Source organism: Ailuropoda melanoleuca, chromosome 16 (assembly GCF_002007445.2).
Source record: "Ailuropoda melanoleuca isolate Jingjing chromosome 16, ASM200744v2, whole genome shotgun sequence".
In the NCBI taxonomy this organism is placed as follows: domain Eukaryota; kingdom Metazoa; phylum Chordata; class Mammalia; order Carnivora; family Ursidae; genus Ailuropoda; species Ailuropoda melanoleuca.
In genome coordinates, this window is record NC_048233.1 from 52,884,254 (window position 1) to 52,953,356 (window position 69,103).

The 69,103-nt window shown below is 41.2% G+C and overlaps 1 protein-coding gene and 1 long non-coding RNA gene across 7 annotated transcripts in view; both read left to right on the forward strand.

Moving 5' to 3' along the window:
* PRMT3 (protein arginine methyltransferase 3) overlaps window positions 1–16,088 on the forward strand; it is a 132,970-nt gene extending 116,882 nt beyond the window's left edge. For 4 of the 6 annotated variants that reach the window (XM_034644656.1, XM_034644654.1, XM_002920092.4 and 1 more), the window contains 3 exons: window positions 983–1,033; window positions 1,230–1,317; window positions 15,584–16,088. In XM_034644656.1, the coding sequence (XP_034500547.1) occupies window positions 983–1,033; window positions 1,230–1,317; window positions 15,584–15,693 (249 nt within the window). In that variant the 3' untranslated portion in view covers window positions 15,694–16,088. Of the gene's footprint in view, window positions 1–982; window positions 1,034–1,229; window positions 1,318–5,104; window positions 5,270–15,583 lie in introns of all 6 variants that reach the window. The other 2 variants (XR_004621147.1, XR_002142885.2) reach the window with 2 other exon arrangements.
* Window positions 16,089–33,148: 17,060 nt separating this feature from the next.
* LOC117796712 lies at window positions 33,149–37,976 on the forward strand. Its single transcript, XR_004621360.1, has 3 exons — window positions 33,149–33,765; window positions 34,640–34,742; window positions 37,293–37,976. It is a non-coding gene; the product is annotated as an uncharacterized LOC117796712 (long non-coding RNA).
* Window positions 37,977–69,103: the final 31,127 nt, after the last annotated feature.

Genomic DNA, 69,103 nt, shown 5'->3' on the forward strand with positions numbered 1-69,103 from the left:
TTTTCAATAATCGGTGTCCTATTTTTAACACTTCATATGCTTTTTTTAATGCCAGTTTTAAAAATAGATTAAGCTAATTCCATTAGTGAAAGAAAAAAGGATGGCATCACTTAAATTTAAAAAAAAAAAAGAAATGAAAGTTACATATCCTCATCTGAGTATTCATCTTTTAGAGACCTTTTTGTCCTATCACAGTATCCCTTAGAGTTACCTCAGAGGTTCTCCTTTGGGTATTGGCTTAAACATAAATTTATTTGAGTACTATTATATATTTTTAGTTTATCTTCAGGAAAAAAATGTGACATTTAAAAATTCCTTTGATCTCACCACAAAAATATTCATAGTAGTTTGCTTTAAAATTGGATGCACAAGGTCAGAAGAAATTAAATGAGATCTTTGTATAAAAGAGTATGCTTAAGTTAAAGTTACTGCTGTGTCACAAACCACCCTAAAACTGGGTACCTTGAAGTCACAGTCATTTAGATTTATTTGTGTATGATTCTGCAGGCTGGACTGGACTTAGCCCTCTAGTTCTTCTGCTGGTTTCTCCTCGGGTTTCTTACGCTGCTGCAGTTGTCTGGTTTGACTGGAGCAAAGAGGTCCAAGATGGCTCAGCTTGCACAGCGGCCTCTCTTTGGGAGAGCATGGGTCAGCTAGGGGCTGGCTGAGGCCTCTTTCTTAATGTGGTCTCTCACTTTTCAGTAGTCTACCACAGTCATTTCTCTAATAAAACACATATTGATTGTTTGATTAGCCTTGTTGCCCTTACTTTTGTATTGTTTCTGTGGGGGAAAGCCACATTATATTACTTTATTTTTAATGTAGCATCTTTTCTAGGAAAAAATAATGACCTGTCATAAGTTTAAGAGGTATCTAGTCTTTGAAATGGTTTCTTTTTGCCATGTCTTGAAAGACCGAATAATTAATTATTATGTCATATAATTAGTTTAATAATTATTCATATTCCTTTTTTTAAAAACAGGCAATTGCTGGCTACTTTGATATATATTTTGAGAAGAATTGTCACAGCAGGGTAAGTGTCATGAGTTTTCTCATAAGAATTAATTATGTGAGATACATTATATTTTATTTTTGTGCCCCAAGGTGTTTGATCATAAGCATTTTGCTGTTGTAAGCAATTGGAGCTCGTGTTTGATGTAGTAGATTAATGTAGCATGATATTAAAGATCTTGTACTTCATCAGATACTTTTGAACTCTACCAACGCAGGTCATGTTCTCCACGGGCCCCCAGAGTACCAGAACACACTGGAAACAAACAATATTTCTATTGGAAAAGCCATTTTCAGTTAAAGCAGGTGAGAAAGAAAAGTAAAGGGGGAGAAATGTCTTATTCATTTTGAAGTAAACAATATTCCTTCGTTCTACAATGACTTCTTAGGTGCCCACTGTATTTGAAGCAGTATAACAGATGCTAAGTAAGATAGGATGTTCTTTGAGCTGCATAAATTTAGATGGCGTATCATTTCATTAAAGTAGCGATTTAAAGAAAACTCTTATTTAGATTAGATTTATAATTCCTGCCCGTTAAAATGTGCTTTAGTATGTAGCTTTTATTTTGAGGACCACAAAATAATTCTAAAAACTTTTCTTTAAGCAGTAACTAGTATGTACTAAGTTGCAAATATAACTAAAAATACTTTCACTTCCAAAGTGACTAACGAGAAATATCCCCAATTGAGGTAAGGTGTAAATTAGAGAGAATGCCATTCAGCAGTTATGGTGTTCAGTATTATGTCTAGAGGGCTCTCCACTGTCTCTGCCAGCTCAGATCTTACACAGTGCTCAAGGCCCCATTCTGCACTCCTCTGTCTTACGCTTCATTGATTGCTCACTCCAATGAGCACCTGCAGTTCTTATGTACCTACACCCTTAGCTCCAAAAGTTAGAATTTGACTATGGAATCTTTTTTATTTAAATTGCTTATTACATGTGAGTCATCCTCCCCCGTCTTCACTGAAAGCTTTCTGACTATATAAAACCTGAATGTACAGCAAACTTCAATGAAAAGATACACAACATCACTAGTAACTCAGGGAGAGGTGCTAATTAAAACTATGCAAAAGACTGTTTCTTATCTATCACTACAGGAAAAAACATAAAATTTAACAAGCCTAAGTGCCTGCAATCGTGTAGCCAAATAGAACTTTTATACTCTTCTGCTGATAGTCTTTATTGGTACAACTTTAGAGAACAGTTTGCTACCATCAAATTAAGTATAGATGTATAAGTATCCATCACTAAAACCAAAGTTTTTTTCTAGGCGTGTATTCTGAACAATCTCCCCTGCAGCCTGTCTACAACAATTTTGACAACAGTATCGTTTGTAGAAGTGAAAAGTTAGAGGCAACCTGAATGTCCATTAACAGAAGATAGATAAATATGGTAGTTGCATACAGTAAAATCTCTGTAACAGATAAATCATATATTTGTGAATATCAGAAGTGACATTAAGCAAAAAAAGTTGCAGAATGATTCCTAAAATACATTGTTTATATGGAGTTTAAAGACATGTGAAATGGTTACACACACACACACACACACACATAGTAAAAATGAGAAGCGAAACTTAAAGATGGTATCTGCGGAATTTAGTATAGTGGCTATGCCTGCGGAAGGATAGAAATAGGATCAGGGAAGGCTTTAAAGGGGGTTCAGTGCCATAGATCTGAAGTATTCCTTTTAGAAATTTAGGGAGCTATGGGAGAATGTTAAGATTTGACAAAACTGAGTGGTGGGTCCTTGTGGTCATTATATTGTTCTATGTTTAAAATATTCCATAGGGACGCCTGGGTGGCGCAGTCGTTAAACGTCTGCCTTCGGCTCAGGGCGTGATCCCGGTGTTCTGGGATCGAGTCCCACATCAGGCTTCTCCTGGGAGCCTGCTTCTTCCTCTCCCACTCCCCCTGCTGTGTTCCCTCTCTCACTGGCTGTCTCTCTCTGTCACATAAATAAATAAAATCTTAATTAAAAAAAAANTCCTTGTGGTCATTATATTGTTCTATGTTTAAAATATTCCATAAAGTTCAATTATAGTTTGATTTCACTGTTGATGCATAAATTGAATTTAGTAGACGCAGATAAACACTGTTAGAGTAAAGCAGCACCTTGTTGTTAATATTTTCACTATAAGATTGCAGTGCTATGGAAATAAAACCTTGATGGTGTCATTTTCTCTTTCTCCAAAAAGCTTGAGCACGGCAAAACTGAAGTGTGGCGAGCACAAATGAAATTCATTTGCTTTTGTTTGGTTGGTTGGTTGGTTTTTGTATGGGTTTGGTATTTGGATTGATATTTGGAAACTGGAAAATGTTGCTTTCTTCACAGTAACCATTTTATTATCTTAATGCTAGAATTTTAAAGGTAGTGCTAATTCATTCATGTTTTAATCTTGAGGGAGATTTAAGATAGCATTTGAATTTTCTCCTACCTAATTACAACAAAATACTATTTTATGTCTAGTAAAATTTTGAAATCTTAACTGTTCGTTACTCAGTAATCCTTAGAGTAAGGAGGTGTGTGATTTTAATATAGCCTTCTTGTACCATCTACTTTCCGTATTTCTTTCACTGCCATTGTATATCTGCTTGCATTTAAATAGTAAGACCAGTACACCACAAAATTTTGGAATCCCCTAAAATAGAACAGGAAAGACTTGAAAGGGAAATTTCAAAGTAAGAGTAAAAGGTGGTCATTCTCAGCTATGATAGTATAAAGAAGGGATTATATAAGGAAATACAACGCTTTTTTTTTTTTTTTTAACCCTGCCAAACCTGAGATGGTAGTACGAATGAATAGAAGTCAGAAGTAGTAGGGCAGGGACGCCTGGGTGGCTCAGTTGTTAAGCATCTGCCTTCGGCTCAGGGTGCAATCCCAGCATTCTGGAATTGAGCCCCACATCAGGCTCCTCCGCTGGGAGCCTGCTTCTTCCTCTCCCACTCCCCTCTCTCTGTCAAATAAATAAATAAAATCTTAAAAAAAAAAAATAAGTTGTAGAGCAGAGTGCTAAAGAAGACATGCTAATCCAGAAATCTACACACAGTGTCCCCTTGAGTTTTAGATGAGGACTAAGAAGTAGGATGAAATGCCTGAGGTCAGCCAAAGCATTTAAGGCAGCTATGAACAAATAGTTCTCAGAGTATACATGGGCCTGTGGGGTATTTGAGTTTCCAGCCAGCTAGAGTGGGGAGTCCTTGTGTACTGTCTTCAGTCCAGAAGGACCAGAACTTCATACTGGGAATAAACTATCCCTAAAGTAAAGGCTAACCTTCATGCTCCTTACGAAAGCTTAAAAACAAGCCTTGAAAGAAAAAAACAAAAAACGACCGAAGTAACTTTATTGGCAGCACAGGAAAACAAAAAACACTGAACAATATATCATCATGGCCAAAACTTTCAATCAGACATTGAATGCAGGAAAATGTCAGTTGATAGAAACAGACCCAGAAATGAAATTAGCCCACAAGCATGTTGAAACATATTATAACTACTTTTACATGAGAAGATATTTAAAATCCAAAAAGAACTTCTAGAGATGGAAATTATAATATCTGAAGTGAAAATGTCATTCAGTGCAGTTAACAGAAAAAAATGTCTGTGTTCTTGACGATGCAGCATTAAATGTATCCAGAATGAAGCACAGAGAGAGAAGAAAGTTTTTTAAAAAAATGAATATATCCACAGTATCCTGTAGGAAAATATAAAGCACTCTGATTTAAATGTGATAAAAGAAGTCCCTGAAAGAAGCAGGAGCAGAAAATACATTTGAAGATACAATAATGGCCAAATTTTTCTCTCATTTGATAAAAGCTATAAACCACAGATTAAAGAAATTCAGTGAACCCTAGGTAAGATCGATACAAAGAAAAGAACACCATGACATATCGCAAACAAATTGCCAATAAATAGTGATAATAATGTAAAAAGTCTTAACATGAATCAAAGAAAAATGAAATGGAGGAAAAAAGAAAGAATAACTTCAGAATATTCTTCAGAAACTAGGTAAGCCAGATGATAAATGACATTTTCAAAGTGCTAAAAGAAATTGTGAACCTAGATTCTATATTTACAATAAATATATTTCAGAAATGAAGGCTAAATAAAACTTTTCCAGAAGAAAAACACTGCAAGAATTCATCTCCAGCAGACCATCAATACAAGATAAAGTAAGTTCCTCAAGTGAAAGGAAGATATCACCAAGTGGAAGCTTGAATCTAAACAAATGAATGGGAAATGTCAGAAATAGTAAATGTGTGAGTTCCTAAAAAAGACTTTGTTTTCTCATTTTTTAATTTTGTAAAAGATAATTGACTTTTTAAAGCAAAAATAATGTATTACAGGTTTCAAAACATATAGAGACATAAAATGTATGGCAGTGATCAAAAAAATAAGAAAATGGAAATACATTAGGTTCTTACACTGTACATGAAGCAATTTAATGGTAAATTATGATAAATATGTATGTTGTAAATGTTGGAGGAACAGATAAGAAAAAGTTTCATTTAAGCCACAAAATATAGCTGATAAGCTAGTAGTGAAGATAAAACAGAATCTCAAGAAAAAGGTTTAGTTCAAAAAATACAAACATAGGGGCGCCTGGGTGGCACAGCGGTTAAGCGNTAAGCGTCTGCCTTCGGCTCAGGGCGTGATCCTGGCATTGTGGGATCGAGCCCCACATCAGGCTCTTCTGCTATGAGCCTGCTTCTTCCTCTTCCACTCCTCCTGCTTGTGCTCCCTCTCTCGCTGGCTGTCTCTATCTCTGTCGAATAAATAAATAAAATCTTAAAAAAAAAAAAAAGATACAAACATAAAGAAATAGAAAACAAATGTTATGGGGCACCTGGGTGGCTTGGTTGAGTATCTGCCTTCCGCTCAGGTCATAATCCCAAGATCCTGGGATTGAGGCCCCCCGCCCCCACCCCGGGCTCCCTGCCGCTTCTCCCTATCCCTCTGCTGCTCCCCCTGCTTGTGCACGCACACGCACACTCTCTCTCTCTCTGTCAAATAATAAAATTAAGAAAAAAGAAAACAAATGGTATGATGGTAGACTTAAATTCAAACACTGATAATTACATTAAAAATGAATGGTCTGTACATCCACATAATGGAATATTGAGTGCTAAAAAGAAACTATGATGCTATGAAATGACATGGAGGAATCTTAAATGTATATTACTAAGTGAAAGGAGCTAATCTGAAAAGGCTACACAATGTGTGTGTGATTCCAGCTATATGACTTCTGGGAAAAGCAAAACTGTAGAGACACTAAAAAAAACAGTGGTTGCCGAGGGCAGGGGATACAGATAAGCAGAGCACAGAGAATTTTTAGGGCAGTGAAAATAAGCTCTCTCGCCAAATGCAGCTTGAATAAACCAGAATGTATGGAACAGCTATTTGAGATCTCTGAAAAGTAAATTATAGCAGATAAATTGGAGAAGACCAGAACTCGAATACCCTGAACTAGTTATACATTTATGATTTGTTTGCCTCCAATATCCCCCAGTCTGGTCTCGAGACAGCGTGAAACCAGAAGGAAGGCATCAGCGCAGACTAACTAGCTTGTCTCATTCTAACTTGAGGAATGGGGAAAGGATCTCCTGATGCTTAGAGAAATCCCCATTTTTCTTTTGTATTTTTCTCTTTGTTCTCTTATACCCTAGCCCCCAGATAACCCCATAGTGTCAGCAGTGGGGACCCACAAACACCTTAAACTCTGAGGGAGGGTAGGTAAATGAATGGGTGTGGCTGTGTTCCAGTTAAACTTTATTTACAAAAACAGGCAGTCAGCCTCAAACCTTCCATAAAACAAATCTCCAGGCACAGATTGCTTCAGTGCAAATTCTTCCAACCACTTCAAAAAGAAATAACACCAATTCTATACAGTCTCTTCCAGAAAAGGGAAGAGAACTAATTTTATAAGGGCCTTGATACCAAAAACCAGACAAAAATTGTACAAGAAAATTAAACTACAGAACATCTTTCATAAATATAGATGCACAAATTGTCAACAAAACACTAGCAAGTTGAATCCAGCAATATTTTTTTTTAAAGATTTTATTTATTTGACAGAGATAGAGACAGCCAGCGAGAGAGGGAACACAAACAGGGGGAGTGGGAGAGGAAGAAGCAGGCTCATAGCAGAGGAGTCTGATGTGGGGCTCGATCTCATAACGCCAGGATCACGCCCTGAGCCGAAGGCAGACGCTTAACTGCTGTGCCACCCAGGCGCCCCTGAATCCAGCAATATTTTTAAAAAAGAACAATACACTAAGACCAAGTGGGGTTTAGCGCAGGAACCCAAGACTGATTCAATAATATAAAATTCAAAAATATTTTAGAATCATTTAATAGTCATCCTTGCTAACAGTCTAAAGAAAAACCACATGGTCACATCAGTGGAAGCAAAAAAAGCATTTGACAACGTTCAGTATCTATTCATGATAAATACTCCTAGCATACTAGAAATAAAAGAGAACTTCCTGAACCTGATAAAAGGCATCCACACCAAGTCCACATCTAGCATCATACTGAATGGAGCAAAACTGAATCCTTTCCCACTGTTTGGGACAAGGCAAGAATGTTCACATTCACCACTCCTATTCTCTCATATTGGAGGTCTTAGCCGGTGTGAAAAGGAATGAAAAAAGGAGTAAAAGTCATTGGAAAGAAAGAAATAAAACTGTCATTATTTATAAATAACATGATTGTGTCCACAGTAAATTCTAAGGAATCTACAAAAGAACTACAGAACTAGTAAGAGAATTTAGCAAGATAGAAATTGACAGGCTGGGGAAAAGGAAAAGTTGACAGGCTGATTCTAAAATTTGTATGCAAATGCAAAAGACCTGGAGTCACCAAGCAATTTTCCAAAGAATCATATTGGAATCTTTATACTATGTGATTTCTAAACTTATTAAAAAGTTATATTAAACCAGACAGCAAGGTATTGTACTATAGATAGACATAGAGTTTAATATAACAGAGAATCCAGAAATAGACCTACTTTTGTAGAATTGATTATATTTTTCCAAAGGGTTCAGTGTAATTCAATGGGAAAATGATAGTCTTTTCAAGAAATGGTGCTTAGGACAACTAAATATTTGTACAGGAAAATAATCTCAATGCTTACCTTATACTATATACAAGAACCAACTCTAAATGGGTCATGTACCTAAATATAAATGTATAAAACTACTAAACTTCTAGGAGATAACATAAGAGATAATCTTTGAGACCTGGGGTAGGCAAAAGTTTATGAAGGTGAGAGAATGGCAAAACTCATTGAACTGCACGTGTAAAATGTGTACATTTTACTGTATGTAAATTATGCCTTAGTAAAGTTAATTTAAAAAAAAAAACTCTCACTGGACTGTCAATATTTCCAGTATAAAATCCAAATTCCTTACCATGACCCTTTACAATCTGGCCATTTTTCATCATTTCCAATGCCACTCCACTGTGTTACATTCCACATCAGAAGCCCATCATATGCTCCGGCTCATATGGACTTATAGAGACTGCTCATTTTTTAGCTAACTTTTCCATCTTTTCTTACTCCTTGCCTTTGTCTAAGATATTCTGCCAAGAAAGCTGTTTTGACCTCTTTCATCTTAGAAAATTAATTGCTGTCGTCTTTTTCTCCTAGATCAATTCATGCATACAGCTGTTACCACATCTCAGTATGTTGTGATAAAGGGTTCTGATAGATGATGAGTTATTTGTCTTTCATGCCTTTTGATCTGATGTAGTATTTGTCATATTGTAAATATTTTGCTGATTATACAAATAACTATAGTAATATGCATTGTCATTGAAATCTCATTTCCTCTAATCACCTTGGATGACATCATGCCAGAGGCATTTACTGGCTCTTTTATTTGCTTGTCCCATTTTGTCAACTCTCATGTTCTCAAAAATTTTATCATACTATTGAACTTGAATAGATATTTAAATTTATTTTGGCATTGTTAAAGAGTTCTCTGTAGTTGGGTTTAATTAAAACTAAAAGTAGTTTTGGACTCATTCTGCTCTAAAATTATTAGATAAAATTAAGTAAAGCCAAGAGTGTCTAATCAAAATAATTTACTGTGTGTATAAACCTTGTCTTAGTATCCAGAAAGTAATATGATAAGGTTTTTTAAATAAAATATTATAAATATGCCTTTCATCATGTGGCCTAGATTGTGGGGCATGGGGGCGGGTGTGTGAATGTCTTCAATAATGGTAATCTCTTTTCCACCCTTCAGGGTGGACTTGATATTTAGAAAGTAAGAAAAGATGTTGTGTGAATAAGGAATTTCTCAGACTAAGAACTGTACATTTGGCCAAAAGCAAAATGGAACTATAAAATAATGAGCCTAGTTTGTTTTGTTTTGGTGTTCGGGTTTTTTTGTTTGTTTTTTTATTTTATTCACAACCTAGATCTAAAAATATTTCAGAAGAAATGCTGTCAACATTTGAGCACTTCCAGCGTTCTGGGAGTAACAAACCCCCCTCCCAGAATGAATACTTTTAAAGTAGTTAAAGAACACTTACTTTAAATTTTAAATTCAATGTGTTTGCCCCCTTTCCTTTAATGTACAATTTTTTACTGTACAAACTTATATGGCAGTGTTTACTTTAAAACTCCAGATCTTTTTCATGTAATTTGGCTTTGAAAATATGACTAAAATCAGGCTATTTATTTTTCTTTCTCTATATGTATCTAGTAAGCTTTTATATGATGGAAAAATCCATTTCTCCTTTTTCTTTCATTCTTTAAGCTGTAATGCTGATAATAATGCTTTTTAAATTTTCCCCCTTCTGGGGAAATGAAATTTCATTGCTCTGGAAGAAATTAATTTTAAAAAGCCACTAGAACAGAATTGAAATGAAATCAATTTTGTTCTTGATTGAACTGCAACACTTTGTGGTACTAATGGCCGTCTGCTGGTGATAAAAACAAGGTGATACAGCTCAGCTCCACTGAGAGTGTCCTTTGCATCTCTCACCACAGTATACACGCTTAACAGCATCAGTCATTTTATATCTATTTGACACTGATTAATTACTACACTCCATTCTGGTATTACAGCCACTGCCTTGGCACTTTTGTCAGGCCTAAACAATTGACAGGAGTTCAGCAGTGTGAATTATGTATTTATTACTGTGACCCTTCATGCTATTTAATTAACTTAAATAATTGCTGTTTGTGCCCTCATTTTGAATTTAAGATTATTATAGAAATAGTTACTTTGCTTGTTTTTCATTTTAAGACATGAAAATTATCATACTAACTTCTAAGGTAATTACTGTTACAACTTTTTAATTATTCAAATGTTTTATTTAATATTGGTGCTTAAAATTTTTTCTTTCATGGAAATTTAACAAAAGTATCCATTACTAGTTCATCTTGACTTGTGCTATATTTCTAAGTTGAGGACTACATAGAACTCTTAAATGTATCCTTTAAACTTAAAGAATTTGATGACCAGCTTGATAAGCTCCATAGAACATTTCCATTTTGACCCTTATCCTAAGGATTAAATAGAGCGTTTACAAACAAGCCAGCTTACATTTTTTTAACACCTCCAAGGCACTTAAACAGCTGTAGCCATTAGAGGATGTGCACTAAAAAGAAACATTTGTAACAATATCTCAAATACATCAAAAAAGTCATTAACTTGAAGGCACAAAGGATTTTTTTTTTTTAGATGGTGGTTAAACATTTGAAATAATACCCATCACTACTGATAATCCCTGAAATGCAATCAAAGCAGTCAGATTCTGGTGGTTGCTTAAATAACAAAAATATTTTTATTGTTTTCTTTTGCTTGTTTTTTTGTTTGGCTTCTAGTAATACCCAGTGTTGATGAAGATGGCAGGAGTGTGAAACTGGAATATACTTTATGCCTTTTTTGAAAGTATTCCACTTCTGATCATTCATCCTAAGGAATCAAATCAAAATTCACTTTTTAAAAAATATTTGCTATTCTAAGAAGTGAAAGTAATAGTGCTTTAAGTTGCCTTTTTTTTTGTTAAGATTTATTTATTTATTTTGGTGGGGGCAATGCAGAGGGAGAGAATCCAACTCCTTGCTGAGCGTGGAGCCCAACAGGGGGCTCAGTCCCACGACCCATAAGATTACAATAGGAGCTGAAACCAAGAGTCAGGCACCCAACCAACTGAGCTATCCAGGAGCCCCAAATTACTTTTCTTTCTTTAGAGTATCTTGCTTTGCAAGATTCACAATTCTGTTTTCATTTTTGTATAATCAAGTCTTTAACCTTTTTCTTTTGGTTTCTGACTTCAGTTTGATACTGAAAAAGATTATATTACTATATTTACACATTTGTGTTGCATTCTTTCCTCAGTGACTTAAAATGCCCTACTTAACCATGAACTAAATCGCCATGATGGATCTCTTGGTTTCTCTACTACAGTCCATTTATCTATGAATCAGTTTATTCCTAAGCCACCACATTTGTTAAACAGTTTTATTCCATAATTTACATACAATAAAAATTCACGTATCATCATTGTATAAACTTTGATGAGTTTTGACAAATGTATGCACCATCCTAGTCAAGATAAAAAATATTTACATCACTCTAAAAAGTTTCCTCCTTGATCCCCTATGTGGTTAGTCATTCCCAGCTCCAATCCCCAGACCAAGACCACCAGTGATCTGCTTTCTGTCACTATGTCTTAGTATTACTAACACTAAAGTATTGGTATTTTTTTAAAGTTTTATACTTCTTTGCTTAATGTATTTTGAGGTTCATCTGTGTATCAGTAGTTTGTACCTTTTTATTCTTAAATAACATTCCTTTATATGACCATACCACAGTTTACTTACCACATTCACCTGCTGCTAGACTTTGGGTTGTTTCCAGTTAGGGGCCATTATGAATGAAGTTGCTACAAACATTCATGTAAAAACATGTCTTTGTGTGGACATACATTTTCATTTCTCTTGGGTAGATACCTAGGAGAGGAATTATTAGGTCTTAGGGTAAGTGTATGTTTAACTTTATAGGAAACTAGCGAATTTTTTCAAAATCACTGTACTATTCAACGTTCCTACCACCATGGTGGGTTCAGCTGCTCCATATCATTGTCAGCACTTATAAAAAAGGTCGGCCATTTTAATTTGTCGTTCTTTTGTCTGTGGAGCAATAGCTGTCCTTTTAGTTAGCATTTGCCTGATGACTAATGATGTTGAGCACCTTTTCATATGTTTATTGGTCATTTGTATATTTTGTATGTATGAGGTGTCTGTTAAAAGTATTTTGCTAAATTCTTAATTGGGGTGTTCGTCAACTTGCTGAATGAATTAAAAGAATCTTTATATAGGTACAAGTTCTTTGTCAGATATATGTGTTGCTAATATTTTTATCCCAATTCCCAGCATGTCTTTTTATTTTCTTAATATCTTTCGAAGTTTGTATTTTTGTGTCCTAATTAAGAAATCTTTGCTACCCTTGGGGCGCCTGGGCGGCTCAGTCGTTAAGTATCTGCCTTCAGCTCAGGTCATGATCCCACAATCCTGGGATGGAGGCCCACATTGGGCTCCCTGCTCAGCGGGAAGCCTGCTTCTCCCTCTCCCACTCCCCTTGCTGTTGTTCCCTCTCTCGCTGGGTCTCTCTGTCCAGTAAATAAATAAAAATCTTTAAAAAAAGAAAAGAAATCTTTGCTACTGTAATATCATAGAGTTTTTCATATATGTTTCTTATAAAAATGTTATAGTTTTGCCTTGTACATTTAGGTCTATAATGTATTTCATGTTAATTTTAAGGGTAATAGTTCATTTTTTCCAAAATGTATATTAGGTTGTTTCTTCATCATTTCTTGAAAAGTCTGTCCTTTTCCAATTTAATTACTTGGCTTCTTAGTCAAAAATTAATTGACCATATATGGATATGTCTATTTCCAAGCTGTTTTGTTCCATTGATCTATGTGTCTGTCCTTATGCCAGTTTGACACTGTCTTCAAAAGATGATGTTAAGTCCTCAGACTTCGTTCTTTTTCAAAATTGTTTTCATTATTCTAGAGCCTTTAAACTGCCATATAAATTTTAAAATCAAGTTGTTAATTTCTACCCAAAAAAGCCTGCTAGGATTTTGATTGGAACTGTTTTGATTCTATAGATTACCTTGCAGAGAACTGACATCTTAACAGTATTGTTTGTGTCTTTCATCCACAAGCAGAATGTATGTCCCCATTTACAGTTGACCCTTGAACACTGTGGCCAACCTCCTCTACAGTCAAGAATCTGCATGAAACTTCTGACGCCCCAAAGTGTTAACTACTGATAGCCTCCTGTTGACCAAAAACCTTTCCAATGACATAAACAGTCGATTAATACTTATTTTGTATAGATATTATATACTGTATTCTTACAGTAAAGTAAGCTAGAAAAAATGTTAAGAAAATCACAAGGAGGGGTACATGCGTGGCTCAGTCGGTTAAGTGTCTACCTTCAGCTCAGGTCACGATCCCAGGGTCCTGGGATCGAGCCCCACATCGGGCTCCTTGCTCTTTCTCCCTTTTATTTTGCCATTCCCCCTGCTTGTGCACGCTCTCTCTCTCTCTCAAATAAATAAATAAAATCTTTAAAAAGAAAGAAAGAAAATCATAAGAGAAAATGCATTTACAGTACTTTATTCATCCAAAAAAATACACAATTAAGTGGACCTGTGCAATTCAAATCTGTGTCATTCAGGGGTCAACTGTACTTTGATTATGTTTAGCACTATTTTGTAGTTTTAAGTGCCTAAACATTGTACATATATTGTTACATTTATCTCAAGTACTATATGCTCTTTTTCTGATGCTGTTGTAAATGTTCATGGGCTTTTATTTCAATTTTAAATTCTAATTCTACATTGCTAGCACATAGAAATGCAATTTTCTGTCTTAAGATTGTTAAACCATCTTACAGTTCTAGTAGGTTTTTTTGCATATTAGGATTTTCTATGTATAAGACCATGTGATCTGCAAATAAAGACTGTTTTGCTTCTTTCCCGCCCCAATCTATATCCTTATTTATTCCCTCCCCCACACCTTCATTCCCTGACTAGAACATCCAATAGAATACTAATTAGAGGTGGTCAGAATAATCATCCTTATCTCAGTTCCAGTCTTAGGAAGAACACATTCAGTCTTTCACCATTAAGAATGTTATCTGGAGTGGGGTGCCTGCGTGGCTCAGTGGGTTAAGTGGCCGACTCTTGATTTCTGTTCAGGTTGTGATTTCAGGGTCCTGGGATCGAGCTCCTTGCTCAGTGTGGAGTCCGCTGGAGATTCTCCCTCTCCCTCTCCCTCCATCCTTCCCCCTGCGCGTGTATGCACTGTCTCTCTCTCTAAAATAAATAAATCTTTTTTTTTTTTTAAAGAATATTATCTGGAGTTTCTCATAGGTCCTTTTATCAGCTTGAAGATTCCTTCTATTGCTAGGTTGCTGAAAGTTGTTATAAATTAGTTTTGTCAGGTGTTTTTTCTGTATTTTATGAGACAGTAGTACTTTTCTCTTTAGTCAAAAGATTTTTGAATCTTTGTTTATGAGGGATATTTAATAGTGTGCTAAGTCTTCCATATTCTTTCTGGTTTTCTGTCTAGTTGTTACTGCAATTATTGGCAGAGGAGAGGTGAAATTTCCAATGATAATTGTGGGTTATCTGTGTCCTCCTGTGGTTCTGTCAGATTTGCATCATGCATTTTGAAGCTCTGTAGTCATACAGCCATACATAAAAGTCAGTGTGTCTCTCTATGAATTGAATGATCATTTTGAAACCTCTTTATCTCTGGTTATATAGTTTTTCCTGAAGTCGTCTTTGTCTGAAATTAATACTGCCATTTCAGACTCTCTATGATTAATATAGAATTACATTATATAGAATATTATACAGAATATTTCTCCTTCCCTTTACTTTGACCCTGTCTTTATATTCAAAGTATATTGAACACATTACAGTTAATGTTATTATCTGTGATACTAGATGTAATTCTGTCATTTGCTGTTTGTTTTTTCTGTATCCCCTGTCATTTATTCCTTTTTTCCTTCTTACATTTTTTTTTGATTGAATACTCTTTATTATTTCGTTTTATCTCCACCCCTGGCTAATGAACTGCGTGTGTTGGGTTTGTTTTTTGTAATTATTGCTCTGGAGTTCCATCATGCCTCTTTAGCTTTCCAGACTACCATCAGACATTAGTACACCATTTCATTTTTAGTTTAAGACTCTCAGTAATTTACTTCTGTTTACTCCCTCCAATCCTTTGAGCTATTGTTATAAAAATTTCACTTCCCCAAATGGTGTTATACATGGATTATCTCCTAATACATTGTTGTAGTTTGTGCTTTAAATATTCAGTTATGTTTTAAGTTAATTTTAAAATTTTTCATTTTTTTAGGTCTACTTTGTTCAAAAATTAAATATAAAATTGCCCTAAAAATTAAATCTGCTAATTTTTTTCAAAATGAATGAAACATCTCACAATAAAAGGACTAGGTATACGTTATTACTTTTCTGCTAGACCGCATTCCTTGAATTCTTAAACACATCTTTTGCCTTTCTTCTCTAGGTGAAGCCTTGAAAGGAAAGATCACAGTCCACAAGAATAAGAAAGATCCACGTTCTCTCATTGTGACCCTCACATTGAATAATTCAACTCAAACTTACGCTCTGCAGTGAAAAGGCTACAAAAGCACAACTTGCGGGTTTTAGTATGGGGGTGGGTTGTGGGTAAGGGGTGGAGAGGGGGTTTTATATGAGCATGTGGTTGATGGACCCTTTCCTAATGAGTCTCCTCAGTACGAGAGACACATGGGGGGAATCTGACACAATTCAGCTAAGGAAGGGACAACAGATCCAGGGGACCACCTGCATCCTCACAGTCTCGGAAGTCTGTCAGCAAAATTTTACTAAATGTAACAGTTACATAGAGTTTAGCTATACTGAAAATCATTTAAATAGGCCTAAATTTGGAACAGAGATGTTGTTTTTATGTTTCTTACTATAAATTTTAAACACTAGTAACTGGTTAGTTATTTGGATAATGTTTTATTAAACTAGTAACTATGCACACGCTCTTANGGAGAGGGGGTTTTATATGAGCATGTGGTTGATGGACCCTTTCCTAATGAGTCTCCTCAGTACGAGAGACACATGGGGGGAATCTGACACAATTCAGCTAAGGAAGGGACAACAGATCCAGGGGACCACCTGCATCCTCACAGTCTCGGAAGTCTGTCAGCAAAATTTTACTAAATGTAACAGTTACATAGAGTTTAGCTATACTGAAAATCATTTAAATAGGCCTAAATTTGGAACAGAGATGTTGTTTTTAATGTTTCTTACTATAAATTTTAAACACCAGTAACTGGTTAGTTATTTGGATAATGTTTTATTAAACTAGTAACTATGCACATGCTCTTGNCTATGCACACGCTCTTATACATTTTATTGCAGATTTCTACTCTGAGGAGTAGTTTTTAATTGTAGTATTTGCTAGAATATCAGAACATAATTAAAGAGCAACTGGGAGGGACTAAAAAATGGAAAAGAATGTCTCACAAGTCATATTTTAGAGACGGCTTAGGTGATTATCTTCTAGTTCTGAACTTCTCATTTGGTAGCTTCTTTTCTCTTTGCAAATATTCTTTCGCCATACAGTTTTCTAGTACTGCCCAGGAAATCTAACTTCAATACGTTTATCCTAGGTTTCATACAAGTTTTTAAAGGTTGGGAAAAATAAGTACTTATTTACTAATATATCTTTTTCCAACTAGATTTATGTGCAAAGTTAAACATGTAACTGTTAATATACTTACAGTTGTGTTATTTACAGTTATTGATACAATTTGAAATGCAGGTTAGAAAACATTCAATAAAATGTGTACAACAACCATTAGCATTATAAAACGGTATTTTAACATACTAAAGCCTTTTATAAAATCAGAAGCATTTAAAACAAGTCTTAACAAAGGAATCATCTTTAAGAAAACAGGGATTTTGGTCATCTACTTTTTTTCAGTTCAACAACTAGTTCTTTTTCAAGAGAAGACACACACAAGGCAGCAGAGCGTAGCGTGGAGCAGTCTGAGCTCTGCCGCCGTGCCTCGGTGCAGGCTCTCCTGACAGCTCTGACTCGCCGCGGGGTCTTACTCATGTCCCTTAACCTCTCTCTCCCTTCATGAATGTGCCAGTTCATGAGTTAGTACATTTCAGCTACTTCAGTCAGTGCCTGGCCCGTAGAAGACACTCAGTAAATGCTAGGTGATAGTATCATTAGGCAGTCCAGGGTGCCTTTCACGGAATATGTGCTATCTACATTAGATTCGTTTGGGAATTGTTCCTTCATCAAATACTACCCTTAAGTACATGAATGGGTGGGGATATTTTAACAAATTGATATTTAATATAGCAAAACTTTAAAAAATTGTCTTTTGGTCTTAGAGAACTGGACTTCTAGCAATAGGAAAAATAACCCCTTCAAATGTCGTATTTCAGACCATAGTCTTTTAAGTCTTGCTTCTTCTATAAGCATGATTTCTGTTTTCACTGGGTTAAACCAACCAGCTTGTTTTTGTATTTAAAACATTACTAGAAATGTGTGGTGCTGGGGCGCCTGGGTGGCACAGCGGTTAAGCGTCTGCCTTCGGCTCAGGGCGTGATGCTGGCGTTATGGGATCGAGCCCCACATCAGGCTCCTCCACTATGAGCCTGCTTCTTCCTCTCCCACTCCCCCTGCTTGTGTTCCCTCTTTCGTTGGCTGTCTCTATCTCTGTCAAATAAATAAAATCTTAAAAAAAAAAAATATGTGGTGCTGATAATACAGCTCAAAGTACTTTAAATTTTTTCTGGAATGACTTCATGTACAAATTTGAGTATGGTAGAGTGATAAAAAATAAGGAAGCCCCATAAAAAGATTCAGTGGATTTTTAAAGTACCCAAAAATTGTCTGATTTTTTTGCTTTATTTTTCTTTCATAGTAAGTGCATAACAGATATTTTTTACTATTTAACAAAGTATTTCTCAAAAATCATTTTTTTGAAAACTCTTGTTTGGTTTTCCTAGGATTTTCACCCAATGGCTCTTTTGATTTTCTCCTGGTTATAAATAGGCCAACCATAGTTGGTAGATCTCTGTTTGCCTTCCCAGGCTGAAACATTCTAATGTGTGTACCTAAGCATTTTATGAGAACATGAATGTCCAAATGTTAGCTCTTCGATTGGAATTTCCACCATTAAACTGCTACAAAAAATTAAAACTTCATAGCTCTTGACGATGGTAAATACGCTGTCCTTTCATGCTGTAACAGATGCACATTTGTGGATAACAAACTACTCTGTCCCAAGGATTTCATTTCATTTCCATTAAGAAAATACATTTTTCCTTCTATTTTTCTTTGTGAAAGCTAACATTGTTACTTTGTGATGTATAGGGTTCATCCAACTAGGCATCTCTATTCACTAGAACAATGTTTTCTGAACAGAGCATTTTGGAAGGAGTGTTGCAACAAAACAACTCTTGAGGGTGTACAGCATTGCACAAAGTGGTCCAGTAAGGAGCCCCAACTGTTGGGAACACATTATAAAATAAATGAGGGAGATGTCATTTCACTTTGAAATAAGCCCTGTTTGAGAGGGAGGGCAAGTAATTCTGGTCCTACAGAGTTATTTGCTTCTTACCATTTAATCTAGATTAACCAGTCTGGCCCACCTGTGTTTTCAGTCGTTCTACCTTTCTCTCTTTTTATTTATTTATTTTTAAAGATTTTATGTATTTGACAGAGAAAGAGACAGTGAGAGTGGGAACACAAGCAGGGGGAGTGGGAGAGGGAGAAGCAGACTTCCCGCCGAGGAGGGAGCCCGATGTAAGGCTCAATACCAGGACCCTGGGATCATGACCTGAGCCGAAGGCTTGACGACTGAGCCACCCAGGTGCCCCATCCTTTCTTTCTCTTTAAAATGGAATATCTAAAATGTAGTGTGTGAAGTTACCGACTTGAGATCAGCCCATACTCAACTATCAGGTGGAGCGAGTGTGCTAACAGTACTGCTAAAAACTTCGAATAGGAAAGATTAAAACAGGATCATACATCACTTAGCTTCTGCCAGTCATGCCAGAAATGGTCATTTAAGCGGCTTGACTGTAGCGTAGATCCGAAACATCTAGGGATTCGGATTTTTCTGTGAAGAATATCTCGAAAACATAGTAAATATACAATACTGTCATGGAATTTGAATCTAGCATGAAAGGCAAGGTCAGTGAGATAGCTGAGGCCAAGCATTGCCTACTGTGGGTTGGCAAACTATAGCCTGGGGCCAAATCCACCCCTTTGCCCATTTTGATAAAGTTTTATTGGAGCAGAGATAGCTAATATTGTCGGTAGAATATTTCTTCACAAGATTCATGAATGGCCATGGCAGAGAACATACACCCAATAGAACACATAGTTTTTACAAACACGAAGCTAAGCAACTAGATGTACTTTGTTTATGAGACTTAAGAGGATTAACCAAGACTTACCCTAACTTAAAAAATATACATGTATAGTGTTTACATACTTGAGACTGGTGTCCGGAATTGTAACAGTGTCCTGTACAAAGAAAATTAGTACGCTAAAACTTTGTAGCTGATTATCAACTTCATTTAGAAAGTTTTTGTAAGACCAGAGAAAGGTGCAAACAGAACTTTTACAAAGTTAGAGATGGTTGAACCCCACCCACAAGCTACAAACTAAACTAATGAAGGACTTCCGTGAATCTCACTAATCTCTGGGTTTCTAAGAGGGCTATGGACCCAAAACTAACTGCCAACATTAGGAGAGACAGTTGGGGAAATTGCTTTATATCAGCACTTTTCAACATGCCTTGAGGCTTCCAATGCCTGCCTTGCTTGGTTCTCACCCTAGCATGTGGTGTTCCTGTTGTATTAATGCACTAGGCCCCATGGGAAGGTATGTAAAGTCCCTGCCTAGCTATCAAATGAGGCCATGTTGCCTTGGAGCTCATGTATTTTTAATGATTTTGTGTTTGTTTCCTTACTGTAAGTTAGGGTAAATTTTTCCAAGCAGAATGATGAATAAGTGAAGTACTTTTTAAAGTGTCTTAGCAATTCATTTGTCCTTTCCAATAACGTTTTGGGTGGAAAAAAAAAAAGCGTACCAAAGAAACAGTTTTTATATAGTCCCTCAGCATCTTGACTAATGTGGAACAGTTAGCGTTCATTTAGCTCTAGTCTAAAATAGTCTATCATTGAGTTCATTGTAATTTTTAAAAATTAAGGTAATGGTAGTTTAAATAAAGGAAGATGAAGCCCCAGCCTCCCGGCTTGTTCTGCATCCCAATCTCATATCCCTGTGCAGTTCTGTCTCCTCTTTTCTCGCTGAAACCCCTCGCCCTCCTGAGGACATTGCTTCCCCCAAAGACCTCTTAAATAGTGACTGTCCTCTCCCACACCACTTACCTCCCTAGACTTGGATGAGCAATAGGCGACTTCCTTGCTTTGGGTTGCCAGTTATAGACCATTCTCTCTGAAATCCCTCCCATCTTTATCTTTTGTCATCAAGACTGTAACACAAACCATCTTACCTCTCAACTCTCAGCCTCCAGATTAATCTCCATTCCTGAAACTTTTAAGTGCAACCACTGCCCCACACTGCTCCTGTTTAATCGGTGAGTTTAAGATTTCATGTGAATGATCCTTTTATATTCTGACCTTTTGGCTCATTGACCTCACCCAGTGATCTTGCCCTTTACCTTAACTCAGCCACTCCTGTGGTCATCCTGTAGAACTTGGCCATACCCAGAACTCAAACTCCTGTGTGAATCTCAACATTAAGTATCATTCTAACTACCTCTCCAGCTCACTCTCTTTTGTAATCCGATCCCAGCACTTCAACTCCACCAAAACCAAAATCCATTCATTCATACCACGTCTTTTGTCCCTCACGCCTTTATGTTTACACCTCCCTATTGGATCAGTTTAAAATCCAGTCCATCATTATAAATACCCCCTTTCGTATAGCTGCAAATTCTTTGCCTCTCCTCCACTTTTCTGTACTCTTGGCTAAACCACAATTCTACTTCTAATCCAAACCCATGACTGCACACATGCAGCTCAGTGAGGCTGGAGGAAAACACTCAGCCATACTGATGGTCTAGTCTTAAATTTATGTCTCCTAATCTCAGGTGTCCAGAAGTGATTCCTTATTTCCCTGATCCATTTATCTCACAATCTCCTCAATGACAATTTTATACCTTCTCGCCTCCAGAACTTCCTCCCCCATTCTTTCAGCTGAAGTCCTTTTTTCCTATTTTACTGAGAAAATAGAACGAATCTGAGAACTTCCACAGGTTTCCATACCACATGCCCCAGCCAATCTTCGTGCCCAAAGACTGCCCCCCCACTAAGTGAACTTCCCTGCTTCCAGCCTCTCTCTCCGTGTCCCACATCTCACTCTGAGTAGTTCAGATAATTGCTCCAGCATGTCTCCCCGTATCATCAGATTTTCCCTCCACCACTCTCCAGTTAACATACAAACAGGCTATTATTTCACCTATAATAATTTGTTTAAGTAGACACATGCTGGACGTGGAGCCCGACACAGGGCTTAAACTCATGACCCTGAGATCAAGACCTGAGCTGAGATCAAGAGTGGGACACTTAACCGACTGAGCCACCCAGGTACCCCTATGATGAAAAAAATTTTAACTCCACCTTTCCCTCTGCTATTGCCACATTTCTAGTTTTCCTTTTACATTGAGACCACTCAGAGTTGTCCATGTTCATGGTCTCTGTTGCCTCTCTTCCCATTTTTTGAACAACTGTATTGAGGTGTAATTTATGTAAAATAAAAAGCACCCATGAAGTGTACAGTATAATGACTTGGCAAATGTATGCATATACGCAACACCCCTGCTAATATTTAGAACACTTTTTCTTGTGCTACTTTGCAGTCAACATGTATCCCCACTCCCTTTTCTAGGCAAACACTATCCTGATTTCCATCATATCAGATAAATTTGTTTTACCTGTTTTAGAATGTCATGTAAGAGGGGTCATACAGTATGTACTCCTTGATTCCTGCACAATGTTTTTTGAGATTCATCATGGTTATGTGTGTCAACGATCCATTCTCTTTTATTACTGAATAGTATTCCATTTTTTAAACAGAATTCTACTCATCTGTTTATCCATTCACCTATTGGTGAACATTTGGATTGTTTCCAGGCTGAAGCCATTATGAGTATGGGTGTAGAAATCTTTTTTAAGCCCATGCTTACCAGGATTTCTGCCCCTGTCATTTCACTGAAACTACCCTTATCAAGGTCACCAATGAGTGTGCCTGTTGATAATTCCAGCGACTGGTTCTCAGCCCTCATTTTATTTGAGGCACTAGTAGTACTGGATGCTGATGATCATGCTCCTAGAAACATTCGTCTTGGCCCTCCCCACTCTCTCCCTTCCTCCTTGACCACTCTTCAGTTTCCGTTGTTGGCTTTTCCTCACTTCTCCACCTTTACATGTTGGCACCGTAGTCCTGAGATCTCTCTTCTGCCCATCTTTCTGCCGTCTTCCCTCCCTTGGTGATTTCATCCAGTCTTACTGTTTGAAATACCTGGATGTTGATGATTCCTCAGCGTGTATCTCCAGCCATCTGTCTCCCACTGCAGACTATATCCGGCCGCCTACATGACATGTCTACTTAGATGTCTCCTGGGCACCCGAAACTTAACATGTTTCAAAACTGTATTTCTGATTTTCCCCAAACCCCACTCCTGCTATCTTTCTGTACCTCACTTCATGGAATTTCTTCTTTCATTAGCTCAGGCCAGAAACCTTAAGGTCATCCTTGAGCTTTCTTCTCAACTCCACATCCTAGTTGGCTAGCAAACTTGATAGGATCTACCTTTAAAATATATCCAGAACCAAAATAGTTCTCACTGCTTCCACTACTGCCATCGTGGTCCAAACCAGCATCATCTTTCACCTCAATTGTTCTCAAAATGGAGCCAGCAGACCCCTGGTGACTCCAAAATAAAACTCTTGCAGAAAGTCCAGGAGATCAAAACTACTCTTGCAATAATACTGATACACTGTTTGCCTTTTGCATTGTATTGGCATTTACCCTGATGATGCTAAAGTAATTGTAGGTAAAAGTGCTGGTCCTTGAGCACAAATCACGGCACCAAACTATACTAAAGTAATCCTTTTATTCTTCACTACCACACACTCTCTTTAAAATGTCCTTGGTGACGTGGTAAATATTGATTTCCTTCAATATTGACCCTTGAGTACATGTCTTTAAATATTCTGTGTGATACTAATAAAACACTTTTGCTGCATGCTGAAATACAATATTTGTCTCCAGGGAAAGCACTTGTGCAATTGATTTGTGACCTAAGCTAGCCACTTTTTTCATGAAATATTATTTTTACTTGAAAGAATGACTGACAAACTATGGCAGGCAATGTCCTACAAAAGAAAAAAAAAAAGCTGCACTATCACTTCAAGTAAAACAACTGGTAGAATTTGTTGCTAATGATAAAACACTAGTTTTCAAGCTAAAATTGGAATTACTGTATGTACCACGATGAGTTTGAGGGCTTCCCAGTCTTTAAAGACTTAAAGATTAGTGGTGTAAGGGAAGAAAAACAACTTTTTGCTGTACTCTTAAGTTGTCAACTATGACCCCTGTAACAAAAGACAGATTAACAAGAGAAAAGCATACAAATTTATTTAACACCGGTATGTTTTATTGCACTTCACATTATGGTGCTTTGCAGATTTTTTGCAAATGGAAGGTTTGTGGCAACCACTATTAGTGCCATTTTTCCTAACAGCATTTGCTCACTTCGTGTGTCTGTATTCTTGGTAATTCTCAAAATATTTCAAACTTTTTCATTGTTACTATATTTGTTGTAATGATCTGTGGTCAGTGATCTTTGATGTTACTGTTGTAATTGTTTTGGGGCTCCACAAACCACACCCATACAAGACAATGAACTTAACTGATAGATGTTGTGATTGTTCTGACTGCTCCAAGGAGTAGCCATTCCTGTCTCTCTCCCTCTCCTTGGGTCTCACCTATTCCCCGAAAACAACAATATTGAAATGAGGCAAATTAATAACCCTACAGTAGCTTCTAAGTGTTACAGTGAAAGGAAAAGTCACACGTCTCTCACTTTAAATCAAAAGCTAGAAATGATTAAGCTTAGTGAGGAAGGTCTGTCAAAGGCAGAGATTGGCTGAAAGCTAGGCCTCTTGCACCAGTTGGCCAAGTTGTGAATGCAAGGGAAAAATTCTTGAAGGAAATTAAAAGTGCCACTGCCGTGTACACACAAATTGTAAGAAAGTGAAACAGACTTATTGCCGATAGGAAGTTTTTAGTGGTCTGGATAGAAGCTTAAACCAGCCGCAACATTGCCTTTAGCCAAAGCCTAATGCAGAGGAAGGCCCTAACTCTCTTAAGTTCTATGAAGGCTTAGAAAGGTGAGGAAGCGGCAGAAGAAAAGCATGAAGCCAGCAGTAGTTGGGTCATGAGGTTTAAGGAAAGAAGCCATCTCTGTAACAGAAAAGTGCAAGGTGAAGCAGCAAGTTATCCAGAAGATCTAGCTAAAATAATAATGCAGGTAGCTGCACGAAACATTTTCAATGCAGACAAAACAGCCTTCTATGGGAAGATGCCATCTAGGACTNGTGAGGAAGCGGCAGAAGGAAAGCATGAAGCCAGCAGTAGTTGGGTCATGAGGTTTAAGGAAAGAAGCCATCTCTGTAACAGAAAAGTGCAAGGTGAAGCAGCAAGTTATCCAGAAGATCTAGCTAAAATAATAATGCAGGTAGCTGCAGAAACATTTTCAATGCAGACAAAACAGCCTTCTATGGGAAGATGCCATCTAGGACTTTTCGTAGCTAGAGAGAAGTCAGTACCAGTCTTCAAAGGTTCGGAGGATAGGCTGACTCTCTAATTAGGGGCTAATGCAGCTAGTGACTCTCAGTCAAAGCTAGGGTTCTTTTACCATTCCGAAAATCCTGGAGGCCTGAAGAATTACGCTAACTCTACTCTGCTTGTGCTCTATAAGTGGAACAACATACCCCAGAAGACAGCACATCTGTTTACAGCACGGTGTACGGCGTATTTGAAGCCCACTGTTGAGATGTGCTGCTCAGGAAAAAAAAAAGCTTCCTTTCAAAATATTACTGCCTGTTGACAGTGCACCTGGTCCAACCCAAGAGCTCCGATGGTGATGTACAATGAGATTGATGTTTTCATGCCTGCTAACACCACATCCATTCTGCAGCCCATAGGTCAAGGAGTAATTTCAACTTTCAGAGTCATTTTGTAAGGCTAGAGCTGCCATAGATAGTGATTCCTCTGATGCGTCTGGGCAAAGTAAACTGAAAACCGTCTAGAAAAGATTCACCGTGCTAGATGCCATTAAGAACATTTGTGATTCATGGGAAGAGGTCAAAATATCAACATGAACAGGAGTTTGGAAGAAATTGATTCCAACACTCATGGATGATTTTGGAGAGTTCAAGACTTCAGTGAAGGGCATAAATGCAGATATAGTGGAAATAGCAAGAGAACAAAATTAGAAGTGGAGCCTGAAGATGTGACTTTCTGAAATCTCATTGTAAAACTTGAAGGGCTAAGGACTTCCTTCTTATGGCTGAGCACAGAAAGTGGTTTCTTGAGATAGAATGTGGTCCTGGTAAAGATTGTTGAAATGACAACAGATGATTTAGAATAACATAAACTTAACTGATGCAGTGACAAAGTTTGAAAGGATTGACTTCAGTTTTGAAAGAAGTTCTACTGTAGGTAAAATACTATCACACACCCTCGCATGCTACAGAGAAATCATTTGTATATCAGAGTCAATCAATGCAGCACACTTCATTGTTGTCTTATTTAAAAATTGCCACAGCCCCCGCCCAACCTCCAGCAGCCACCACCCCTACAGTCAGCAGCTGTCAACATCATGGCAAGACCCTCCAGCAAAAAGATTATGACTCACTGAAAGCTCAGATGGTGGTTAATGTTTTTTAGCAATAAAGTATCTTTAAAGTATGTACATTGTTTTTAGACATAATGCTATTGCACAATTAATAGACTACAGTAGAGTGCAAACATAACTTTTATACAGACCAATAAAAAAAAAAAAACAAGAAATTCATTTGACTGGCGTCACTGTGACATTCACTTTATTGCAGTAGTCTACAACTAAACTTTGCCACAATATCTCTGATATATGCCTCTATAAGTTTTACATAACACAGGAGCCTTCACAAGGAAGTAAATGAAGACCCAAAGAAACAAACCTGAGGGTTTTATGCTAGGTTTGATGAATGGAAAGTTGTAGGAAGATGTGACAGGACAAAGGTAAGCTAAATATAGTAAACTGGGGGAAATAGCAAGACCTGTTCATTTAGGCCTATCCTCTCTGTGTTCCTTCATTTTTGGAGATACTCCTCTTCTCCCAGCACAGGAGAGCCCCTCTCACATGAGGGTTTTATAACCTGCTTCAAGGGAAAGTCAAAGTTTTTTCTGAAGGTGGAAGAAATCATGAGAACAGTCAAATACACGTTCATTCTAATGGCCACTGTTGAACACTGTGGGTTCACCTATCTACTGAGAAGCAACAAATCACAAGCAGAGCTAACAAAATAGAAGGAAGGGAGGGAGGAAGAATCCTTCCTGCACATGCCATTTCNACCTGTATGTACCACGATGAGTTTGAGGGCTTCCCAGTCTTTAAAGACTTAAAGATTAGTGGTGTAGGGGAAGAAAAACAACTTTTTGCTGTACTCTTAAGTTGTCAACTATGACCCCTGTAACAAAAGACAGATTAACAAGAGAAAAGCATACAAATTTATTTAACACCGGTATGTTTTATTGCACTTCACATTATGGTGCTTTGCAGATTTTTTGCAAATGGAAGGTTTGTGGCAACCACTATTAGTGCCATTTTTCCTAACAGCATTTGCTCACTTCGTGTGTCTGTATTCTTGGTAATTTTCAAAATATTTCAAACTTTTTCATTGTTACTATATTTGTTGTAATGATCTGTGGTCAGTGATCTTTGATGTTACTGTTGTAATTGTTTTGGGGCTCCACAAACCACACCCATACAAGACAATGAACTTAACTGATAGATGTTGTGATTGTTCTGACTGCTCCAAGGAGTAGCCATTCCTGTCTCTCTCCCTCTCCTTGGGTCTCACCTATTCCCCGAAAACAACAATATTGAAATGAGGCAAATTAATAACCCTACAGTAGCTTCTAAGTGTTACAGTGAAAGGAAAAGTCACACGTCTCTCACTTTAAATCAAAAGCTAGAAATGATTAAGCTTAGTGAGGAAGGTCTGTCAAAGGCAGAGATTGGCTGAAAGCTAGGCCTCTTGCACCAGTTGGCCAAGTTGTGAATGGCAAGGGAAAAATTCTTGAAGGAAATTAAAAGTGCCACTGCCGTGTACACACAAATTGTAAGAAAGTGAAACAGCCTTATTGCCGATAGGAAGTTTTTAGTGGTCTGGATAGAAGCTTAAACCAGCCGCAACATTGCCTTTAGCCAAAGCCTAATGCAGAGGAAGGCCCTAACTCTCTTAAGTTCTATGAAGGCTTAGAAAGGTGAGGAAGCGGCAGAAGAAAAGCATGAAGCCAGCAGTAGTTGGGTCATGAGGTTTAAGGAAAGAAGCCATCTCTGTAACAGAAAAGTGCAAGGTGAAGCAGCAAGTTATCCAGAAGATCTAGCTAAAATAATAATGCAGGTAGCTGCAGAAACATTTTCAATGCAGACAAAACAGCCTTCTATGGGAAGATGCCATCTAGGACTTTCGTAGCTAGAGAGAAGTCAGTACCAGTCTTCAAAGGTTCGGAGGATAGGCTGACTCTCTAATTAGGGGCTAATGCAGCTAGTGACTCTCAGTCAAAGCTAGGGTTCTTTTACCATTCCGAAAATCCTGGAGGCCTGAAGAATTACGCTAACTCTACTCTGCTTGTGCTCTATAAGTGGAACAACATACCCCAGAAGACAGCACATCTGTTTACAGCACGGTGTACGGCGTATTTGAAGCCCACTGTTGAGATGTGCTGCTCAGGAAAAAAAAAAGCTTCCTTTCAAAATATTACTGCCTCATGACAGTGCACCTGGTCCAACCCAAGAGCTCCGATGGTGGTGTACAATGAGACTGATGTTTTCATGCCTGCTAACACCACATCCATTCTGCAGCCCATAGGTCAAGGAGTAATTTCAACTTTCAGAGTCATTTTGTAAGGCTAGAGCTGCCATAGATAGTGATTCCTCTGATGCGTCTGGGCAAAGTAAACTGAAAACCGTCTAGAAAAGATTCACCGTGCTAGATGCCATTAAGAACATTTGTGATTCATGGGAAGAGGTCAAAATATCAACATGAACAGGAGTTTGGAAGAAATTGATTCCAACACTCATGGATGATTTTGGAGAGTTCAAGACTTCAGTGAAGGGCATAAATGCAGATATAGTGGAAATAGCAAGAGAACAAAATTAGAAGTGGAGCCTGAAGATGTGACTTTCTGAAATCTCATTGTAAAACTTGAAGGGCTAAGGACTTCCTTCTTATGGCTGAGCACAGAAAGTGGTTTCTTGAGATAGAATGTGGTCCTGGTAAAGATTGTTGAAATGACAACAGATGATTTAGAATAACATAAACTTAACTGATGCAGTGACAAAGTTTGAAAGGATTGACTTCAGTTTTGAAAGAAGTTCTACTGTAGGTAAAATACTATCACACACCCTCGCATGCTACAGAGAAATCATTTGTATATCAGAGTCAATCAATGCAGCACACTTCATTGTTGTCTTATTTAAAAATTGCCACAGCCCCCGCCCAACCTCCAGCAGCCACCACCCCTACAGTCAGCAGCTGTCAACATCATGGCAAGACCCTCCAGCAAAAAGATTATGACTCACTGAAAGCTCAGATGGTGGTTAATGTTTTTTAGCAATAAAGTATCTTTAAAGTATGTACATTGTTTTTAGACATAATGCTATTGCACAATTAATAGACTACAGTAGAGTGCAAACATAACTTTTATACAGACCAATAAAAAAAAAAAAACAAGAAATTCATTTGACTGGCGTCACTGTGACATTCACTTTATTGCAGTAGTCTACAACTAAACTTTGCCACAATATCTCTGATATATGCCTCTATAAGTTTTACATAACACAGGAGCCTTCACAAGGAAGTAAATGAAGACCCAAAGAAACAAACCTGAGGGTTTTATGCTAGGTTTGATGAATGGAAAGTTGTAGGAAGATGTGACAGGACAAAGGTAAGCTAAATATAGTAAACTGGGGGAAATAGCAAGACCTGTTCATTTAGGCCTATCCTCTCTGTGTTCCTTCATTTTTGGAGATACTCCTCTTCTCCCAGCACAGGAGAGCCCCTCTCACATGAGGGTTTTATAACCTGCTTCAAGGGAAAGTCAAAGTTTTTTCTGAAGGTGGAAGAAATCATGAGAACAGTCAAATACACGTTCATTCTAATGGCCACTGTTGAACACTGTGGGTTCACCTATCTACTGAGAAGCAACAAATCACAAGCAGAGCTAACAAAATAGAAGGAAGGGAGGGAGGAAGAATCCTTCCTGCACATGCCATTTCTCAAATTCCTTCAGCTTGAAATATTCGGTGTGCCAAGATGCCATAGTTTGGGATAGCATGTCTTGAACCTGATCAGAAATAATAATAACATCCTTGATTTTTGATACTATATAATGAAATGTGTCAACATTTGAAAGATCTGCATAACTCAGTGAACTAATATTTCCCCCCCACCCAAAATGCATAATGTTACAAATATTCATTCTAAGGACAAGATAAACCCTGGATTTTAATGAAACAATATAAGTTTATTGATAAAGTTTTAGATTCCACATTGCAACTGACCTTTAAGAAACTACTGCTTGTCAAGTTTGGGTTGGGTATTGAAGAAGATTATCTATAGAAGTCCATATTTTCTTCATATACCTCAACCAAAATAATAATAGACTAAATGCAGNTTCATTCTAAGGACAAGATAAACCCTGGATTTTAATGAAACAATATAAGTTTATTGATAAAGTTTTAGATTCCACATTGCAACTGACCTTTAAGAAACTACTGCTTGTCAAGTTTGGGTTGGGTATTGAAGAAGATTATCTATAGAAGTCCATATTTTCTTCATATACCTCAACCAAAATAATGTATTGTAATAGACTAAATGCAGAAGCAGCTATGAGAATCCAGCTGTATTTTACTAAACCAGAGAATAAAGCGATTTATAAAAATGCTAAACAACCTCACTCTTTTATTTTTTGTTTTGAAAATAGTTTTTTCCATAAAAATGTTAATTTTATGAACATGTGGGTTTATTATTCAGTGAATTAATAAGNCCTGCTTGTGTTCCCTCTCTCGCTGGCTGTCTCTATCTCTGTCAGGTAAATAAATAAAATCTTTAAAAAATAAAAAATAAAAAATAAAAAAAAAAATAATAAATGCAGAAGCAGCTATGAGAATCCAGCTGTATTTTACTAAACCAGAGAATAAAGCGATTTATAAAAATGCTAAACAACCTCACTCTTTTATTTTTTGTTTTGAAAATAGTTTTTTCCATAAAAATGTTAATTTTATGAACATGTGGGTTTATTATTCAGTGAATTAATAAGCAAATATAAATGTTTCTCAGTTTTAATTTCTAATATGGTAAAATATAGACGTAACCCACATGAACAAAAGCTCTTTGGGGTTCTTAATAATTTTTAAGAAGTAAAGGGGTCCATTGGGATAGGCCGGTGATGGGTATTAACGAGGGCACATATTGCATGGAGCACTGGGTGTTATATGCAACTAATGAATCATNCTAAATGCAGAAGCAGCTATGAGAATCCAGCTGTATTTTACTAAACCAGAGAATAAAGCGATTTATAAAAATGCTAAACAACCTCACTCTTTTATTTTTTGTTTTGAAAATAGTTTTTTCCATAAAAATGTTAATTTTATGAACATGTGGGTTTATTATTCAGTGAATTAATAAGCAAATATAAATGTTTCTCAGTTTTAATTTCTAATATGGTAAAATATAGACGTAACCCACATGAACAAAAGCTCTTTGGGGTTCTTAATAATTTTTAAGAAGTAAAGGGGTCCATTGGGATAGGCCGGTGATGGGTATTAACGAGGGCACATATTGCATGGAGCACTGGGTGTTATATGCAACTAATGAATCATGGAACACTACATCAAAAACTGGGGATGTACTGTATGGTGACTAACATAACATAATAAAAACTATTAAAAAAAAAAAAGAAGTAAAGGGGTCCTAAATCCGAGAAAGTTTGAGAACCACGGACTTAGATTATTTTAAGACCATCCTACCTGGTCTTTCTCCTTCTGACCCATTCCACCCTTCTCCCTTCTCTCCTCAGTACATCAGCTGAGGTAACCTTCTAAGGTATAAATTAGATTGTTACTCATNAACTTAGATTATTTTAAGACCATCCTACCTGGTCTTTCTCCTTCTGACCCATTCCACCCTTCTCCCTTCTCTCCTCAGTACATCAGCTGAGGTAACCTTCTAAGGTATAAATTAGATTGTTACTCATTTACTCAGACACTCCCAGAAGCTTCTCATCTCACTAAGAGTAAAAGCTAAAGTCCATACATTTACCTACAAAGCCTTCTGCAGTCTCACACCCTGTTACTTCCCTCCCTGGAACCATTTTCTGCACTTTCCCACTGACTCCTCTCCGGCTGTGCTCACACTCCTCTCCATCCTCACACTTGATGGGCACACGTCTGTCTGAGGCTGTTCCTTCTGCCTGGAAAGCTCTTCCCACAGATGGTCACCTAACTCACTCCCTCGTCTCCTTCAGGTCTGGGCTCAAGAGTCACCTTCTCAACAAGATTTCTCTGGCCAAAGTTGCAAAACCCGTGTGCACACTCCCAATTCCCTTCCCTCCTTTATTTTTCTCATAGCACTTATTTCCTCTAATATACTATATGTTTTATCAATTTATGTTTTTTATTTTCTTTTATTTTTTTATTTTATTAACTGCTGTATTATGCACTGGTGCATAGTAGGAAGTCAGTGAATACCTGTTGAATGAAAAAATGAATGCAGCACCTATGACCAATAATCTAGACTGGTCGTTTGCTATAATTAACCAGTGATACTATGGCAGTTTCTCCTCTTTAATCACTTATTTTATTATCTATGAATTACTTCATTTTGTTCTCTGAATTAGACCTTTTACATATCATTAGTGCACATTTAAATGTTTCTTTTTTCTCAACCACAGTGATGTTTTAAAACTTCAAAGCCTGGATGGCTCAGTCAGTTAAGCGTCTGACTCTTGATTGAGGCTCAGGTCATGTTCTCAGGGTTGTGAGATCAAGCCCCACATCAGGCTCCACACTGGTATGGAGCCTGCTTTAGATTCTCTCTCTCCCTTTCCCCATCCTTTACCCCATTCGTGCTCTCCCCCCTGCCCCGACCTCAAAAAACAAAACAAAAAAAAACTTCAGAGCCTAAGACCATCAAATGGTTCTGAGCCCACAGGAAAACCCTGAATTTGTGTTTTCAATAAAGATTCCCAGAACATGCAGACCTGCATTTGGGGACAAGTGGTTAAAGCTATTGGTAGAGATTTCTGAACCAACAAGCTAGGAATGATTTTTGTTTTTTTAGTATAGTTGACACACAATGTTACACTAGCTTCAGGTGTACAACATAGTGATTCCACAAGTTTATACATTATGCTAAGCTCACCCCAAGTGTCGCTGCCGTCTGTCCTGGTATATCACTATTACCACATATCTGACTATTCCTTATACTGTGCCTTCTATTGCCATGACTTGCTCATTCCGTAACTGAAAGCCTGTATCTCCCACTCACCCACATTTAAATGATTTTTAATTTACTTGCACGTCGATCCTTTTCAAAAAATAGTGTGGTGTATTTTAAAATTGGCAAAGGCTAATTCTGCTGTATTGGTAAGTGTGTGAAAGCTGCATGGATATAGTTTAAATTTCCTTAAAAAGATCAAATATATTATTTCTTTTTTTAAAGACTTATTTATTTATTATTTTAGAGGGCGAGGGAGTGGGAGAAAGAGAGACTCAAGCAGACTCTCTGCTGAGTGCAGAGCCAGTGCAGGCAGGGCTGGATCTTGCGACCCTGACGTCACAACTTGAGCCTAAATCAAGAGTCAGAGACTTAACCGACTGAGCCACCCCAGTGCCCCTCGAATATATTATTTCTAAAACATTTTAATATTGTTTCATTTATTAATAGGGAAACAAGGAAAAATTATGAGTAACTAAAAATCTCTTCACACAGCTACATACACTAATAATATCAATAATTAGGAATAGCTTAACAATGAGAAATCTTGACCAGAAAACTTTGCTAAACACTATAGATATAGTTTTATAGCAATAGTGACAGCAGGGATTTCTTTTAAGGTGGTGTTTTAACCCCATCTCTATCCTAAAGGTTTTGGAAAGAACAAAAGCTTTTGCATGGTTCACGAAGTGATTTTGAGATGTTTTTGAAAAGCAAGCAGCGTATGTTTTTCCCTCTTTGGAACTGGACCTGAGACCACAGGAACATGAGTGGAGCCCCAGGTCTTTCATGACTGTGCATCTCCAATGACTCTCCTGCTGGGACCCTAATAGGATTTATTCCCCTTACACCTTCATCTGCTCTGGCTCCTCATGCTGTTCTATGGTATTTAGTTTAATGAAATAACTCCTGTGATCCACGGGGGTGAAAAAAAAAAAAAGGAGCCTATCTTTTCCCTAAATAGATAGAGGATAGCCGAGGGAATTCAAAATTATGTTCTCTGCTGTCATTTTATGTGACCAATATTTGATGGCAATCCTGGATATGCTGAGCCAGGAAGAAGACAGTGGTCAATCTCAAAATCTCAGCCATGGCTGGGCAGACGGCATCCCAAAGAAGTCTATTTAGCCTTGATAATGTGGAAAGACAGTAGCTGGGAGGGGTTTGGGGTGGGGTGCGGTAAGAACTTGAAACAATCTAGTGTCCTTGGAATAAGCAAGAAAAGTGTATGTTTAACTAATGATGGACATAAGAGTAATAGACACTGGGAAGGTAATGGCAGTAGAAGTAAGCAAAATCCTCTTCTATCCTAGAGAAAAGGTACAGATAATGTCTAAAATGGATGCATCAGAAAATAAAGATATATTATTTAGAAATGTAAAAGTGACCACAAGAAAAACTTTTAATTATTTCATAAATTTAAAGAAGTTGGTTCTTGGGAGGAGTTGCTCCAGAGGACTGGAGCAAGGGAATCTTGTTTTATTATTATTATGATCTCTTCTCTTGTATTCTTGGATTTTTGTAACCAAGTATATATAGGTAATATATATAGTAAAAATATATATGTATATATATACTGTAAAACTTTTATATATAGTATAATAATATAGTATGATGTCTATAGTTAAAATATTTCGGTAGTAAATCTGACCCCCTCTGATACTCAGGTTGGGGCTGGAGAGAGAGAAGGAGGAGGGTCTGGGATATCTGGCCATGGAGCTGATATGGTATAACCGATTTTGCTGTTGGCCTTGTTCAGGTGTGAATGATGAGCACGAGGACTTGCGTGGCCTGCAGTTGTCCTGGTGTCTTCGCCTTCCTGTCCAGGTGTGGATGCAAGACAGGTGAAACGGCATGATGAGGTACGATTTCAAAACTGAGCTATTTCCACGTTCTTCGGATGGCCTGGGGAAATGGCCCTATCCTGGTCAAGTTACCTACAGAGATTATAGATGGGAAATAGCTCTGGGGAGGGTTGGCCCCTTTCTTTGTCTCAGCCCCCTAACAAGTTACACTTTGGAAAGAGAAATCTTGATTCTGTGCTTCCTGCTTATGCTGGAGTTGGGAGAGATACATGACTCTGCATAGCTTGTTGGTTCAGGAATCTTCTCTTCTGGTAGCTTTTACCACTTGTCCCCAAATGCAGGTCTGCATGTTCTGGGGAGCTTAATGAAAATGCAGATCCCTGGGTACCACCCAAGGCAATTCTCATACTGTAGGTCTTGAATAGCAGCAGGAACCCCTGGTGATTCTGACCGGGTGTGGGAACCACTGCTTTAATCCCGTCTGGTTTATGTAACCCTCACAACAATCTTAAGAAATAGAAGACCAAAGCTCAAAAACATGGAGTCACTTTCCCAATTGTACTTACCAGTGAAGTCAGTCCGCCATGGCGTTGAACATCCCCTCCTCCCAAACAGACCTCCTCCCCTAAAAAGATCCCTGATACGGAGGCTTTGCCAATGTTGGTGGTGTTGATACACTTCCTGTGGCTGATTTCAAGTTGCCCACATGCCATCCCTGAGCTGGGAAGGTGCTCGAGAGCACACGAATATTTCCACAATATGCAGACACAGTGACCTGAGTGGAGCTATAGGCATAACCTTACCGAGGAGCCTAGGTTATAGTCAAGTGCAGTAAAATAATTAGGAAGCGGTAAGTCTGGAGTATCCATTGCCTTGTAATATAATTTATTTAATTGTAGGTTTAATTTTTAATAATGACTGAGTTGAGCCCCTGGGTTTCACAGTCACCTGAAAGTTTAACACCTGGCTCTCATGAGTGCGCCAAGGCCGGTGTGCCTGACTCCAAAGCCCACGTACTAGCGTTTTACAACACGTGGGCTGTGAAATAGAAATTCTTTAAAATTTTTCCTGAAATGAGATTTTAAAGGTCAAATATGTTTGGGAAGTGCCACGTGGTTGATTCGCTTCTTGAAAACTCTACCCTTTAGACTGGTGTATTGTAGTCCCTAAGAAGTGCTGGGGTAAAGAGACTTGTTAACCTCAACCCCAAGCTTCCCTTTGCGTGGAGCCCGTGCGTGGAGGAGCAACGGGCGCTCCTTCAAGTCCACTTTGGGACATGCTGCACGTCTGGGGAAATCCTAGCAAAGTGATTAAGGCACTGGCTCTGGAGCCAGACCACCTGAGTCTGAATGCCGGCTCCACCATTTCCTTGTTGTGGGTCTTTGGGCAAATAGAAACTTCCCCAGCTACAACATAGGAATAATAGTAATTCCTATTTCCTATGGTCATGGTGAGGATTAAATGAGTTAGCATACAGGTAAAGTGCTTAGAGCAACGCCAAGCCCCTGAGAAGTACTGCCTGAGTATACACCAGGACTACCCTTGCTCTTACAACACTGGGCCTCTAGCCCAATCCTCCGTCTCCCGACTCACGTTTCCCAGCAGTATGGAAGGAGGCAATGGTCTCTCGACATTCTTTCTTAAGTTCAAAGCATTTCTAGCCACACTAGAAGCATTTAGGTTTTGTCGTTTTCTTCCCAGAACCTGACAACTCGGACTGTGATTTTAGATTTTACATTTAAATAAAATGCCCTTAATTAGAAACCATTTATATAGCCAGGGACATTGATTAGAGAGGAATTTTTTCTTGCCATCAAGAAGATAATGGTGACTTTATAGCAGGGCTCTTCCCTCTGAGTCCGCATCCTCAGGAGTAGGAATTGTCACCTCTCACAGAAGACTGGCTCCAGGGCCTGGCCTTCCTAGCTCTCCTGCATCCATCGCTTCTCCCCGGGCCCCTGAAGGGCACGAACCCCTCCACTGCTTTGCCTTCTTGCCAATTTAGCGAACTGCATTCTGCCTGAGTAAAAAGGATGGTGGTGAGGTGACCACACACGGAATCCCACAGGAGCTGGGTTAAGAGAAGCTAGCTGTGACTTCACCTTAGTTTCATGGAAATCTGATTTTATTTGAAAAAGAGTGAGTATGGGCAAAGGGCATGAAGACAGCACTCAAAAAAAAAAAAAACCACATAAAAGACCAACAGACATAAAAACATTTCTAACCTCACTAATAATAATCAAAGAAATATATTAAATTTAAGACAACGTATTTCTTACATCAGGGCAAAGCTATTTTTTTCTAATTGATAAAACCTAGTAGTGGCAAAAGTGTGAGGAAACCAGCATTCTCTTACACTATTATTACGGAGTATAGAATCTTTTTGGAATACTATTAAATACAAATCAATATTTGAAATGCATGTGTCCTTTGACACAGCAATTTGACTTTAGAAATTTATCGCAAGAAAAAATTGGGCCAGGAAGTAGAAGTGTGTGTTCAAAGAGGCTCAAAATGGCTCATAATTATAAAAAAATTGGAAACAAAACTAATGTATGTGGTAGATTACATTGTTGGTCTCTATTCTTCACCCCAATCTGCAGTCAGATGCCTTCATCATAAGCAAAGTCTGTTTCCCCATTCCTTGACTTCGGACTTGGCCACGTGGTGTGCTTTGAATGGTACATGGGCAGATTCTTGGCTCCAGAAGGAGGATGAGAGACATACGGAGGAGAGCCACCCTTGCCCCTATAGACAGAGCAGCTATAAACTGAAGCAGAACTACCCAGCTGAGGCCAGACTAAATCGACCAAACTCCAGCCAACCTGCAGACGTGTGATACGTATATAACGTTATATGTATCCATCTGTATCTATGTGTGGTATTTACATAGAATATGTATAATTATATGTTATGCATTATGTAGACGTCACTGTTTTAAGTCACTGCAACTGAAGGGTGACTTGTTAAGCAGCAGTTGCTCACCGGTGCAGTCCATCGGTGGCACGTGTATGTGGTACCAAACTGTGCCGCTGTTGCCAGGGATGGTACCATCTGTACTTACAGGCATGGAAAGATGTCGACTCAATATTGTAAAGTGAAAGAAATCAGATTTCAGAACACAGCCTGCCTAGGTACGATTTCACACACACAGATACAAGAATGGAGGTTTTGGTTATTTCTGGAGGGTGGGGATCAGGATTTTTTTTTTCTTTTCTCTGTAGTTTTGTATATTGCTTTTCATTTTTTTTTAAGATTTTATTTATTCATTTGCGTGAGAGACAGAGTGCTCACAAGCAGGGGGAGAGGCAGAGGGAGAGGGAGAAGCAGACTCCCCACTGAGCAAGGAGCCTGATGTGGGGCTCGATGCCAGGACCCTAAGATCATGACCTGAGCCGAAGGCAGAGGCTTAACCATCTGAGCCACCCAGGAACCCCTGCTTTTATTTTTCAAAGAGCACCCATGTTTTTTAGAATTGGAAACATGGCAACTGCATTGATTGTGAACTATACTAAGAGAACAAAAAAGATGAGTCCTTTAAGAATAAAGAGAAATGCAGCTAGGAAAAGAGAAGCCCAGGTTCCACGTAGACTTGAAAGGTGGGCAGAGTTCAGGTGTGATGTATTGAGAACTAGAAATAGACATAAGAGTAGTTAGCATTGATCAGTGCTCACTCTGTGTACGCTGAGAAGTAAACAATCTCTTGTAGTCCTTATAGCAACCCTATAAGGTCATAATTTAACTCTCCTCATTTTACAGAAAAAGAAACAGGTGCAGGGAGGATAAATAACTTGGTTTGGGTCACACAGCTTGGGTTTGAACCCAGGTCTGTCTCCAGAGCCCATCTTCCTTCCAGTATGCATGCTTATTCTCACTGCGTGGCTTTGAGGGAAGGAACGGCATGGAGGGGTGACAAGGAGGCACTAGGTATGGAATCCAGATACCCGAGCTCTTGGAGCTTGAGGGGCTGTGGCTAAAGGCTCAGTGGAGGGAGGGCATTATAGCACAGAGAATCGGTCAGAGAACCAGCCACAATCAGAGGTCCATCCTATCAGCACTTAGGAGCTGAGCGATTGTGCAGTTACCTAGGCGTCTCTAAACCCTGGCTTTATCCTTCCTTGAAAATGTAGAAAAAATAATAAATACCTCCTTCGTAGTCATGGGAATCACTCCAGTGCCTGGCACATGAGCCCCCAATCAATGGTTGCTAATATTTTAATGTAAGTAAAAGCACTTTGGAAAAACATAAAATGCTCAACAGATACTAATAGTTGCAAGCTACAATTTGAATGAACACAATACGTAAGGCCGGAAGACATTCCAGGGGAAGAATCCACAGGGCTTGGCAACTGGCTGGAACCTGCAGATGAATGAATGTGACAAGTTCAAAAGGTCACCAAGGTTTCAAATCTGGAAAAATAGTGATGATCTTGATGAAGAAAGCTTCCTTACTGATTTGTGGAAAATGTGTTGAGAAGTCTGTTGGTGGCATTGAAGGCTGTCTATGAAGGATATGTTCATTCGTTCATTCACAAATACCTATGGCGTGCCTGCTATGTGCCTGGCACTGTAGTATACTCGAGCACATTATGATCTGAGGCGGTGTGGGGGGGGAACAAATCTTAATCAGATGATCACCCACATAAATGTAAAATGCATCTGTGATCAATGCAGAGAGAAGAGGTACATGGGGTTATGAAAACAAAGAACCAAAAAATGTTTCCTGAGAAAGTGATGATTCAGCGGAGATCTGAGGGATGAACAGAAATTTAAGCAATTTAGTTCAGGTTGTCACTTTGCAGAAGTGTGATCAGCTTCCAAGAGGCAGTTTATATTTGGTCACGGAAATCAGACGTTCTTAAACTTGACTGTGCGCCTGAAGCACAGGGAGGGCTCGCTAGCATACCCCCTGCTGGGCCCAGCCCACCGAGTCTGAGTCGGCGAGTCCGGGTGGGGCCTGAGAGGTGACTCCAGTGCTGCTGATCAGGGGCCACAGGTTAGGAACCCCGCTGTAAATAAACACCCATACCACTTGCCACCTCGCAGAACTAAACACGAGCCACTTCTAACAAATGTTTTCCAGGTTGCTCACCACAAAAATCAATTTCCAAAGTCTTTTGGTTGAAATGTTTTTACACCAGGTTGAATGTTAACAGTACGTGTTCAACCTCTTTATTGAAAAATGAAAAAACAAAAAACACCACCGTAATCGTAGCCTCGCCCTGCAGTTAGCTCTGGGTGAACAAATGTCAAAGCACGGAAAACAATGCTAATGGAATCTTTGAAGGGGAAGAGGAATGCCTGCCCCCAAGGCCACTGTGGGTGCAGAGCCAGACGAGGGGCCCCCCCGGGGCGAGCTGGCCGGGTCGTGGGTTGGTTCAGGATGATCCTATGATTTCTGGCATGGGAATTCTGTTCCTTGGAGGCTGGGAAAAGGGAAAGTTGTCAACCATTAACCACTGATGTATTTTAATACTTTTAATTTTTAATACTTTAATGCACAAGAAATGCATGAATTTATCCCCTTTCTAAACAACCAAAGCACTAGAGATAAGGCCTTCTCAGCACTCATTCTCTTCCTTTCCCCAGAACTGATTTCTGGTGTCAGTTTGGTGTTTATGTTTCCAGACCCTCTTCTATGCAGTTTCTATGGGAACAATCGATTCTGGTTTCCCATGATGCTATCAAGCTCTGCGTCGTTCCACAACTTACTCCTTTTTCCACTCATCAGTATGTCCTGTGGATTTTTCCATGTCAGCTCAGAACTCCAACCATGCTCTTCTTATTTTTTGCATATTACTGCATAAGATAGAACTAACTTAGGACAGGCATTTAAGCTGCTTCCTCTCCTGCCAGTTTTGCTGCCATTTTGTTCTGTTTTTTTCAGTGCCTACAAGCAACACTGGAGGGAACATTCTTGTACGTGCCTTCCCATAGACAGATATGGTGCTTCTTGAAGGCACATGACCACAGAGGCCCAATATTTGAGTGTTTTATGTTTTAACAGATATTGCCAGGCTGGCCCTCTACTCCCACCCATGGGGGGCACTGCTTCCTTATACATGTGCCAATAATTGGTAATACCAAATGTTTCCGTGCCACCGTGCCAAAAAAACAGTATTTCATTCATGTTTTAATCTCCATTTCCTTCATTACTAGTAAATTTGACCATATTTTCATATTTCTACTGTCCATTCAATTTTCTTAGCTGTGAGTCACCTAGTCATGATCGTTCTTTCAGGTTAACTTTCTCCTATTGATTTGAGACATTCCTTATGTAATCTAAACGGGAATTTTTGTCTATGTTTTGTGAACACTTTCCCCTCTGTGTTTTCATTTTAGCTTTGTTTATGGATGTCTCTTCTAGGATGGAGAAGTTTCATTTGGGAATAGTCAAATTCATCATCCTTTTCCTTTTAAGGGCTTTGCTTTCTGCATCTTGTTTAAGAGGGTCTTTATTCCCGTCTTCAACTATCTTGGACCCACTTACGTGAATAATCTTTAACATCAGTGAGTTGTAGAGCCAAATGTGATCTCACAGGCAAGACAGTCTAGTCATTTCATTGTAAAGCTGAGGAGGTGAGGCACAAGCAGGGAACGTGGTGTGTAAGGCTAACACAACTCCCGCCGTCCATAGCTGAGTGACAGAGCCAGGCCTTGAGCCCAGGGTTGTAGATCTCGAGGAAGGTGACTCTAAATCGTTCCCTGATGCACCACCATGACCCTGAACAATCTTATACAGAGAGGCCGCTGACCAAGAAAAAGCTTCATTACAGTTAGTACTGGGGACCAGAAGGTCAGAGGGCTTGGGGGAGATGCATGCCCCTCCCCAGAGCCAGGCTGCCTGTCCCCTCACTGAGGGGGAGGCAGCGTGGCTCTACTACCTACAAGCTGTATGACCTTGAGGAAGTGATGTGCTGCCTCAGTTTCCTCATCTGCATGGTAGAGATCAATAATAGCACATACCACAAAGGGTTGCTGTGAGGTTATGTGCAATGATTTATCCATAAGGATTTAGCAGGTAATTGTGTCCAGTAAATATTAGCTATTATTAATAATAATAACAACTTATCATTATTCTTGCTTGTTTCTGGAAACTTCTGTAACTTAGGTTTCTGAGGCCTCACCAGCTCATGGGTGCCTGTTTTGGGCACCTTTCGTCTACTCCTCCAGATCCCACCAGCCCACTTTGGACTCCAGCCACTGTGCGGTGACCAGTTCAGCATAGACTTCAGCCTGCTTTGAGCAGGAGCACCTGTCAGTACCTCCCGTTGGGCTACCTCTCATGCCCCAGGCCTTCTCTGACAGCCTGGGTGGGATGCCTGAGAACCTGCTGGAAGTGCTGGGCAATTAACACCCTCGGGCCACTGTGACCAAGAGGGGACTGAGCCAGTAGACAAACGCTTCCCCCTTTCATCTCTGGGCACAGTCCTGAGGTGCATGCCATTAGATTCCCAGAAACTCCCGTGCATCATGGGGTGGCTGACTCCACAACATATCCTTGTAGTGTATGTTTCACTTCCACTTGTCCCTCCCTCCTGCTCCTTGGGATTATGTTCCCAAATAAACTAACTTCATGCAGGCCTTTATCTCAGGCTCTGCCTTCAGCGAGCCCAGGCTGAGACCTAATGGGACAGAGGTATCTCAACTGTCACATGTTGGTCTCCAGCACAGGACCTCAGGCTCAGCCCCCCAATCCAGCACCTTCCTCCTCCCACAGTATTTCTGGGAATCCTCAAGGCCAGCTCCCCTGTTTCCATGAGACTTCCCCACGTGTTCTTTTTTTTTTTTTTTTTAAGATTTTATTTATTTACTCTACAGAGATAGAGACAGCCAGCAAGAGGGAACACAAGCAGGGGGAGTGGGAGAGGAAGAAGCAGGCTCATAGCGGAAGAGCCTGATGTGGGGCTTGATCCCATAACGCTGGGATCACGCCCTGAGCCGAAGGCAGACGCTTAACTGCTGTGCCACCCAGGCGCCCCTTCCCCCACGTGTTCTTTGCTCTGGGACCCTCACTGATCATTACTGTCTGAGAAGCCACGGAAGGCACTCTGTTGTCCCTTCGGGTCCTGCCTGTGCCTGGTGAGGAGGTCGTCCTCCTCAGAGCACTGTGTTCTGGTGTTCCCAGGCCTGCAGCCCGAGGAATGAAGGCAGCCCTGCATTCCTGGAGCACTCCCTCAGGGAAGCCACAGGGCAGTTGAGAGGACACGCCCTCTAACCATCTCTTGTCACCTACCCATTTGGCAGGCGGCTTGGATCCGTCCTGCAAACGGCTGCTCCAGCTTACCCTTCTCCTTGCCCTCTTAGGGCCTAGACACAAGTCTGTGGGACCAGGCTGGTGACCAAGAGCCTGGCAGACACCCTACTCCCCTCCCCAACCCTATCTTTCCCCCTAAACAACAGCCTTTTCAGGATTAGGAAACCGAACTCATCTGTTTATCTCACAGATATCTGAACCCCGTTTTCTACTATAGCCAGGACCCTGGTGTACTTGAAAGATAAAGGGCCCCATGCATTTTACTGGTACTGATGTCTGCATCTCAGAAAGAATCATTTCACTGGGCCTGAGACACACCTGGTAATTTTCATTCACTGGGACTTGGCTTCCTTTGTACCCCTCCTCCAGGCAAGGTTGGGAGTTCCTTTTGCTATCAGACAGAACCTTGTATGGGATCTGACTCCCGTCTATGTTGCAATCATTTCTAGTGCTGACACTCCCATCAGACTGGCCAAATCTTGAAAACAGGCTGTCTTCCTTTGCCTTTAAATTCCCAGTTTACAGCCTGGCACTTCTAGGCACTCAGAAAATGTTTTTGAAGTGAATGAATAAGGTGATAAGACATTGAGATCTTCTGGGAAGTGGAACTATCACTAACAGATGGATTCAGACGCAGACCAGCTCGGTAAGACGGGTAGCACAGAGGCACCTAAATGCTCAACTTGTCCCTTCCTCTAGGCTGTATGCTTCATGGCAGCAAAGAGTCCATGCTTACTGCTGTATCCTCATACCCAGAAGAGAGCTTAGAACCGTATATGCCCCCATCAGTATACAGTGAATGAATGAATGAACTCAGATCTACTTCCATGTCTTCTCTCTGGAGACACTAACTGGCTTGATTTTCTGGTTTTCTTCCCCTCCCAGGGAGGAGGGGGGGAATGGAGCTAATCTTCGTTCCCCACCTCCCAACCCAATGGTGTACTGCAGATGCATTTTTGCAGATGTAAGCTTGAACCTCAATGTCAGGCAAGACAGAAGTGCACCCCAGAGAGAACCAGGGGGAGCAGTCATCCAGAAACACAGTGCTCTGGATGGGCTGAGAACACGTGAGAACTTGGCCACTGAACTGAAACTGTAAGGCAGAAGGTAGAGGGTACTGTGGTATATTTTTTTTCTTTTGATTTATTGCTTTTGTAAGAAGTGGCTTACGTACCCAGAGAATTATGAAGATAACATAAAAATCACTACACATCCTGCAGTCCCGAGGGAACCACTGTTAACAAAGGAGCATCCTTGCAAGTTTCTGGATGCATGTGTTCGGTTACATTCACCTACAAATGACTGACAACCAAAATGATGACGATGTACACATGATCACAGCTCATTTCTCTCTCACGTGGACATCTACATAGGTGGTTCAGGATGGGCAAGGATCTTCACCATGTCAGTCACCCCGTCTTGTCACTATATTGTATGTGGCCTCCATCTCATGTTCCCAGGGACAGCATCTGCATTCTAGAAAACACAGGAAGGGGGAAAAAAAGATTGCAAAGGAGGCCAAAGGAATATATATATTTCTGCTTATATCCCATTGGCCTGAACTAAGTTACGTAGCTGCAAAGGACGTTGGGAAATGTAGTCCTTGTTCTGGCAGCCATCTGCCCAGCTACAAATCCTATTACCATGAAAGAAGGGAGAAACAGATATCCAAGGTATCTGGCAGTCTCTGCCATAGTGCTTATGCAATAATACATAACAGGATCACAGGGAGTGTAGTATAGATTACAAGCTCTGGAGATAACTGTGGGTTGAAATCTGGCTTTGCCACTTACTCTTCAGTTTACTTGTCTGTAAACTTGGGCATTATAACAGAACAAACCTATTCCATAGGACTGTTGTGATAATTGATGAACTGGTGTATTTAAAAGGGCTTAACACAGCGCCTGACAATAAGCTCTCAGTAAAGTGGCCTGTGAATCTTCTTTTCTTTTTTTTTTTTCTAACACTCCCCAATATGGCATGGATAAAGTTCTAAGTCATCATCTGTAAATTTACTTGTCTTATCCTTTTAATGACTTCATAGGATTCCATTATGTGGCAAGAACATAACTTATTTAACTAGTCCCCCCTTGATCACCATTTTAGGTTGTTCCTAATTTTTGCCATTATCAACGATACTTGCATCAACATTATTTTGTCCTTGCATGATAATCTCCCTAGGGTAAATTTCTGGATATGGGATAGCTGGGTAGGGTTCATGCAAGCAATTTTTATAAGTAATGACATTTCGCCAAGTGTGGGTATTATTAACAGCTAGCTCCTGAGGACGTGGGAACATTACAATATAGCCAAGTTTTGAGAACCTACTATATGCTGAACCTTGTGCTAGTTGCTGCAGAGGGTCCAGAGATAAATAAGCCATGCCCTGAAATCAGGGAGGAAATAACCAGTCAGGATTTGTGAATACAAAATGCGGATGCTGTGCGTATTGATGACCTGGGGCTCGAGCTAGGATGGGAGTCTGAGAAGGTCTCCCTGAGGAAGTGCTATTTCACCTGGGACCTGAGGCCCAAAACATGTGGGTGTGGGGAAGGGGAGGATTGGAGCAGGAAAGCATTATCCAGGGGGAAAGGAAAATGTGTGTGGAACAGATAAGATAATAGCTAAGAGCATACACTCTGAAGCCAGAGTGTCCAAGCCTGGCTCTGCCTCTTATTATCGGGGAACGACTTCTTTATGCCTTGGTTTTCTCATCTTTGGAATGCGGGTGATAGTAATTATAGGGTTATAACCAAGATTGAAGAAGTCAATGCACAGAAGCATTTAGAAGAGCTCCTGGCACTAGAAAGCACACTGTGTCAGCTGGTATTAATGCTTCCATCTTCCTGCCTTTGCTTAAAAGTCCGCCAAGACTGAGAGTTCAACAGTCAGCATTAAAGTCACCCATTTGTTTCTCCTGTTTTCCCCAAGGGTTTCTTCTTTTGTTCTTACAAACTTTATTGCTGAACACCTCCCAGAGTGTAAGCAAAATAGTCCCAGACCCAGGCTTCAAGAAACAACTCTCTGGTGGTGAGAGATGCTTGAAATTAAAAACCTCACACAAATAGAAACCCATGCTGCTATGAACCAATTTGTGTTGTGTAGAGAAGCACAGGGTCACCTGTGAGGGCTGATCGGGGCAGGTCCAGCGAGGATGTGACAAAGAAGCCAAGACCTAGGAGACTAGGGGGTTAGGGGAGAGAGGAGGCCGGCAGAGGGAGCAGCCTATGGAAGGACCCTGAGAAGGGCTGGTGTAGCACAGGGGCAGGACTGAGAGTGGGCTTAGGAGAAGAGTGAGTGAGTGAGGGCAGAGGCACAGAAGAAGCGCCCCGGGAGGCAGTGGCTGGAGCCCAGGAGGTCTCCAGCCCCCAAAGACCACCTTGGCGTCTCAGGGTGAGAGTGCGGTCTGAGTCCCATCATGAACCCCTATGTAGCCTCTCCAAGCTCTTCACTTTTGCCACCCAAAAACTACCTTCCTTCCAGCCACTAGTTTCTCAAAACTTTCCTTGTACTTGGCTCCCAAATAATCCTGAGCTCAGCAGGTAAGTCCTCCAGACGAGCACTTTTTCAGGAAAGAAACAGCATCTATTGAACACTAGTATGGACCAAGGAATGCTCTGAGCCTTTAACCCATCTTACCTCATTTACTGCCTGACAATCTATACAATAAGTAGTATTATCCTTCTTTTGATAAATAAGAAAATAGAGACCCAGAGAGCATCAGCAACTTGCCCAAAGGCACACAGCCTATTAGACGGTAGAGTCAGGTCTGTGAGGGCCAAGTGTGAACAATGACTCCATATTGCTCAGGCCATGGGGCAGGCATGGTGTTTCACATGGCCTTGTTAGAATCGCAGGAAACCACTTCACTGTGCAGTGCGATACAGTTTCAGGCAGCAGCAAGCTGAAAATTACAGAAACCTCTTTTCAACCAAGTGTAGAGTTCATTAAGCTGCAGGGAGCTCTTAATATCTTCAGCATTCCCCAGCAGCTCTCTGCTCCATGAATAAAGGAAAGAACTAATACCCATCCCTAAAAAGGTGAATGAAAGCTTTTGCTAACTAAATACTGCAGATGAGTGTCTCCCTCATTTGGCCGCAATTACCTCGGCTGGTCCCAAGTTACATCATTGCTAGTGAAATGATTAACAAAATAATGGTAATGATACCAACGGTAAATTAAATGGAAATAAAGGGAGCTCAGTGTACTATTCAATTTCCCACTTGGGGACCACTCCTAAGTTGTGTTCTTCAGCTTCCCACTGGGAATTTCCACATGTAAATAAATATGCCTGGTTGAAACTGCAAACTTAGACCTCCGTATGGGGCTAACATTGAGGCCTGACCCTGGGATTGCTTCTCTCTCCTGCCAGGGAGAGTTCCCGAGGCTAATGTCAGTGAAGATGGATTCCCCCTCCCCCCAAAATGTTCCAGTGAATTATGTAAATAGAGACAAACACCTTATAGGACTGACCTCTGTCACAGAATTTGACATCCTCCTGCCCTAGCCAAACCAAGTGGAAAATTGGATTTAAAGAAAACGAATCAGGACTTCCATTGCAACCCAGATGCTTTGTGGTGTCTGGGTTCTCACCACCACAAATCAACAGAACCCCACTAAGAGAAATTACCAGCAGATGTGACAAGGAATGGGCATGACAGTAGGGGTCCACTTGGTGTCATCAGCAGGTACGTATCTCGTCAGAAGCCCTTTTACTTGGGTTTCAGCCATTGTCATTAGTTTTTCTAACAGTTCACCCTACAAGAAGAATGAGAGCCCTGGGTTTAAAATCCAGCTCTCCCTCTTATTAACTGTGTGATTTCAGACATGTTACTTAAAAAGCACTTTGGGAACCATTTCCTCATCTTTAAAATGAGGATAATAATAGTACCTATTAACAATGTGGCTTTGAGAAGTAGTAAGAGAATACATGTTTCAGCGCCTGACCCAGACTAATTGCTCAAGAAATGAGGTCTGTTCTTACTACTATTAGCCTCCAATTAAAGGTTGATTCCATTTCAGGATGAGTATAAATTTGGTTTTAGACTCTGATTTTTAGCATGACTTGAGGCTGTCTTAGGTCTTGAAGTTATACTGATATCAGGTTGTATAAAATCAAACTGTTCTTTTAAGAATTACTTACCTGACACCTACTAGGAATATAATTTGGAGCAAACCCTACCGTCATGGGGTCTTAGTTTCCTTTTTTGTTCAACTGAAATTGAACAAAGATAGACAAAATTATAAGACTCTTAGAAGGTGAAATTATAAGAGAGATGAAATTATAAGACTCTTAGAAGAAAACATAGGAGTAAACTTTCATGACCTTGGATTAGGCAATGATCTCTTAGATATGATAAAAAAAAATGGACAAGTGGTAAAAGAGAAGATTCCCAAGTTGGAGTATATCAGAACTGAAATCTTTAATGGTTCAAAAGACACCATCAAGAAAGTGAAAAGACAACCTACAGGACAGTAGAAAATATTTGCAAATCATATAAATTGGATAAGACTTGAATCCAGAATCTATAAAGAACACTGACAACTCAACAACAAAAAGACAAACAAAACAATTTTTGAGTGGGCAAAAGATTTGAATAGACATTTCTCCAAAGAAGACAGGCAAATGGCTAGTAAGCATACAAGAAGATGGCCAGCCTCACTGGCCCACAAGGAAATACAAATGAAAACCATATGAGATCGTACTTCACACCTACTAGAATGACTGCAAAAAGGACAGTCAGTAACAAATATTAGTGAAGCTGTGAAGCTGGAACCCTCCTACATTGCCAGTATAAAAATGTGAAAAGGGGCAGCCACTTTTGGAAAACAGTCTGGCAGTTCCTCAAAAGATAAACATAGAGTTACTTAACGACCCAGGAGCTCCACTCCCACGAGCCAAGAGAAATGAAAACATATATCCGCACAAAAACTTGTACAAAATAGTCACAGCAGCATTGTTCATAATTGCACCGAAGTGGAAACAACCCAAAGGTCTACCGACTGATGGTGAACCTTGAAATAATTAGCCTAAGGAAAAGAACCCAGTCACAAAAAAACGACATATGATTCCATTTTTATAAAATGTTCAGCATAGGAATATGTGTAGAAACAGACTGCATAAGGCTGGGAGCGGGGAGGTTGGGAGAAAGTAGGAAATGACTGCTGGTAGGTATAGTTTCTTTCGGGGTGCTGATGAAAATGAATTTTTTAAAATATTTATTTATTTTACAGAGGATGGGGGAGAGGGAGAGAGAAACCCAAACAAACTCCCCGCTGAGCAAGAAGCCCAACGGGGGCTCCATCCCACTACTCTGAGACCATCACCTGAGCCTAAGCCAAGAGTCTGAAACCTAACCAAACGGGCAACCCGGGTGAGCTGGTGATGAAAATTATTTAAAATTAGATTATGGTGATAGTTGGTCAACTGCAAATATACTAAAAGCCATTGAATTTACATTTTAAAAGTTAAATGGCCTGGACACGATGACTTATTTGGACCTTGTCCAGTTTACCATTTTATAGAGTAGAAGAGGATCTTGAAATGTGCTGGGTCCCACAGGAAAGAATGACCCTCTTCATGTTTGTGCACAATGAAGGAGCTAACTTAGCCTGTGTACAGTGACAAATCCCACCACCCTACTATAAAAATTAGCTAATCCAGGGTTAGCTGCTGCATATGCAAACTGGTGGTCAGGTGCTTAAGCAGTGACGTTTGATGGGATGCTCATGATATGCCTGGTCCTATTCTAAGTACTTTCCAGTGGGTCTCATTTGATCCTCACAGGAGCCCCAGGAGGGTTCAGATGAAAGACTGAGGATCAGAGGGTTGCAAAGAGAAGTTGAAGGGTTAGATGCAAATGTAAACAGCTTGACCCCAAGGCCCATGGTCATACTTCTTTCTATCCCGCCTGGCTTTCTCTATACATCTACCTGGGTGCAAGGAAAGTGTGTGCTTAATCAGCAGCGAGCAAATAACGGAGTTAAAAATAACCTTATCGTTTCTAGCTTTAGTTCTTAAAAGCAGATGATCATTCGTTTTTTAAAGCTGTGAATTCAGCTCCCCTGGATGCTCAGGCAGGCACCGCGATTTGCTTGCAAGGCACACCCTCCTGGCTTCCCAGGGCTAGATACGCGCCTCTTACCGAAACCAGGCTGACTGCTCTTTTTAATTTTCCTTTGTAAATGTCTGTAATGGAGCAGCTTCCCAGAGGGCTCCTGGAGCTCGGATTACTCTACAGCTGGGAAATTCGCTACAGAAGCCCTAGAGAAGCCAGATTTCAAAGCGCCAGTCCCACAGTCTGCAGTCCTCCATCATAAACACCAGAAAAAGACTCCGGGAACGTAGCGCGCTGGAGGCGGTGGCCAAGTGCGAGGCCCCGCCCACTGCGCTGGAGGTCCTGCGGTGGGGGCGGGGGCGGTTAGCTCTTGGCCCTCCCGGCCCTCCCCTTCCTGCGCACGCTGGCGGCGCTCTCTCGCAACCTGGAACGTTCGCTTGCCGCGTGCTTACACCTGAGGAAGCCCGGTGCAGCTCTGGAGCTCACCATAGATAAAAGGAACGTTGGTTCCCGCCCTGGGCATGAGCTGCCAGGCTCCACATGGACAGCTGGGCCTCCACCGTGTGGGTGGCCCGCCGGGCCAGGCGTCCTGTCCGGGTCCCTGCCCTCGTCCTTGCCCCGTGCAGGCAGCCTGCGGCCCAGGGAGGCCACATGGCCGTGTCCTAGGTGTGTGCCCCAGTCGCCAAGGCCCCGTGGACTGCTGTGGGCACCAGAGGCTCCTTTGGAATGTCGCTTCGTTTGCAGATATACAGCGGTTTTGCGAACGAAAAATAAGGTCTGTGTTTTTAAAAAAGAAACCACCCAAACCGTAAAATTCCAGAGTTGCATGATGACATCCCCCGGGGTGACAAAACAACCCCAGGACACTGGATTCCCTCCTCCCCCATACCCCCACTTCCTAGAGAAGGGCTCCCGGGTTGGGCGGTGGGGCTGTGTTGAGCCCAATCTTGAGATTCCCTGTCTACAACCCATTTACAGGCGGGTCCAGAAAGGGTCCCAAGGCCATGCTTGCGCCCCCTTCCTGCATGGCCTGATCCCCTAGCGTTAGATTCACTGCTCTAATGAATGTTTCTTTAACTGGCGAGGCAGCCCCGAGAGTAGGAAGAACCTGAGGCGGGGCAGGGCCAGAGCAAGGAGGAAATCAACAGTCTGCAGTCCTACACCAGAACGTAGCTGAGGGCGTTTTAGTTTCCGGGACCCCAGGAAGGTAAAGTAACACAGGCACATACTTCGGTAAACCAGTTGTAGTGAGTGGACGTGGTGGGACCTCCCAGACTCCCTTGTCTGAGTCACAACAGGTAAGTGCTGCCTGCTTACCTGGGACTGGCTGGTCAGGTTAATTGGAGAGGAGGCAAGCGTGGGCTGGAGCTGCTTGGGCAAGCAGAAAGGAGCCTGAGGCTTGCTCTCTGTGTCCCTCGCAGCCTTTCCCTCCCCAGGCTCAGTCTCTAAAGGACTAAAGAACGTCTGATTGAAGAGACATCTAGTTAGGAGGCTTCCAAGATCCCCCAGACCTGGTTGGCTTGTGCGGCCTATCGGTCCCTCTCTCCCACCCTGCCTTGTTCAGGCCTCCCTTTCTGCCTTTGTCGCATGTGGGGCAGGACCTGCTGGGTCAGCCTGTGAATCTATGACTCACTGAGAAAGCCAGGCTGAGTGATAGATTCTGAATCTCTTCCTGTACATTTTCAAGATGGTTCTCTTGGGTTTTTTATTCCTCTCAGTCTCTCTGCTTCTGGCCTCAAAGAGCTCGGCCACAGTCAGATGATCAAAGCAACTGGTGCAAGACGAGTGCTTTCATTAGCTGTTTGCTTCAACTCTGGATTACCTGCAGTAGCCTTGCTAATTAAGCCGCTCTGAGCAAGGATTTAAAAACTCACAGGTATCAGGGCCCTTAAAGTCATCAGTCCTTCCCAATCTGTCCCATGACAGATTCTCTAAAATATATTTTATATACTCTCTTTACTATCCTGTAATGAAACTCAGAAATAATAAAGGCAGCCTGTATACATGATTTTTAAAAATCATCCTAATATCCTTATTATATGAAATAGGAGAAGTTAAAGTAATTTATTAGGAATAATACATACTTTAATATGGACATGTTTGGGTACAAGCCAACTAGAGACATAATGAGGAAGTCAGAGCCTCCTCCTATGCACAAAATCGTGTATACGGTTCAGTGCATAAGCCTGTGTAAGCTCCAAACGTGCAGGGATGCAGGGGTGTTGTATTGTGACTCAGACACCATGAGTAGTGTCCGTTTTCCAAAATGAGGTCTAGCACTGGTGGTTCCGTGGTTCATTTTGTGCCGGCCAAAATGAGTTCCAAAAGAATTTAAACAACTCTTCATTAAAGTAATAATACAGTAACCCAACAACTTCTCCTGAGCATATGTTCAAGAGAAGCAGAAACACATGCCTGTGCAAAGACTTGTACAAGACTTGTACTTGTTCACAGCAGCATTTTCATAACAGCCAGAACAGGGAGACGTTCCAAATGTCTGTCCACTGGTGATGGGTTGGAAAGGAAAGTGTAGTACACTTCAGTGGAATACTAGTCAGCAGTCCTAAGAAGCAAGCAAACTAGTCATCCATGGCACAATGCACCTGAACCTCAAAAAAAAAAAAAAAAAAAAACCCACACACACAAAAGGCTACGTGTTGTATGATTCTATTTATGTGAAATTTCTAGGAAAAAAACAAATCTATTGAGACAGCAAATCAGTAGCTGCCGGGGGGTGGAGGAGGATTTGACTACAGACAGGTGCAAGGGATGGACATGTTCTGAATCTCCCTCGTGGTGACAGTGGCCCAACTTATCCTGGTGACCAACATCACTGAAGTGGTTAAATACTTCACCGAATTGATAATGCTTCAGAAATGAGTGAATTTTATAGTATGTAAATCACAACTCAATACAACTATTTTTAGGATGCATTCTACCCTTGATTTACATGGTAATTCCATGCTTTCAAAAATTCAATGTACACCGGTTGTGCCAAAAATGAATTGTGTTCATATTTAAAGCAGAGCCCGCTTCTAGCGTTAGATAATTGTAAACAAGTTTTTCCTGTCCGTGAGTGCCCGTAGGACATGGGACAGTTGTGAGGGACAGTTCAATGTGAGGGACTGTCCTACGTATTGTAGGTTACCTACTACTCCTGTCTTCTGCCCGCTGAATTCCAGAAGCAGCATCTAATCATGGTGACACTGAAAATGTCCCTACAGAAGTCCAGGTCACCCCCTAGGAAGTGGTTTCATCCCCACTGACAATTCCTGATGGAGTCCAATGTCACATGGGGAAACTGAGGCCAGGGGAGGGGCAAAGACTTGCCCAGGGTCCCAGAATGAGTTAGTGCTTAGCTGCATTTGACCCAGACATTCCCAACTACACTTCAGATTCCCTGGCTTGTATCAGACCTTTATCATCACTCTTGTTTTTCTTTCTCTCCAGACTGCTCCATCCTTCTGGTACCTAACATGTAAACAGCTCAGCCTCCTTCAAAGTTATATAAGAGAAGAGGCAGGCAGGGAGGTAGAGATCGTCAGTATTATGCTAGCCCAGGAAATTCATCGTCAGGGAGCTTAAGCCATGGGGGCAGCTGGTTCTGTGAGTCCCAAACATGAAGCTTCAGTGCGTGTCTGGGCCCAGGAGTGTCATGTGCCATCCACCCAGGCTGCAGTGCCAGCCTGTCCTCCTGGGGCAAACATGGCTAAGGGATTACGGCACGCCTCCCTTCTGAGACTAGATGCAGACTCCACCCCTTTCTCAAGACAGCCATTGTTAATTAACTGAAATTTTCAATAGAGACAAATAGTTACTGTCCTAGAGGTGCTGGGTCCAGAGAAAGGAAATGGGCTGGGCGCAGGAATGCGGCAAAGAGCCACCATTAGTCCAGGAGGAGTATAAGGCTTCTGAGTGTGATAAACAAAGGAGCAGAGCAAAATGAAAGACCAGACAAGGACACTGGAAACATTTCAGCCTTTGGTTCAGACAGATGGGTCCTCAGAGAGCAGATGCTCACAAACTGCTTGATGAATGACCACTGAGAGAAGAACAGGGACTGTCTGTCCTGGTTTTATAGCAACCTCTTAGGCAGAGCCCAAGTAGATAGGTGTGTGCCACTCCCCAAAGTGGGGCTGGAATCCATAGGTCTCCGAAGCTGATCGCAGAGCCTAGGCTCTCTGGAGAGTCCTTGTTTTATATTAGAGGAGACTCATCCTGGACACAAGGAATTCTCCAGCACAGATGGATGTGGTCACAAGAACAGGTTTCTCTTAACAGGAACCAGAGAGATTCACGCAATGTCTAAGATTTGGGGGATAGAGTCTGGTGGCCAAGGGCATGAACTTTGGAGTCAGACAGACATGGGTTTAGATCCCAGCGTGGCCAATCACTAGCTTTGTGGTCTCGAGCAAGTTGCTTAACATCTCAGAAGTCACTTTTCTCATCTCTCCATGGGGTCTAATTCACAGAGTGTTATGAGGATGACATGAATGGACATTCATCTGGCTCATAAATAGCCATTTATCTCTCTGCCCGTTTGAAAGTAGCCATGCAGTTTGGTGAGGATGGCCTGCATCCTGGGCTTCGGGGATAGGTCACAACTGAGCTAATCACTGGGGATGATCCCGCCCCTGTTGCTACACTGATGGGCTCAGGGATGAGTTACCTGGGCTGTGCCAATTAACATGTGGTTTTCTCCTGGTTAGTTCAGTTTGGTTCAGTCAGTAAAGTTTAGAAATGTTTGGTGGTAGGAGGAGGACTGACTCACTCTCTTTCTCTCTCTCTCTCTCTCTCTCTCTCTATTTTTGTCTCTGTCTCTCTTTCTCCTCCTAGATATGAACGAGGCATTATATGGCCTCAGCTTCTGCCAGAAGCTGTTTTGCATCCATGAATAAAATCTGGCCTGCAGAAAGACAACACATGGAACAGGGCAGAACTGAATCACAGAGAAACCAAGCCAGACCCCTGATCAAACCTTACCTGACCCAGTAGGATCTGTGCCTGGACTTTTAACATGAAAAATGGATTGGGCTTCCTGTTACTTAAAATGTAAAGGATTAGCACTTGTAAGTGCTCAATAAATGCTAGCAATCGGAACTATTAGTATTTTGATCAAGAGGGTTACTAATTAAAGACCAAAAGAGGGTTTGACATTTTCATCCCAAGATACAGTACAATTTTCCCAAAGACATTCAGCTATTTCACACATTTATCAAGCAAATTAATTCAACAAATAATGATTGAGCTCCTAGTACGTGACCAGCCTGGTGCGAGGGGTGCAGTTCCAGTGGCGAGCCAGACAGATTAGCTACTGCCAAATGCCCAGACCCACTGGCCTGGAGAGCCTCACTCTGTCGCCACCCCTCTGAGAGGTCTCCTTCCTGCTGAGCTGAAAGGGTGACATGCATGTTCCCAAGGGTGTGCATCCCTGAGAGGAAACCTTGCAAAGTGACAACGCATGTAGAAACTCTGCGTGAAAGCCAAGCGGTATTTAGCGTGGCATCAGCAGGACTCACTCCTTCCTTCCTGCCTCCACATACCCCACCTTGGCCAGGTTGACCCTTCTCCCCATCCTCTCCCCGTCACCTTCATCTGCCTTCAAGACTTCCCCGGAAGCTCTCCGAGACGCCTCCTGGCTGAGGCAGATGCTCACCGTCCTCGTGGGACCTCACGTCCCTTTCCCTACCCCACTCCCTTAGCCACTCTGGGGCTCCTGGCTTCCAGCTGCTCATTCTGCCAGCCGTCACCTAGCCCTGCCCTCCCGGGCTCTGGGCTCTTTCAGTTTACTCTTACCTGTGATTTCCAGCCCTCTGCTCTGTCTCAAGGGCTCACTCTAAACCTGCCCATATCCCCACTTGCCCACAGGTGGCTTATAGGCGTTCTGAAGATAATTCCATTATGCCAAGATTCCCGACTTCTATGGTAGCTCCTGGTCCCCGGCCTAGACTTGTCTTGTGCCTAAATAAATTCCTACCTCTAACATAATGGGGACAGTACCATGTCCTGACTCAAAAGCTACATTGCAAAAAAGGAACAAAAGGCTGCTTTGCTATCCCATTTTCCCCAGCCTTGCTTCTCCTTTTGTCATATATGCTGAAAGCAAACAACTAACACATATTTAAAGGGGGGGTGCTCACATTATAGCATTCGATAAAATAGAATGTGAAAGTCTTCCATCCGTTTTCCCTCAGTGCCTCTCAGGGGCACCTGTGCTACCAACTGGCTGTGTGCCTCTGATCCCAGGTAGGCCTGGGTTCTAGAGGCAGGTCACCTGGCTTCAAATCCCAGCTCTACCACTCGCTAGCTGTACATGTTGAACAATCTAGCTAACCTCCCTGAGCCTTCGTATACTCAAGTGTAAAATGAGAATAGTAACAGGACCTCCTCTTGAGGTTGCCTGGGGTGGGGGTGGAGGAACTGACTAAAAATTAAAAAGGCAGTAAAACACTTAGAACAGCGATTGGCATATGGTTAAATGCTTAATAAACGTAAATTATTATCTACCTCATTTTTAGTAACAGCCATATAGGTTCCATAGTTGGATGTCTTTTATTATAAGCTCATGTGGTTTATAGATTCACTGACCAGTTACTCCACACTCGTGATCCAATACTGAGAATGAGTATTTGAAGTTGGGGCCCCTCAGAAAACCTAAGATCGATGGCTTTGCTTTTCCTATTTGGAATCCAGTGACATTGTTCAGCCAAGCTTCAGGTGTTCACATGCTGGCTAGAAGATACTGTAAGAGACCATTTTCTAGCAAGGGTCACTTCTGCATTCTTCAGACGTCTTCTCGAACCATACACCCTTTCTTTCCTCCCAGGTTCTGAGTCAGGAGCCAGCAGCCTGGATGGCCATCTCTGCTCTGAGGTGACCTTGCTACCAATTAGAATCAGAGCACTTTTTCTCTCTGCTCTTCAGCATGCTAGGCTGGCAACACCCTTGCTTCCTAGCAGGTTAAAGCAGTCCCAAAGTATCTTTGAATAGTTCCCTTTCCTGGAGAAAAAGAAAGGAAAGAAGCAACAGACCAGATGGATCTAAATTGAACACACTTTTCTCGGCACTTAATTTCCCTTACACCGAGCACAAAAGTCATTTGGCGGCCTTCTGGGAATACTGCCCAAGCAACGTCTGGAGTTTTAACCATTTGACAGCCGTAAACCATATTGAGCCTCACGGGGCTTAGCTCCCCACCCACCACCCGGGAGTACAATCAGCAACTACCATTTACCCTGGGAAAGCGTCCTGTAAGTGGCACCAACCAATCTTCCCTAATACAAGCAGACCACAAGCCGTGCTGACAACCGTGCTCAGCAGAAGACGCAGGGGAGAAGGAGGACGATCCAAGACTGCCCTTCTAAAGCCAGTGCTCCACCTTCCTCAATTAAGATGTCCATGCCTCTGTTGTCCCTTCTTGTTCGTGGTGCTGTCCCATGTCTCCAGGTCAAAGGCAGACGAATAGGAGGTGGGATTCCTAGCCATTGTTTCTTGCTCACCGCCCGTAGCCAGTCAACTAGCTGCTCAAGTCTACTCAATGACGGGTCTTACATCCATCCCAACTTTGGCTTCTCTACGGTCTATTTTCTGGTTCAACAAAATGTACTGCAATGACTGGGGGCTTTGTGGGCACTCCGCTGAAAGAACACATCCTAACAATCCTCCTTGTTAATTGTGGGACCTCCAGCAGGTTGCTTCACCTCGCTGAGTCTTGGTTGTCTCATCTGTGGAAGGGGAGAATGATGCCCAAGGCAGTGTGTTATTGTACAGATGAAACAAGAGCCGCCTCGCAAGTGCTGATAGCACTAGGCGCTCAATAGATACCTGTCGGACGAGAAAGGAGAAGGGAACACAGACTTGCAGTTGGAATGGAACTGATTTGTACGTTTACTTTTTTCCTTCCCCAAACCATAGTAAAACGGAGATAAAGAGATACATAGAAGCGTAAACTTGCAGGGACGCATAGAACAAAAACAGAATAACCTTTTTCTGGGATCCCTAAATGCAAAGGAAACAAAAAAGAAACCTTCAATGTAACACCTCCTTGTCAGTTACTCCTTGCATAACACACTACTCCAAAACATGACGGCCAAGAACCACAATCATTGTATTTGTTCACAAAATTGTGTGAGTAGGTGGTTTGGGCTGGGCTGAGGTGGGCTATGCTTCTGCTGGTATTAACTGAGTTCTCCCCTTTACAGTCAGTGGGGAGCCGGGGTGACTGAGGGCTGGGCTCTACCGGGAGGTTTGGCTTCTCCCTCCCTGTGGTCTCTCACTATGCAGGAGGTTGGCTTTTGTTTCTTCACCCAGTGGTCTGAGTTCCTAGCAGCCAGAGGATATCACCTAGCGTGCAAGCTTCTGCTTGACTGGCATTTGCTAATGTCCCATTGGCAAGACACAGATTCTGTGGTGGGAGGAGACTGCAGAGAGTCAGGATACCTTGATTCATGGGGGAACATGGTGCAACATTATTGCACAACTTCTGAAGCACATTCACACATCGTTCTCAGTTAAGAGGTTCATTGTCTCGATTAGATGCTTTCCAGTGGTACTGACAGAGTCAGATGTAGATCGAAAGAGATAAAAAAACAGGTGGGCAAGTGAGATTAGCCGACCAGAGAAAATGGAAACTGAAGTATGAAGTGGGGGACAGCAAGAAGGAAATTAGTACATGCTCTGGATCCCTGGAGAGTCAGAAATGGAAAGCACCAAGTACATCGGAAATTCAGAGCACAGGTGGGCTGCAAATAGAGGAAGGGGCTGAAAGCCTGCCTAAGAGGCACTGTCCTGCCCCTCTGCATCTTTGGTCCTGCCCCGCACAATCCAGTAAATACCTGTCCATAGCCCAGAGTTAAGAGGGACCCTGGGCAAGGCGAAACCAGAAGGATTCTTATTTCAGGATACCAGACACCACTGAAGGTGGGGACACCATAGAAAAACGGGGGATTACTCAGCTAACAGTAAAATAACAATAATAAGAAAATGAAATGATGCCACAAGTGATTAATAGAAATTCCAGAGAGAGAAAAAATAAGTGAAGAAATTATCAAAGACTTCAATAGATTTCAATACAATTTCACAGTTTAAGGAAATGAGTTTCCAAATTGAAAAGGCCCACTGAGCACTTTGCAGAATTATTTTAAAGAGAAAAAAAAATTAAAAAAAAGAAAAAGGAGAAACAGAGCTAAGGGAAATCACTATGAAAGTTCAAAATGCCAGAAATAAAGAGAAAATCCTAACAGCTTCCACAGAGAAAAGATCAAACAAACAATCAACAATGAAAACATGACCCAAAACGGTTCAGAAATCTACATGGCATCAGACTTTGTGGCCAGAGTAGGTGCTAGAAGATAACAGAAACGTGCTTTCCAAAATACTGAGGGGAGAGGATTTCCATACTAGAATGCCATACTTAGCCAAACCGTAATTGTGGTGGTAGGCTAATGATATTTTAGACATTGAAGAAGAGATAGACTTCAGAAGAAAAAACTAAGTAGACACTTCAATGACGTCGCGGTGTTAGTGGGTTGAGTTGGGACTATTATTGTAAGCCTTGTGGAACTATTTGATATGACTCTGTGTGTGTGTGTGTGTGTGTGTGTGTGTGTGTGTGTGTGTAATAAAACTCAGGTTTACTAAAATGAATGGCCTTTGTGTATTTCCTTCTTCAGTGATTGCCAACTCACTATTGTGAACTTGATTCCCAAGGCTGGGTTTCAGGAGTTCTATCTTTTTAAGATAGCGTTTTTACTAGTGGAAATGCAGATAATATTCCTCAAAGTTCTCTTGTCTCCCTCAGGCCCTTGCTCCCAAATATTATCACTGTCTTTGGTTCTCCCTACCAAAAATGGCAGCCCACCCCTCTTACCACCATGTATGTGCAAGACCTCAGGACATCTTCCCAACTAGTTCCGTGCCTTTCCTCTTTCTTGTTCCCTTCAAATATTCTTCACTGAGCTACCAGAAATGATCTTCTTAAACAAATCATCTCAGGTCATGGCCCTGTCTAAAATTCTTTAATGATTCTCCTTTGTCTACGGAACGAAGTGTATACTCACTAAAATGGCATGCATGGTCTTCATGATCTGGGCTCTCACCTTTCCAGCCTCATCTCTTGCCATCTGTCAAGCTTGTCTCCAGCCACACTGAGCCTCTTCCTATCCCTTGTTTTTGTCACGTTCTGGTTTTCTGCTTAGTTTTTGCACATGGGCTTCCTTTGGCAGACCCTACCGGTTACCAACTCAAAATTCACTCTTCCTTTTCTTTTTACCTACAGATTCCTAGAAATCCCTTGGTCTCAGGGAAGGCAGGCCCTAGTCTTAGTCTGGAGGTGGGCATATAACCCAGTTCTGCCTAATTATTTGGAAGAGTTCTGGCTATGGAACATCGGGAAGGGTTTTCCCTTCCTGATAAGAGGAAGGTATGCAAGCAAAAACTCTCAACCCCGTGGAAGTGGACTAGAGACCTGGGCCTGCTGTAGAGCAGTGGGAGGAAGAAAAGGGGTGCCTCCTGGAACTCGGGCTCCCTACAGCCTCTGTGCCAATGCTAGAAACACCACCAGACATTTTGCTGTAGAAAAATAACTCCTTCCTTGTTTATGCCACTGTTGACTGGGCATTACTTGAAGCTGAAAGTGTTTATAGTGGATATACCTAAACTTCCCAGCCTCAACCCTGCTCTGTCCCTGACCCTGTGCACCTAGAGCCTCTTTAATTATAGCATAATGGCCAACAGCACTGGCTTTGAAGCCAGACTGCCCATCTCCATCACCCAGCTCTACTGCCTACTAGTTGGTAACCTTGGACAAGTTATTTCTCCTCTCTGTGCCTCAGGTTCCTCATCTATTAAATGGGGATAAGAAATTATTAACTTTATCTACTTATCATAGGGAGTAAACGAGTTAATATATGTAATGTACCTTGTACCTGGCTCCTGATAATCATTACCTTAAATTTTGCTGTTATTAACACAAGCTTCATCATACTCAATCACAATAGCCAATAATTCTCTTCCCTATAGGTTGTAAAGTTAACGAATTATGGCCAAGTAAATATTTACTGAATAAATAAACATAGATCATACAATGTAAACAGTATATAAAAAGTAAACCAAGTCAAACGTTAACCCAATTGGAAAGGCTTTGTTCACCTGAAGTCAGTGAAAGGAATTATAAATTCATAGCCTTGTGAGTTCTAAAAGGCTACTTCCAGAAAAATTCCCATCATTGCTTCAAAAGACAAAACACCCATGTGCTCATCAGACCCCCAGTGAGCAAGCTTCATTCCATCAAGAAAAAACCACAAGATCAGCCAAAAGATGTTCAGCAGCCAGTGTTGAGCCAGTTGTCTGTAAGCAATTGCCTTGGCCTTGGCCACGTTTGGCCTTCTGAAGATGGAGCCTGTAGCAAAGATAGGATGTGGGAAATAACGATAAATCAAAGCACACCAATTCCAGATAACTGTTCCTCCAGTATCTTTCTCGGGTTATTTTGATTTATCATGCTTTTCCTTGCCATTCATACCAGTAGCAGAGGAACTCCCACTCTTTGGGCTTTCAGCTCATCCTTATCCTTTCATTTGAGCTGGAATGTCATGACATGGTTATCCTTTACAGTATTTTGTGGTTAGTATGCAGTTTTTCCCCCTCATGTCTGCTGACAGGTAGGACAGGGGAAAATACTCCCTGGGCCTTCAGAAAGCTTCTACCATCGATCCTCTTGATAATTCACTTCCTTATCTCTTTCTTTCCCCTTCACCTTGAGCAATTATGGCATCTTTCTTTGCAAAAGCTCAGTAATTGGAAAACTGGTTTATGAGTCTGGTAATCTTTTCTTCCCTAAAGCTTTTTTTCCTCCATCACACAGAAAGCTAAGGGAAAGAGAAGAGAAAGGAAAAATATGTATTTTGTGAGATCTAGCAGGATGAAAATTGAACTTATTTAATATTCCCACTTGTTACTTTTCAGGAAGAACTTGAAAAGGGGCACAAGAATCTGATCCTTTAGATAACAAGGCTGAAGCTACATAAGGCATTTTCTTTAAAAACTGTATATATTTTTTGTTTCTTGAGTAAGCTCTAGCTAGGTCCAAAGTGGGGCTGAACTCATGACCCCAGGATCAAGAGTTGCATGCTCTACCAACTGAGCCAGCCAGGTGTCCCCTTTTAAAAATATATTTTAAAGGGGCGCCTGGGTGGCTCAGTCGTTGGGTGTACATTAATCATCAGAATATGGAATTTACTCAAAATCTCTGATTTTTGCTTCCAAAAAGTTTTACTCCCACTACCTTAAGGGAGTTATGTCCAGCAGTACCATGGATTGTAACTTCTCTGATGCCAAAGCTAGTTCCAGCCTGTCTCCACTGGATCCTGAATACCTGCAGAAAGCTTAGGTGAAAGGAGGTGTATAAAATCATCTGAGGAATGAGAAAGCCTTCCCTTCTGGCTGGATTCAGTAAGGATAATGTCTCAGGGCATTCCCATAAGGGAGACACCAAAACTTTGTTGAGCACCAGTCGTGTCCCAGGATCCCTACCAGGGACTTTCTTTATATAATCCCAAGGGAGACCCTTTCCTTCATTTTAAAATGGGTGTAATTACCTTTATTACTTACAACTATAGCGTTACATAAGAGTAACGAGAAGTTGGCACTGTGTCTGGCACAGGGCACATTTTTAGGTAACTTTCTCCTCTTCCCTTTATTACAGTCAGCATCTACCCAACAGGCTTCCCAGTGATTTTCTATGCTCCTGCTTAGATTAGGTGCATTAAAGCCCACCAGAGACATGGGCTGTGTTTTTGGTTATATCGTTTTTAAGGAAAATACATGTCTTCCTCTTCTCTAGTCCCCTTCTTTAATAATATTGAATGGAGGGGCTCCTGGGTGGCACAGCGGTTAAGCGTCTGCCTTCGGCTCAGGGCGTGATCCCAGTGTTCTGGGATCGAGCCCCACATCAGGCTCCTCCGCTGGGAGCCTGCTTCTTCCTCTCCCACTCCCCCTGCTTGTGTTTCCTCTTTCGCTGGCTGTCTCTTTATGTCAAATAAATAAATAAATAATCTTTAAAATATATATATTTTAAAAAGATTTGTAGGGGTGCCTGGGTGGCACAGCAGTTGGGCATCTGCCTTCGGCTCAGGGCGTGATCCCGGCATTATGGGATCGAGCCCCACATCAGGCTCCTCCGCTGTGAGCCTGTTTCTTCCTCTCCCACTCCCCTTGCTTGTGTTCCCTCTCTCGGCTGGCTGTCTCTATCTCTGTCAAATAAATAAAATCTTTAAAAAAAAAAAAAAAGATTTGTAGCCTCTGCATTGATCAGACTTTAAACTACCTTCACCAGAGGGTATCAGCTCCAGAGATCACCCAGTAACAAAGAGAAATAACGACAAAAACAATAATACCAGCCACAGTTCACGTGTATTAAGGACTGTGCTAAGCACTTTATATATATTATTTCATTGACTCCCAACAAACCCATGAGATGGGTTCTATTATTATCTCACTTCCCAAAAAGGAAATGAAAGCATAGAGAGGTTAAAAATCACTTGCCTGGGGTCGTGGAGCTAGTAGTAGTAGAGGAGCTAAGACCGCAAACGAGGTTGACTAGAAAGCCCACCCTTTCCACCAATGTGGGAACATATATAATACGGGTTACCAGTTTGGGGCAGCTCTCTGGAGCTGTGGTAAAACTGCCTCGTGTCTTCTCAGAGCGGCTCCCTGTCAAGTGCTGCAGATTTGAGAAGCCTGCTTTTCATCACAGAGATCACCACACAGAGGGAAGGACGGAGGTGCAGAGTACAGGCGGCACGTGTGCTTTGCTTGCTCCGGGAGTATTTTTAGGGGCGCCTGGGTGGCTCAGTCAGTTAAGCATCCAACTCTTGATTTCAGCTCAGGTCACGATCCCAGGGTCTGTGGGATCGAGCCCCAAGTTGGGCCCCACACTCAGCGGGGACTCTGCAGGAGATTCTCTCTATCCCTCTGCCCCTCCCGTGCTCACGCTCTCTCTCAAATAAATAAATAAATAAATAAATAAATAAATAAATAAATCTTTTTTTAAAAAGTATTTTTAAAGACAATGTTATTAGGCAGCTTTTTGATTTGCAACAACAGAAATCCCCATCCCTTTCTAGGACCCTTCAAAAACCCAGAGAACGTGGGTGAAGAGAATCTCTGCATATCACTCTTGTCAGCCTCTAGCTAACAAGATGATCTTGTGCAGGGCCTCCACCTCTTTTGCCTCCTTTTTCTTACCTGTAAAATGAACATAATAATAGAATGTGCCTCAAGTCGTGGGCCCAGAGGGCAGAGCCTCCGGCCACAGAGGGTTACTCCCAGACCTTGAAACCTGATGGGTTTTGACATTTTGCAAGGTTGACCTCTTTCTTCTTTCCATTTTCTCTCTTGAGGAATGGAGATGTCTATAACTGCCTGCTCCACCATTGTCTTTTGGAAGTAAGTAACTTGTGTTCTAATCCCAGTTCCCAGTTGGAGAGGAATTTTGCTCTAGGATGGATCGTACAGAGTCTCACCCATGCTTGATGTAGATGATTTAAATGATGAGATTTGGGACTTCTGACCTTCTGACCCGATGATATTTAGATGAGATTTTGGATTTGAGTTGATGCTTTAACGGGTTGAAATTGAGGGGAATGTTAGGATGGGGTGACTTTATTATCCATGTGAGACAGATGTGAATCTTTGGGGGCCAGAGGGCAGATAACAGGAGGCTGAAAAATGCTCCCCTCCCCCAAGAAAAGATGTCCATGTCCTAATCCCTGGAACCTATGAATGTAATCCTATATGGGGGGAAAAAAAAGTCTCCAGATGTGATGAGGTTAAGAATGTTGAGATGGTGAGATTATCCTGGGTTATCCAGAGGGGTCCTAAATGCAGTTAAACGTATCCTTATAAAAGGAGGGTAGAGTGAGATTTTTCACACACAGAGAAGGTGATGTGGAGAGAGACTCGGCCCTAAGCTAAGGAATGCTGGCAGCCTCCAGAAGCTGGCAGAGGCAGGAGTAGATTCTCCCCAGAGCCTGTGGAGGGAGAACAGCCATACAAACACCTTCACTCTAGCTCAGGGATACTGACACGTGCTGCGGCCATCCAGAACTGGGAGAAATTAAGTATCTGTTGTTTTAAACCAGCAAGTTTATTGCACATTTATTACAAAAGCATCCCACTTCCAGGTACCAAAATCTCTATTTGCTTCTTGTGCCTGCTGGGGTTACTGGAAAAATTAAATGATTGCATATGTGGAGAGCCCTTAGAACAGTGCTTTAAAACAGTTGTCCTTTGTTTTTGTTACTATTGTCATTGTTATGGGCATTGGAATGTTTTCAGGAAATAGAGCTTTGCAGGGGTCCTTCAACAGGGGTCCATGGATTTTCTGGAGTGAACTATGAATTTCTAGAATTTGTGTGTAAAACTCAAGGTGTAGGTACCAATGTATACTTGTGTATCAGTTTGCCAGGACCACAGATTGGGAGGCGTCAACCACAGAAATTCATCGTCCCCCAGTTCTGGAGGCTAGAAACTTGAGATCGAGGTATCACTTGGCAGGATTGGTTTCTTTGAGGGCTGTGAGGGAGGAATCTGTTCCAAGCCTCCCTCGATGACCGTCTTCTCTATATCCCTTCACAAGATCTTCCCCCAGGTGTGTCTGTCTCCATGTTGGAATTTTCCCTTTTCACAAGGATACCAGTCATACTAAATTAGGACCTACCCTAATGACCTCATTTTAACTTAATTACCTCTATAAACACTTACCTCCCAATAAGGTCACCTTCTGAGGTCCTGGGACTTAGGACTACAAAATATTTTGGGGGAGGACACAATTGAACCCACAACAGTGTGGATGTTTCCATAGCTTTCCTCAGATCTCAGAAGTATCCAGTACACGTGCTCATACGTGCGTAGTCACACTTGCTTACAGAGATTAAAAATCCCCTCAAAGGATAGAAGCCTAGAAGGTGGGCAGCATTTAATGAATGGTTTTGCGGGGGGACTTCCAAGTGCTAGGATTCTCATCTCAGTAGGCAGATGCCAGCTTTACGTAAGCAGTTTATTTGAAGACAGAGCCTGCGGTGACAGAAGCACAGGCCGTAGATGGACACCAGTCTGCCTCGAAACCTAGGCTCTGTCGGCCTCACATAACTCATTCAACTGCTGAGACTGTTTCTTGGTCTGAAAAATCTGCCAATCTTAAGGCTGTGGATATGAGCTACCAAACTCAGTGGCCTGACCCTAGCAAGCATGCAAAGACCTATTCTCCTGATGAGTGGGGCACAGCTAATGCATGGGAGCCAGCTCAACAGCAGCACAGAATACTGGAATAGTGGTGGTGACTCAGCTCTGCCCTCAATCAGATACACGTGCTGTTTACCTCTTGTAGGTGACCTTGGCAGGCCAGAAAATGGGGTTCAAGAAAAATGGCCCATGTTCTTCCAGTCAACCAGAGTGGCAGGTAATCCTGCAGTCTGTTGCAAGGACACTGCCCCAGTTTGACAGAAGACTCTTGCTGCCCACCTGGGGCAGGCTCAGTTTCACATCGTATGGGGCAGGCTCAGTTTCACATCGTATGGAACATGCAGTGTGTTAGGTAGGTTAAGTCCAAGTTTCTGTAACAAAGAAACCCCAAAGGACAGCGGCTTAAACTAGGTAAACGTATTTGTGTTTTATGTCATGCTAAGCCCTGGTAGGCAGCCCAGCCATTCTTAACACATGGCTCTTACTTGTGGGTCCAAAGTAGTGAATGCAGCTCTCATCCTCTCTCAGCCAACAGGAAGGGAGGTATATGCTCAAGCCTTTTAAGGCAAGACCCTGAGGGTACACCGCATTTGCTCATACCCTATTGGCCAGAACTTAGTGACAGGGGCTCACTGAACTAAAAGGAATATTTGGATATGCCATCTTTTACTGGATTGCCAGGTGCCCGGCTCAACTCAATTACTGTGGAAGAAGAGAGCAAATCGTGGGGGATACAGCTAGCAAATCACCACATCTGGTTCATGGGATCCTTTCCTCTTTTGAGGTCCATCAGTGGCCCTGTCCTTAGATAAGTGACCTTCTTGGCCATGGTCCTCTTCAAGAAACACCCTTGTTCTACAACAGACACACAGACATGGACACCTCTGTGATTCAGAACAGATCTGTGGGCCTCAGGTCCACGTACAGTGGAATAGTAAACATTCACGTTCTAGAATTGCATGGTATTTTGCAGTTTACTTAGCTCTCACCATTCTGTTATCTTATTTGATCTTCACCTCAGCTTTAAGAGTTAAGCAAGGTTTATTATCTCCATTTTACAAATGTAGACATTTTTCCAGTGCTATGGAAACTTGCCCAGCTCAAGTGCAGAGTACCCAGAAGAGCTGGGGATTAACACCCCCAGGAACAATCTTCAGCCAGTAAGGGAGGAGAGTCGGTGACAAATCACCTCCTACCTTCCTTGTCCCCTGGTGGGAGAATTCTCACTTGTGTTCTACATGGCACCTCACAGGGACCCCAGTGGGACTAAGCTACAATTGTCCACAGTGGTAACTCACTCACTAGCGCTCTCTTACTGACCCTTCTCCCATCCCTGTCTTCCTTTCCTTGCTCCCCCAGCTGGGACCCCCTCCCAAATAAACCACCTACATCAAAGGCCTTGTATCAGGTTCTGGCCTCTTGGAATCCTTTCCTAAAGCTTCCCAAACTGCAGCCAAGAGGTAGCTATCTCTTTCCCCTTGGATGACAGTCTATAAACATGGGTACATAGAATTCTGGGTGAGTCTGAAAACATGGGATAGATGGACTAATGGGGTCCAGGACTCAGAGAGAGGATCCTGAGCTGTGGGAAGCCTGGAATCCAGCCCACCTTGAAGTCGGCTCCATTTTGACCTTGACCTAGCCATTACTTGGTACCTTGAGCTTTAAATACCTTTGAGTTGGTTTCTGTCTCTTGCAAACAAAAGAGTTGTGATGGGATGATGTTTATTTTCTTCTTTCTGTTTATATTTTTCTATAATATAATTAAAAAAACATTTTAATGCCCAAAATGACAGAATAAAGTTCTAAAGGGAAAAAATAGGTATTGGAAATGTCTTTGGCAGTGTCACCTTGAATAACGCATGTGAGGGCACAACCCACCTTTTTCTCTTAGTATCAGTAAAACCAGGCCTTCATGAAACAATGGAATCACTGAACCATGAGTTGTCATAGGAAATCACACTCCCCAAATGCTCTCACAGTGGTGAATGACTGAGGGTCTTTCCTTTGTCAGCTCCACCAATCACCCAGACTCGTAGAATGGTTTGGATGTAGTTTCTCATTTGGCCCCAAAGCTGTGCCCAAGTTAATGACTTGGAAAAACATGCCATCATCCATATAATCTGTTAAAACCAGAGAGAGCCCTGAATCAGGCATTTCCACTGCAGAGGAAGCATTCACAAATCCTGCACATTTCAATAATGCTTGCATTATTTCTCAAACTGTTTAATTAGATCCTGTGTAAACAGATGGGCTTATTTCTTTGGTCCTAATAGTTGTAAAATTTGGATAGTGCGCATACTGACAATTACAAATATTTGTAGTTACCAAGTAATATTCTTTCCACTTAAAAAATTCCTTTATGCTACAGAGAAAGCTTATTTAGTCTTTATGGAAACATACTATGGCTTTTTGTCCCCATGGCTTTTTTATAGCCAGAGGTATTCACAGATTGCTGGGCATCACCAGGAAGAGGAATGGAAATAAGTCACAGAGCACGGTCACCCCCTGCTCAGGGCTTCGGGACATCTTCATATACAGCTCTATGTCCATGTCTTGCAACAGACCTCAAAAAAAACTGGTCCAGATAAGATAGATCTAATTTTCAAAAATATGCAATTCCTTTAAATAGTAACTTATATATAATCTATAATAAATATTGGAGGGGCACCTGGGTGGCTCAGTCAGTTGAGGGTCTGACTCTGGATTTCAGCTCAGGTCATGATCTCAGGGTTGTAGGATCGAACCCACATGAGGCTCTGCATTGGGCACAGAGCCTGCTTAAGAGTCTTTCTCTCCCGGGGCGCCTGGGTGGCACAGCGGTTAAGCGTCTGCCTTCGGCTCAGGGCGTGATCCCGGCG